Source organism: Delphinus delphis, chromosome 3 (genome assembly GCF_949987515.2).
Source record: "Delphinus delphis chromosome 3, mDelDel1.2, whole genome shotgun sequence".
Classification (NCBI taxonomy): Eukaryota; Metazoa; Chordata; class Mammalia; order Artiodactyla; family Delphinidae; genus Delphinus; species Delphinus delphis.
In genome coordinates this window covers 2,907,856-2,967,646 of record NC_082685.1, presented here as the reverse complement: position 1 = coordinate 2,967,646, position 59,791 = coordinate 2,907,856, and the positions used below count along the sequence as shown (strand labels likewise).

Genomic DNA, 59,791 nt, shown 5'->3' with positions numbered 1-59,791 from the left:
AACAATTCAAAAATGGAAAGCCCTTGCTTAGCAAACAGCTGAGCAAAAACAGGTGGTGGCCCAAGCCATCAGACCCCGGCCTGCAGGAGCGCAGGTGGTGAGGACTGCAGGCCGTGTGTGGGGCGGGGGCCCGTGTGCTGGCCTGTTTCAGCTTCACACACGGAGAGGTCAAGTCTCTGGGGCCAGCGCCTCCGGGCTCACGCCAGGCTGTGCCACTCGCCACATCACCATCAGCGTCTCGTGTTTGAGCTACAAACAGGACCAATGCTGTGAGCACAGTGATTTTTTATTTTTTTTTAAAAGAAGATGCTGGGGGGTAGGAGTTTATTTATTTATTTATTTTTGCTGTGTTGGGTCTTCGCTTCTGTGCGAGGGCTTTCCCTAGTTGTGGCAAGCAGGAGCCACTCTTCATCGTGGTGCGCGGGCCTCTCACTATCGCGGGCTCTCCTGTAGCGGAGCACAGGCTCCAGACGCGCAGGCTCAGTAGTTGTGGCTCATGGGCTTCCCAGGCCAGGGCTTGAACCCGTGTCCCCTGCATTAGCAGGCAGATTCTCAAACACTGCGCCACCAGGGAAGCCCCAGTGATTTTCTTTCACTAAGTAGACCAGATCTTATGCATTTCTCATTCATTCACCTGCTCATTCACTCACTGGTTCATTGCACGCCTGTGTGCCAGGCGTCGCTCAGGCCTGGGATGCCTGTGTGAGTCTGGGAAGACAGCCCATCCGAGGGTCAGCACGGGAGAGGCCCCCGGCTCTGTCTTGGTGGGCAGGTAGCATGGAAGGTTGCTTGGAGGAGGTGACTGTCCAGCCAGAGGGACACTGGAGAGGCTGCCTTGGGCTCCGGTGGGGAGGTGAGAGGAGGTTAGGAGCTTGGCCGGGGAGAGGTGGGGATTGCCAGCCACGTGGGCAAGGCACTCACGGGGTGTCACCCTCAGGTGTTCTGAAGTTCTAGAAAGCCCTTCGGCTGGCCTCGGGGAGGGAGGACGGTGGCCCCCAGGAGCACGGGCTTAACGAATATTGTTGGTGATTGTGACCACGTACCACGCTAAAGTAAGTAGTCAGGAATGGGGACCCGGGGCCAGGTGTGTGGGAGCTCTCAGTACTGTCTTCACAACTTTTCCATAAGCCTGAAACTGTTCAAAAATTTAAATTTCATTTAATAAACTACCGTAGTTATTCGCATGCACACTCCTCCCGGCAAGCTGTCTCCCACCCTGAGCATCTGCTCCACCGGGCCCGGGCACCCCTCCCCTGCCCTGTGTCCCAGGTCACCTGACCACGTGGGCTCACCTGCCCAGGTCATGCCCTCCACCTGGACCAGGTCATGCCCTCCACCTGGACCTCACCGGCCTCCCGCAGCTTCCAGAAAGCCGAAGGGTCCAGAACCCGATCTCCCCACGGGGCTCCTGCGGCACCGCCCGCCCACTCCCTTCCCTCTGCTGATGGGACCCACCTGGGCTCCTGCGCAGGGCGACCCACACCCAGTTGTCCTTTCAGAGCCTCTGGGAGCTGGGAGCGGCCCGGATGAGTCCCAGGTGCGCAGGGGAAGGGGTGTAGTGGGGGGGCGGGCAGGGGAAGCTGGCGAAGGCGGTGCTGTCCGGGTGCGGGGGAGGGCGCCACCCCCAGCCCCGGTTGATGCCCGGGTGGGGAGGAGGGCGGCTCCCCCACCCGGTGCCGCCCCCAGCCCCGCCCCATCCCTGAGCCTCTTGGAGTCCGGGTCGTTTGCGGAGGGAGCCGGCCCGCGGTGCAGCCTCGGGAGGAGCGCGGTGAGTCCGGGGTCCCCCGAAATGAGGCGGCAGCCCTCTCCCAGCGCCTCGGTTCGCCCGGCCCGTGCGGGAAACGCGTCGGACTGTGTAGACGCCCTCGGGGAGTGTGAGACCGTGTAGACACGGCCGGGCACCCTGCGTTTTTTGGCACCCCGAGGGCTCCCCAACCCCGACGGCCGCTTTCCCGCCTTCCCACCCATGAACTCGGCTAAACCCGCGGTGGGGCTGGGCCGGCAGGAAACGGCGCGCAGAGCCGGTGAGAAGGTTTCCAGGGATCTGGTGAGGGGCCCCTTGCTTTCCTCCCTGTGGCTTCTCTCAACCAATCTCTTGCTAGTGAGTAAAAACACGACAAGGATTTGGGGGGTAACAGTTTGGGGAGGGTGTGGTCACAAGGCCTGAAGCTGGGCTGGGGGTCCTATGGGGGAGGGGCCGTAGAGTTGGCTGCCGGCGGCAGGTGTGGCGTGTGAGTGCTTGTGCCTGTGATGGATTGTGTGAGATTGGTTACAGGCGCGGGGTTGCGTATGGCTGTGTGGGGTGGTGTCATTGCCTCTGTGTGTGCTGTGTGTCTGTGTAACTAGTGTGTGACCACGTGTGCGTGATTGCACTGTGAGGTCATGTATGATTTTGTGTGTGGTTGTGTGTGTGTGTGTGTGGACACCCCTTCCCTGTTTCCTCGCCTGGGAAAAGGGGACGGAAGACCCTGAGAGCCCCCAGGACGTGGTGGATAGCCCTCCTGTCCCTCCAAACAGCACGTCAGGTGTTTCCCCTGATCTGCCCGCGGTGACGGACTGGAGAGGGGACCCTGCAGCTCTCCACCCCCAGGAGATCTGCGTGCTGTTCAGCGTGTGCGCTTGGCAGGATTCTGAATGTTTAGGGTGTAAAGTGTGGAGCCGGGGAGTCTTTGAACAGAGGCAAGCCAGGTGACCTTTGATTAAGTCTGGGCACAAGCTGCGCGCGGAGAAAGGTCTGCTGGGGTACCGTGGCTGTCGGTGACAGGGCAGAGGCCCTGGGAGGGACCCGAGGCCGCGTGCAGGTGAGTGTGTCCTTCCTGGAGGAGGACACGAAGGTCTGGGCGCCTCCTTCCAGTTTCTGCGTCGAGGAAGGAGAAAGAAACCGGCGGGGCGAGCGTGGGGGTCTGTGGCCGGCACGTGGGGAGCTGGGACCTGAACTGGGGCGTGGCTGCTCGCCATCTGTCTTGCTGCCCTGGGGCAGGGTTTCGAGCTCTTGGTCCCTGGGCTCACCTGCCTTACCTGGACCACAGGGGCCTGGGGGAGCCGTTCCTGAATTCTAAGAACTCTGTGTGGAAGAGGGAGGAGGGGGGAGGGGGAGGGAGACAGAGAGACAAACAGTGAGACAAAGGGAGAGAAAGAGGGAGAGAGAGACAGAGACAGAGGAGATAGTCTCTCCAAGCCTCAGCGTCCTCATCTGTAAAGTGGGGATCATTGTGCTGGCCCCCTCCCCATGGGAGTGCTGGAAGGTCTGAACTAATTGACCTGAGGCTGTGAGCCCACACAGATTTTAGGCATGAACTTTCTGCTCGTAGCTGCTCGTGTTTCGGGCACCCATCCACATAAAAGTGAGAACGGGGAAACAGCTGTCCCCAGTTATTTGAACATGCGTGGCTCTAAAAGTAAGGCAGAGGGTCACGTGTTCTGGGTCTCTGGCTCGCGTCGGCATCAGGCTTTGCCATTTTTCCCGCTTTACTCTATTAATTAAAAACAGTGATTTCAGAATAATTGTCATTGCAAGGGTGGTGCAGAGGATCCCCGTACACCCTTCACCCAGCGTCTCCTAGTGTTCAAACCTTGTGCCACCGTAGATCAAAACTAAGAAATTGACATTAAAATGAACCTAAACACTCACAGCCTACTTTGCCTGGATTTCCCCAGTTTTTCCACTAACGCCTCTTCTGTTCAGGGATGCAATCTGAGATGCCCCACTGCATGGAGACCCTGTATGAATTTTTTTTTTAATTAATTAATTAATTTAGTTTTGGCTGCGTTGGGTCTTCGTTGTTTTGTGCGGGCTCTCTCTAGCTGCAGCGACCGGGGGCTACTCTTCGTTGTGGTGCGCGGGCTTCTCATTGCAGTGGCTTCTCTTGTTGCGGAGCACGGGCTCTAGGCGCGCGGGCTTTGGTAGTTGTGGCACGCGGGCTCAGTAATTGTGGCACGCAGGCTCAGTAGTTGTGGCGCACGGGCTTAGCTGCTCCACGGCATGTGGGATCTTCCTGGACCAGGGCTCGAACCTGTGTCCCCTGCATTGGCAGGCAGATTCTTAACCACCGTGCCACCAGGGAAGCCCCCCTGTATTAATTTTAACTTACAAGTTGTAAGTGATTGGAAGTTTCTTTTTTTAATCTACGTGTCTTTATCCGTTTTCCTGGGTATCGCTCGTGTTTATCAGCTTCTGGCCTCAACCGCACACCCCCCTCCCCCCAGGATCTCTGACTCCTTTTCCTCTGTGCACGTTAAAAAGCTACAAAAACACGAGATATCATCACCGCAAATAGTTCTCTCACAAACACCTCTTCCTATGAAAACCTAACAAAAAGTCCACAGACAAAAAGGAAAAAAAAAAAAAGGCCAAGCTTATTAAATTTCGTAAAGGCTTGCTGAGTGATTGATTTCATGGAGTTGGGGCAATGGGGGAGGGGAGGTTTCCTGGCTGGATCTGAGCCTGAGAAGTAGGATAGGGAGAAACAGGAGAGGGTGTAGTGTAGACAAGAGATGCCTGTTCCATAGACCAGCGTTGGCTACCATGGAAGCAAAGAAGCAGAGACATACGGGATGGAAAACGGTGATTGTCTTGGATGAGTGGCAAGAGAAAAACTTATACAGAGAGATGGGCAAAGAGTTGAGAGTGAGGAGGGGAAGAAATGTAGGAGCCAGGAGCAGAGCTGGGATGAAGTTTGGGGTTTTATTAAAGTTGATAGTTGACTCTGTTTGGAAAAAAGTGATCCCAAGTGCTGTATTTCCCCTTGGAGAGGCTGAACCACTGTTTGAACCGACTAGATAAAATCGGCCGTTAAAGGCAAGTGGAAGGAACTTCCCTGGTGGTCCAGTGGTAAAGAATCTGCCTTGCAATGCAGGGGACGTGGGTTCAATCCCTGCTCAGGGAACTAAGATCCCACATGCCACGGGGCAACTGAGCCTGCCCGCCACAACTACTGAGTTCGCACACCTCAACTAGAGCCCGCGTGCCGCAAACTGCAGAGCCCACGTGCCCTGTAGCCTGTGTGCCACAACTAGAGAAGACAAAGCCCACCACCACAACTAGAGAGAAGCCCGCGCACCACAACGAAGAGCCCGCATGCCTCAACAGAGATCTCACGTGCCTCAACTAAGACCTGACGCAGCCAAAAAAAATAAAGTAAAAATTAAAAAAAAAAAAAGTGGAAGATTCACAGTGGGCGCTTGGTGGGCTGCAGGAGAGAATAAAGAGAAGGGAACAGGATGGACCACTGAGAATAGAGGGTGTGGTTCCTGGGAGGGAAAATGGGAAGCCAGGCAGAAAAGTCCTGGGGCCTGGAGTCTTGTGTATTAGTTAGCAGTTGCTGCATAACAAATTATCCCCAAAGTTAGCAGTCTCAGACAAATATTTATTATGTCAGTTTCTCTGGGTGAGAATTTGGGAGTGATCTGTTGCGGGGGGTGTGGTGGTTCTGGCTGAGGGTCCCTCATAAGGCTACCTCACCTGAGGGCCTGATGGGAGCAGGAGTTGCAGCTTCCAGGAGGCCCCCTCACGTGGCTCCTCCTCATGTGGACCTCCCAGGCGCTGTTTGAGGCTTCTCACTACATGGCAGCGGGCCCCGCACAGAGCAGGCGAGGGAAACCTCTGTGCCTTTTATGACCTACTCAGGAGTCTCACGCCATTTCTTCTGGTACTTTCTATTCATTAGGAGTAAATCAAGTCCAGCCCACACTCTAAGGAAGGAAACTTAGGCTCCACCAAAGAGAAAGGCGGCAAGAAATTTGTGGACCTCCTTTAAAACCACCACATCCCGTGACCTTGGGCAAGTGACCCTGCTCCTGTGTGCCTCTGTTTCCTCTTCCATCAGAATGCAGCTGGTCTTGTAGGAGGGTTGTGGTCATAAAGTAGGTAATGCACGTAAATATTGTTTAGTGAAATGCCTGCCACGTAGAACATGCTTGTTGACTTATTTTTACTGAAGGCATTTTTTTTCCCCCGGTACATTTCCATTCTCTTGAGGAACGATATACCAGCTGGAGTCATCAAACCAGAACCCCCAGGAACTGTGAGATCAGGGTGCAGAGTAAGATGACTCGCTTTCTCCATACATATTGGGCTGTACTGGTTCTTGCCCTGGTTCCCTTTCCAGTGCTCAGCCACTTCTCCCAAAGGGACTCGAGGGGACTCCAGGCTCTGCACCTTGGCAGAAACCATCTTAACTTATACCCCCATGAGTGCAGCTGGCACAATTCAGGAGAAAACCAGCAAAGCCGGGGATGCAGCGGGGGAAGTGGAGGTGACAGCCATGAGGGTATAGGCAAGCTCATCAGGTAGAGGGCACAGCAGGTGCAAAGGCCCTGAGGCAGGGCCGTCATGTCTCTGTATGGCTGGAGCAGAGGGAGGGAGCTAAGGACAGACAGCAAAGAGTGGGTGAGACCAGGTCACTTGGGGCTTTTGCCCTGAACGAGAGCCAGGCGGAGGTCCGAGCAGAGGTGGATGTGGCCTGGGTCAGGTTTCAGCTGGCTCTCTGAGGCTGCTGTGTTGGTGGCAGCAGCTGGCCCTATGATAAGGCCTGGGAGATCTCTGCTTAGCCCAGGGTAGAGATAGTGCAGGTGGTCCAATCCTAGGTGCATTTCAAAGGAAGAGCTGACAGCATTTTCAGGCCAATTGGATGGGGACTGTGAGAAAGGCATCAGGATGACCCTGGGGCTTTGGCGTCCGAGTGATCATAGAAGTGGAAATTCCGTCTGAGATGGGGAAAACTATGGGAGGAACAGATATTCTAGGGGCTGAGAAGGGCTGCCAGTTTGGCATGTGTCAGATCTGAGAAGTCTGTCAGTCATTGGATTGTGGTAACAGATTGCCACCAGTGTGGTGGCTTGAAACGGCTCGTGTTTATTATCTCCTGTTCTCTGTGGGTCAGGAGTCTGGGCGTGGCTTAGCCAGGTCCTCTGCTCAGGGTCTCACAAGGCTGTGATCAGAAGGCTGGCTGGGCTGTGTTCTTATCTGAAAGATGGGCTGGGGAAGGATCCAATTCCAAACTCGTGCAGGTTGTTGGCAGATGACCAGGGGCCCAGCTGGTGGGCACCCTCAGCTCCTAGAGGCATTCACGGTTCCTTCCCATACAGCCTCTTCCAGCAAACCAACATATTCACCAGGCCAGCCAGGAGGGTTTTTTTTTTTGTTTGGTTATGTTGTTTTGGCCACGCGGCGCAGCATTCGGAACTTCCCTGACCAAGGATCGAACCTGTGACCTCTGCATTGGGAGCACAGAGTCTTAACCACTGGACCACCAGGGAAGTCCACCAAGAGGGTTTTAAGTCTGCTAAGATGGGGTCCTACAAGATATAATTTAGTCATGACAGTGACAACACATCACCTCTGCCATATCCTACTGCCTTTTTTTTTTTTTTTTTTCCGGCCACGTGGCTTGTGGGATCTTAGTTCCCCAACCAGGGATAGAACCCGGGCCATGACAGTGAAAGCACAATGCCCTAACCACTGGACCACCAGGGAATTCCCCATACCCTACTGCTTAGAAACAGAGTCCTGACCACAGTCAAGGGGAGGTGATTACACAGGGGCGTGAGCACCAGGAGGTGGGGGTCATTGGGGGAGTCACCTTAGGTCACCCAGAAGGAGGTTCCAGAAGCCAGGCTGAGTTGGGCATTCAGAAGATAAGTCTGGCCTGGAGCTTGGAGGCGTCAGGGGTGTTATTAAAACCACTGACGGGATGGGATCACAGGGGCCAGGCGCATATCTGCAGGTAGTCTGTGAAAATGTTTATTTAACCTTCAAGTGGTCTACTTTTTGTTGTTGTCGTTGGCTGTGCCACACGGCATGTGGGATCTTAGTTCCCCCGACCAGGGATTGAACCCACGCCCCCTGCAGTGGAAGCGCAGAGTCTTAACCACTGGACTGCCTGGCAAGTCCCTCTTTTGATTTTTAAAATGACAGCTGTATTGAGATATAATTCACATCTCATAAAATTCACCCCTATAAACCAATTCAGTGGTTTTTGATATATTCACAGCTATATGCAACCATCACCACAATCAATTTTAGAGCATTTTATTGATTTTTTTTTTTTTTTATGAAGTGGTCTACTTTTTAAACCTAAAAACTTTTTTTTAAAAAAAAGGAAACTAGGGGCTTGCCTGGTGGCGTAGTGGTTGAGAGTCCGCCTGCCGATGCAGGGGACAGGGGTTCGTGCTCCGGTCCGGGAAGATCCCACATGCCGCGGAGCGGCTGGGCCCGTGAGCCATGGCCGCTGAGCCTGCGCGTCCGGAGCCTGTGCTCCACAACGGGAGAGGCCACGACAGAGAGAGGCCCGCGTACCGCAAAAAAAAAAAAAAAAAAAAAGTTGCAGAAAATACTATTGATCTTGATTTTTTGTTTGTTTTTTATTGTAGTATAGTTGATTTACAATGTTGTGTTAGTTTCTGCTGTTCAGCAAAGTGAATCAGTTATACATATACATATATCCCCTCTTTTTAAGATTCTTTTCCCGTATAGCCTGTTACAGAGTATTGAGTAGAGTTCCCTGCGCTATACAGTAGGTCCTCATTAGTTATCTGTTGTATATATAGTAGTGCGTATGTGTCAATCCCAATCTTTCAGTTTATCCCTCCCCCCACCATTGATCTTGTTGACGGAGGTGTTCGGTGTCCCCTGAGGCCAGTGTCTCATCACCCCGCCCCCTGCTTGGCCTGGCATCCTCCCTGGAGGCCCTGCACCTGAGGTTCCCTCTCTTTGGAAACAGACTCTGGCAGGCGTTCGGGTGGCATTGAGGACACGCTGGCTTTACACCGAGACTCTCCGTGGCACGTCAGGAGGCTGGAAACAGACACTGTTCCTGCCTCATTCACTATTATGGCTCAGGTCTCAGGGTCCCCTGGCTGAGCCCTTCCTTGGGACCCCCCCAAATGGCTCCAGACCCTCTCTGGCACGTGAAGACAGAGGAGGAGTAGGGTGACCAGGTACCCGGATTTCCAGGTTAAAATTGGAAGAGTCCCGGGCAACCTGGGTTGATTGGTCACCCCATATGGGGGTGACTTGCTCAGTGTCACCCCATCACTGCCTAGTTGGGACGAGAGTCAGGTCATGAGCTGACAGTGGGGGATGTTATGGGGGAGGGGGTGCTGTTGCACCCATGGGCTCAGCTGGAGACCTCAGAGCTGACCCTTTGCCGTCTGGTTCTGCAGTCTCTGTGCTGTAGTCATATGTTCTACAGCCCTTTCCTTTTCTTTTCTTTTTTCTATTTTTTTTATTTTTGTATTTTTTAAGCTTTTAATTTTATACTGGAGTATAGTTGATTAACAATGTTGTGTTAGTTTCAGGTGTACAGCAAAGTGATTCAGTTATACATATGCGTGTATCTATTCTTTTTCAAATTCTTTTCCCATTTAGGTTGTTACATAATATTGAGCAGAGTTCCCTGTGCTATACAGTAGGTCCTTGGGGGTTATCCATTTTATTTATTTATTTTTTTAAAAAAAACATTTTTCTTTTTTTAATGAAATCAATACTGCTTCTTTGTAAATTTATTTATTTATTTATTTTTGGCTGCATTGGGTCTTTGTTGCTGCGTGCAGGATTTTTCTAGTTGCAGTGAGCGGGTCTACTGTTGGTTGCGGTGTGCGGGCTTCTCATGGCGGAGCACGGGCTCTAGGTGCACGGGCTTCAGTAGTTGTGGCACGTGGGCTCAGTAGTTGTGGCGTGCCAGCTCAGTAGTTGTGGCTCGCGGGCTCTAGAGCTCAGGCTCAGTAGTTGTGGTGCACGGGCTTAGTTGCTGCACGGCATGTGGGATCTTCCTGGACCAGGGCTCGAACCCGTGTCCCCTGCATTGGCAGGCGGACTCTCAACCACTGCGCCACCAGGGAAGCCCCGATTTTAAATATAGCAGTGTGTACATGTCAATCCCCAGCTCCCTAACTATCCCTTCCCCCTCACCCTTCCCCCCAGCCCTTTCCTTTTCCATCCCTGTATCTGGGCCCGCACTTCAGATCTTCCAGAAGGATCCGTATCCTTCTGGAAGCTTTCACGGGTCATTCCTGTAACCGGGGACAGCATCTCCCGCCTACTCCTTTCTCTCGCTTTACTGCTGCACAGTCATTCTTCAGATCTGCCTGGGGTGTTCTCACGTATCTCTCAAGCTGAGGCGGTAACTTATCCTCCGACATTGCTTTTAGAAAAATAAATTAGTCCTCAACCTGTCAAGGGCGCTCTCTCAGCCCAAGGTCTCCGTGTGGAGCCAGCAATCGCCTCTTCGGTTTTCTCTGATTTCTCTTATCTTCCCTCCTTCTACTCTGCTTTTGTATTCCACCCCCGATCTTTGCAAATAATAAAAATAAAGCAAATTCTAGAAGATATTTTGCCGTCTGAGATTAGGGGTGTGTAGGATCTTCTTGAATCTTCCATCCCTTTGCCTCTCTCTTCAGGAAAACACCCACTGGCCCGAGCCGGGCTGTCTCCATTACATCTGAGTGAACGGGGAGAGATACATCCAAACAGGCAGGTTTGTTTTTTGGTCTACCCAACACCAAATAATTTGTCTGAGCTGACTTTTTTTTTTTTTTTTTTTGCGGTACGCGGGCCTCTCACTGCTGCGACCTCTCCCGTTGCGGAGCACAGGCTCCGGACGCGCAGGCTCAGCGGCCATGGCTCACGGGCCCAGCCGCTCCGCGGCACGTGGGATCTTCTCAGACCGGGGCACGAACCCACGCCCCCCGCATCGGCAGGCGGACCCTCAACCACTGCGCCACCAGGGAAGCCCTGAGCTGATTATTTTTTAAAAAACCCTAAATGGACTTTACAGGGACTTCCCTTGTGGTCCAGTGGCTAAGACTCTGCGCTCCCAATGCAGGGGATCCGGGTTTGATCCCTGGTCAGGGAACTAGATCCCACGGGCCACAACTAAGACCAAGCACAGCCACATAAATAAATAAATATTTAAAAATAAATAAATGGACTTTACATCTTGCTGAGAAGTTTATTTCAATCTAGAAATAGGGGTGTTTGGGGAAAGTTGGGTTTCAAATGGACTTTACGTTATGACTGAAGACAGATAATTAACAGGGGATCAATCCAACCTTCTGCTTTTTGTGCCTCAACATTAGATGGAAGATAAAGCAACCCAGAGACGTTGCTACTGGGAGGGTTTTGGTCCACTTCTTGCAAAGCTAATAAGCACACTCCTGTTTCTCCTTTGGTAGAAGTGTCAGCTTTTCACTCAAGAAACAAACATGTTTTCTGCACCAACTGTTTGCAAAGACTTTGCAGGGAGATGAGGGTAAGGGACAGGTGTGGAAGGCCCTTCTCTGTCCTTAGGAATATATGAGAGTCTGGAAGTTTCTGTAAACCAGGTGCATCCCTGTGGTACTTTATAATCACTTTCCCAGCCAGGGGGGTCTGCTGCCTCCATGGCATCACTGTTTTCTACTTGTGTGAAGTCATTTTACCAGCACCGAATGTTCCTCTTTCTTGTGTCCACAGTCATGAGGAGAGACACAGACTTCCACCCTGTCCACTCTGTGCTTATGTCTCTCAACAATTATTTTACGGAGGTAAGATGTGTGCCACATAAAATGCACCGTCTTAACCGTTTCTAAGTGCGCGGTTCGGTGGCGTTAAGCACATACACATTGTCGTACAACCATCCCCACCATCCATCTCCAGAACTTTCTCATCTTCCCAGACTGAAACTCTGTCCCCATGAAACAGAGTCCCCCAGCCCCTGGCCCCCACCATCTACTTCCTGTCTCTGTGGATCCAACTCCTCCAGGGACGTCCTGTGTGTGGGATCAGACAGCATGTGTCCTTCTGTGTCTGGCTTCTCTCACTGAGCATCACATCTTCAGGGTTCATCCACGGTGTAGTGAGTGTCAGAATTTCTTTGGGAGCAGAACAGACATGGAGTGACTGGTGGTGGGAGCGGGTGATGGTGAGTGATGAGCCTGGGGAGGGAAGTCAGGGCCGAGATTTTGAATTTGGTGCTAAGGGCAGTGAGTAGCTACTCATAGCAGGGGAGTTGCACGATCATATTTGTATAGACCAGGGTCTGCCCCCGAGCACTGCTGACATGGGGCCCAGATCATTCTCTCTGCGGGGGCCACCCCAAGCACGGTGCGGTGACGGAGCGGCATCCCTGCCCCCACCCCCTTGATGCCAGGAGCCCCCAGTCGTGACCACCACAGATGTCTCCAGACATCACCCAGTGTCCCCTGGGGGCAGGCTCAGCCCACATGAGACCCCCTGGTCTAGGCACATCTCTCCAGTTGTCTGAAAAATGGCCAGGTGGTGGCAAGTCTGGGGTTAGCAAGACCACCACAAGCCCAGGGAAGGGGGACAGGTCGTGAGAGCGGGAATGGCTGGGTGGCGCCCCTGGACAGGAGGAAGGAGGTGGAACAGCTAGATTTGAAGGTGACCAGCAAGGAAGAGAAGAAGAATGAAGAAGTGACAGGAGACCCCAGAGGCTGGTCTAGGGTATCGGGGGTGGGAGAGGTGGTACCCGAGAACTCAGGAGAAGGGGGGTGAGAGGCTTGTCAGGGGAAGGACACCCCATCCCGGGGACATGCTGAGCTTCAGGGGGAGACATGCAGGTGTCCATTCCTGCCTGAAGCTCCAGAGAGACATGAGCTGGAAACTTCTATCTGGGGATTGTCAGTGGATAAACGATCCTTGCTGACTTGGGCTCTCCTTGGGAGGGAGGAGGGCTTTTGCACGGAATGTGGTATGGACGCCACTTACAAATAGTTGGACAAGCTTTATTTTATTTATTTATTTTGTGGCTACTTGCATTGTCCCATCAAGATGTTTCCCCCAAAGGAGGCCAGTATTGAGAGCACGAAGACCTCAGGGGAGGCTCCTCTGTCTCCAGGGCCCCTTTTCAGACTTGGAAGGTGCGCTTAGGAGGGAGGTCCTCTCCTGACCACCGGCTGTGCACGGGTCTGCCCAGGCCTCATGGGAATGGGCGTCCCCGTGTGTGGGGAGGCGATGCCATCTAGAATTTGGAGAAGCCTGAGGTCATGTTGATTGAGCGCTCTCTTTTTTACAGTGGTGGAAGAGGTGGTGAAGGGCTGTAGTGTCCTTGTAGAAGTTACTGCTCCCTGCTTTGGTTTGTCCAAGAGCCAGAAATCTTGATGTCCTAAGAGAGAGAACCCCAACTTGAACCAGTTCAAGCAAAGGTTGGCTCCAGTGCCTGGGCAGTCCAGAGGAAGACCTGGCCCCAGGCAAGGCTGGGCCACTCTATCTTGTCCCGTGAGGTCCTTCCCTGGCTGTGGCCCCTATATCTACCCAGGCTCTTCCTTCCAGATTCACCTCATCCCTCCTTCCTGTTAGAGGCCAAGATGGCAGCCAATGGCCCCAAGCCTAGCCATGACAGCTTAGGAGCCCCACTGGGAGGAAGCCTGCTCCCTCCCACCTATTATTAGTTAAACCCTATGAAATTGATCATGTCCTGTTGTTTTTGGCCTACCGAAGTGGCAATTTTATACTGCTGAAATTCAAGGAAGAAATCTGGTTGGCCTACTTCAGTCATGCAGTCCTTTGGACCAATCACTGATGGGGATGAAGGAGTGGGTACTGTGATTGGCAGGCCTGGGTCCAGTGTGGCCCAATCACTGATGGGGGTGGAGGGGTGGGTACTGTGATTGGCAGGCCTGGGTCCAGTGTGGACCAGTCATCAATAGGGGTGGAGGGGTGATTACTGTGATTGGCAGGGCTGGGGGCCGGATGGGTGGGGCATCATGACTGGGGCATCATTGGTTCCCGCCTTTTCCAGCTTCTAGAGGCGCCGCATCCCTGGCTCGCGGCCCCTCCTGCATCCTCACAGCCAGCAGCGCAGCATCTGCCGTCTCTCTCGGCCTCTGACCCTCCCGCCTCCCTCTTATAAGGACCCTGGGATGACGCTGGGCCCCCCCCCCCCCAGGGAATCCATGGTCCTCCCCATCTCAGGGGCCTCAACTTAACCCCACCTGCAAAGTCCCCTCTGCCCCATGACCCATCCACAGCTCCCAGGACCAGGACGGGGACGTCTTCAGGGGATGTTATCTTGCCTGTCACAGTGTCCAAGCAAAACGCCATTTCTGTGGAAGGACCTGGAGACACTGTCAGGTGTTTTGGAGCAAACAGTCACTGCCTTTTCTGGTTCCAAGGCAGATTTTGGAGCCTGATTTTTATCTGCACTCCACCAGGCTTGCCAACAGCTGGGTGAGGTTTCTGTGCCCTTCGAGGAGGCCGAGGTGGGGTCGGGCCGGGTCACAGATGCACTGGCGCGCATCCAGCCCAGCGTTTGCTGGACTCGGAGGTGGGGCGGGGCTGGCCCTGAGGGTGGCCTGGCCTCTCCTGAGCTTCCTTGTTTGTTCACAGATACTCGCTCTTGGCCTCCACGTTCTGGATGTTTCTGTCTGTGAACAGTTTTCCCTTCTCACATCTCTGCTTCTGGCATGTCAGTTCCTCTCCCTCTTAATTCCTTTCTATCTATTTTTATTGGGGTAAATTATACATAACATGAAATTCACCATTTAACCATTTTTGAGTGCACAGCTCAGTGGCATCAAGTACATTCACACTGTTTGGCAACCATCCCCACCCTCCGTCTCCAGAACTTTCTCATCTTCCCAAACTGAAACTCTGTCCCCATGAAACCCTGACTTCCCAGCCCCTCCCCCAGCCCCTGGCCCCCACCATCTACTCCCTGTCTCTGTGGATGTGACTCCTCCAGGACCTCCTGTGAGTGGAATCAGACGGTATTTGTCCTTCTGTGTCTGGTTCTCTCACTGAGCATCATGTCCTCAAGGTTCATCCACATTGTAGCAGGTGTCAGAACATCCTTCCTTTTTAAGGCTGAATAATATTCCACTGTATAGATGGACCACATTGTGTTTATCCATCATCCATCAGTGGACACTTGGGTTGCTTCTACCTTTGGCCATTGTGAATACGCTGCTGTGAACGTGGGTGGGCAGATATCTGTTTGAGACCCTGCTTTCCTTTCTTTTGGGTGTATGTGTACCCAGGAGAGGAATTGCTTTAGCGTATGGTGGTTCTATGCTTAATTTTTTTTTTTTTTTTTTTTTTTTTTTTTTTTGCGGTACGCGGGCCTCTCACTGCTGTGGCCCCTCCCGTTGCGGAGCACAGGCTCCGGGCGCGTAGGCTCAGCGGCCATGGCTCACGGGCCCAGCCGCTCCGCGGCATGTGGGATCTTCTCAGACCGGGGCACGAACCCGTGTCCCCTGCATCGGCAGGCGGGGACTCTCAACCACTGTGCCACCAGGGAAGCCCTATGCTTAATTTTTTGAGGAACGTCCAGACTGCTTCCCAGTCAGCTGCACCATTTTGCATTCCCAGCACCAGTGCACGAGGGGTCTGATTTCCTCACATCCTCATCAGCCCTTGCTGTTTTCTGGGTTTTGATGATAGACGTTCTAGGGGGCGTGAACTCTGTCTTTTTAACTCTTTTCCTGCGTGAGGCTGGCAGGGCCCACTACAAGATCAGAGGTCACAGTCTCCGCGCAGGACTGTCCTCGATTCTGAGATCAACTGAAAGTTCAGGGATGTTCTGGGTGAACTGTGTCCCCCCCGCCGAAATTCATATGTTGGAGTCCTAACCCCCGCAACTCAGAAAGCGGACTTATTTGGAAATAGGGTCTTTGCAAATGTAATCAGGTTAGAGTGAGGTCATTTGGGTGGGCTTTCAGCCAGTACAACTGCTGTCCTTGTAAAAGGGACATTTGGGTTGTTTCCACAGCCTGGCTATTGTAAATAGTGCTGCTATGAACACTGGGGTGCATGTGTCTTTTTTTATTTAAATTTTATTTTGGCTGAGTCGTTGTTGCTGCTTGTGGGCTTTCTCTAGTTGCGGGAAGCGGGGGCCACTCTTCGTTGTGGTGTGTGGGCTTCTCATTGCGGTGGCTTCTCTTGCTTGGAGCACAGGCTCTAGGCACGCAGGCTCAGTTGTTGCGGCACGTGGGCTCAGTAGTTACGGTTCACGGGCTCTAGAGTGCAGGCTCAGTAGTTGTGGCACACGGGCTTAGCTGCTCCGCGGCATGTGGGATCTTCCCGGACCAGGGCTCGAACCAGTGTCCCCTGCACTGGCAGGCAGATTCTTAACCACTGCACCACCAGGGAAGCACCACATGTGTCTCTGGGTATATGCCCAGTAGTGGGATTGCTGGGTCATATGGTAGTTCTATTTAAACCTCAATTGCCAAGCAGAAATAGAGACACAGACGTAGAGAACAAATGTATGGATACCAAGGGGGAAAGGGGTTGGGGGGGAGGAATTGGGAGACTGGGATCGACACATATACACTATTGATACTATGTATAAAGTAGATAACTGATGGGAACATACTGCATAGCATAGGGCACTCTACTTAATGCACTGTAGCGTCCTAAATGGAGGGGATAGGTGTATATGCATGGCTGATTCATTTTGCTGTGCAGTAGAAGCTAACACAACATTGTAAAGCAACTGCACGCCAATAAAAATTAATTTTAGGGCTTCCCTGGTGGCGCAGTGGTTGAGAGTCCGCCTGCTGATGCAGGGGACACGGGTTCGTGCCCCGGTCTGGGAAGATCCCACATGCCGCGGAGCGGCTGGGCCAGTGAGCCATGGCCGCTGAGCCTGCGCGTCCAGAGCCTGTGCTCTGCAACGGGAGAGGCCACAACAGTGAGAGGCCCGCGTACTGCAAAAAAAAAAATAAATAAAATAATAATAATAATAATTTTAAAAAGCGGACATTTGGACATAGACACACACAGGGAGAATGCAATGTGAAGATGGAAGCAGAGGTGGGGGTGATGCTGCTATAAGCTAAGGGACATCAAAGATCACCAGCGACCCCCTGAAGCCAGGAGAGAGCCTGAGACAGATTCTCCCTCGTGGTTTCAGAGGGAGCTAGCCCAGCTGACACGCTGACCTCTGACTCTTGGCCTCCAGAACTGGGAGATGACAGGTGTCTGTTATATGAGGCAGTGGTCCCCAACCTTTTTGGCACCAGAGACTGTTTCGTGGAAGACAATTTTTTCATGGACGGTGGTGGCAGAGGGATGGTTCAGGCGGTAATGCGAGCAATGGGGAGCGGCAGATGAAGCTTCCCTCGCTCGCCCGCCACTCACCTCCTGCTGTGCGGCCCGGTTCCTAACAGGCCACGGACCGGTACTGGTCCACAGCCCAGGGATTGGGGAACCCTTGATATAAGGCACCCCGCTTGTGGTGCTTTGTCATGGCTGCCCCAGGAAACTAATAAGGGGGGTGGTTCCCAAAACCACCCTGCGGTTTGACAATTCACTAGAAAAACTCAGAAATCGCTTAGAGCTGTCATAGTCATAGTTATGGTTTAAGATTAACTGTAACAGTTAGAGGGGTTAAGATTATCGATTAAGATCAACCAAAGGGAGAGACTCACGGGGCTAGTCCAGCTGTCTGAGTCCCTTCAGGCTGCTATAACAGAATACCCAGACTGGGTGGCTTATACACGGCAGGCGTTTATTTCTCACAGTTCTGGAGGCTGGGAATCCAAGATCAAGGCGCTGTCAGGTCCAGTGTCTGGTGAGGCCCTGCTTCCTGGTTAGTAGGTGGCTGTCTCCCTCCCTTCTGTCCTCACACGGCAGAAGGGTCCAGGGGGCTCTCGGGGGGGGGGGGTCCCTTTATAAGGGCACTAATCCCATTCATGGGAGCCCCACCCTTATGACCTAATCACCTCCCAAAGACCCCACCTCCAAATACCATCACATGGGAGGTTAGGGTTTCAACATAAGAATTGGGGGAGGACACAAACAGTAGTCCACAGAATCAGGAGAATCACCAAACATGAAGTGATGCTGTCCTCTCCCCATGCACTCAGGATGCATTATTCTCCTGGCATTGATGTGTGATAACACACATGGAGTATTGCTAGTCAGGGCAGCTCCCCCATGCTACAGGGTGAAGAGTTTTCACTGGGCATAACTAATTCATTGACTGTCCATGTGGTTGACCTCAGCCTCCCAGAGATCACTTCCCAGAACCAGAGGCAAAGGCCAAAGGTTTTTTGTTTGTTCGTTTTTGTTGTTGTACTTTTTGTTTTTAGAATGTTCTTCCTATTTTATTTTTTACCTCCCGTTGTTTTGTCATTAAGTCATAGGATATGAGGAAATGTCCTAGAAAATAGGGCATGGGTTATGTAGCTCATTAGGAAACCCACAAGGACCTTCTGATGACTTAACAATCCAGTTCACTTACAGGGCAATTTTATTGGCAAAGGCCAAAGTTTTGACTACACATCCCCATGAGGAGATATCTCTACCCCCTTGAATTCCTACCCCTTTCTCTTCCTGGTGGATTTGCCTTCTCAGACACTTCTTAAGGAAAAACTAAGAGAAGAGAAAGCAGTTATGATGGCCCATGCGTACTCCTGGGACCACTTGTGGAAAGATGGGGTTTTGCTTGGGACAGAAAAACCCAAAACGTGGCCTTCTCTGCTGGGGATGCCAGGATCCTGGCAGCTGACCTCAGTGCAGTGAGTGCTGTTGGGGGGCCGAGCCTAGAGATTTGTGCTTTCCACAGAGGGTCGAGACCCCAGTGACTGCAACATTGAAATCAATGCCTGTCCAGCTGTCCGACTTGATGTAACATGGATGGTGATTGCCACGTCTTTGCCTGTAAGGGCTGCTTTGACTGCATCCAGGATTTTTTAAAAAAATATTTATTTATTTATTTGGCTGTATCGGGTCTTCATTGTGGCATGAGATATCTTCATTGCCGCATGCAGGATCTTCATTGCGGCATATGGGATCTTTTAGTTGCGGCATGCAGGATCTTTAGTTGCGGCATGTGAACTCTTAGTTGCAGCATCTGGGATCTAGTTCCCTGATCAGGGATCAAACCCAGGCCCCCTGCACTGGGAGTGTGGTGTCTTAGCCACTGGACCACCAGGGAAGTCCCTGCATCCAGGATTTTGACATGAAGCATGTTCACTATCATTCAGTTCTAAATAGTTTATTAATTTAGCTATAATTTCTTCTTGGAATTATTAATTCACTAGAAGTGATTTTAGATTTTCAGTCATAATTTTCTTGTTATTTCTAGACATCTCATTTAATTACACTGTGGTGAGAGAAGTGGTCTGAGAGTTTTTGGGTTTTGTTGAGACTTGCTTTGTGGCTACTGTATGGTTAATTTTTGCAAATACTCTATGTGTGCCTGAAAAAGGTAAGTTTGTTCTCTAATGCCATGAACATATATTTCCATTAAACAAGATTGTCTGGTGTCTAGCTTGCTATTTGGTACATATGAGGTTAGAATTTTTATCGCTTCCATTTTGTGACTTTCACTGTTTACAAGAGACCACTTAAAACACCTGATAGCTTTTAAAAAAAAGTCTAACCTGACAAATTCTGTCTTTTACCTTGTAAATTTAGTACATTTGCACTTTTTCTTTCTCTTTTTCTTTGTTTTCCTCCCTTTTTCTATCTTTTTCACTGTACTTTTTTGGAAGTCATCCATTTTAGTTCTATTATTAAAGTTACCTGTAAAGTGTTCATGAATGCTTCACTTAACAGATTTGGAATTGGTCAATAGTTTCCCCTGAAACTTAATGTCTTTTAAAAATATTTATTTATTTATTTATTTTTGGCTGCATTGGGTTTTTGTTGCTGTACACAGGCTTTCTCTAGTTGCAGTGAGCGGGGGCTACTCTTCGTTGTGGTGCACAGGCTTCTCATTGTAGTGGCTTCTCTTGTTGTGGAGCACAGGCTCTAGGTGCGTGGGCTTCAGTAGTTGTGGCATGCGGGCTCGGTAGTTGTGGCTCGTGGCTCTGGAGTGCAGGCTCAGTAGTTGTGGTGCATGGGCTTAGTTGCTCCGCGGCATGTGGGATCTTCCTGGGCCAGGGATCAAACCCATGTCCCCTGCATTGGCAGGCGGATTCTTAACCACTGAGCCACCAAGGAAGTCTCTGAACCTTAATGTCTTTTGACTGCAATCATCCCCTCCGTCTTGTGTGCTAGTTCCACCTTGGTTTTTATACATCCCTAATTGGTCATTATTACTATTTTATATACATAATGCTTATTTAGATGTTCCCACATGTTCACCAGTTTCTGGGCTCACAGTGCTTCCTGCTTTTTACATCTTTTCTGTAAATTCAATTTTATTCTCCCCCAGATACATCCTTTAGTAGCTTTTTCAGTGAAGGTCTGTTAGTGGTTAAGTTTCTAAGTCTTTTCCTAGAAATGTCTATATTACATTCTCTTCCTTGACTAAATGGGTTTAGGCATGTAATTGTTGATTGACCTATTTCCTCTCAGCAATTTGAAGATATTATTCTCTCCCTTCCAGTTTCTTTTGTTTCTGATGAGAAATCTGCTATCACTCTTTTTCTTTTTTTAATATTTATCCATTTATTTATTTATTTGGCTGTGCTGGGTCTTAGTTGTGGCATGCAGGATCTTCAGTTGCAGCATGTGGGCTCTTAGTTATGGCATGCAGGAGCATGGAATCTTAATCACCAGACCACCAGGGGAGTCCCAAGAAATCTGCTGTCACTCTGAATCAGCCTTCCTTTATAGATAACCTGTCTTTACTTTCTGGTTACTTCTATAATTTTCTCTTTGTTTTTATTCTGTAGATCATGGTGCTTTTCAAATCTGAGGATGCATGTCTTTCAACAACTCTAGAAAATTCTCAACTAGTTTCTCTTATAATATTTCCTCTCTTCCCTTTGTCTAGTCTCTCCTTCTGGAACCCCTGTGAGATATACAGTGGGGCCTTCCATTTTTTCTGTGTCCTGTATCTGTTAACCTCTGTCACAGGTTTTCCATCTTTTTACTTCTCTTTGCTGCATTCTGGGTAATATATCTGTCTTCTGAGTCATTTATTTTTTATTCATCTGTATCTGTTGTTTAACCCATCTACTGAGAATTTAATCCTAATGACCATAGTTTTCATTGCTAGAACTTCCATTTTTTTAAAGTTGTACCCATTTTTTCATGAGATCATTTGTCATATTTTCAATTATTTTATGTCTGAACGAATTTTAAGCATACTTGTTTTATAATCTCAGATAGTGTCACTTTCTGAATGTCTTCAGTGTCTAGTACTGCCTTCTCGTGTCTGCTGCTTCTTCCTGATGGTGGTTTTTTTCCCTCGTGTGTTTTGCAATTTTGAGGTGGGGAGCTTATCCTTAGCACGCTTTTATCTGTGGGAATCCTGCAGAATCTGAGCTGAGGGTGTGTCTCTCTTGAAAGGTTTTCTTTTACTTTGTTTTTCTGTCTTCCACCCATTGGGTTTGACTGCTTACAAGCAGAGGAGTCACTGGGTTTTCCTGGTGAAAAGTTAGTCTGGCTCTAGTGAAGGTAATAAAGTGGAGGGTCCAAGTCACTGTAATAATTCAGATTCGAGGTGGTGACAGCTTGCACTAGGCAGTGTGGATAAAGACAAATGATGGATCCTAGACCAAGATCACCACACTATGGCCCACAGGTTAACTCCAGCCCATTGCCTGTTTATGGAAACACAGCCATACCCGTTTGTTTACATGTGCCTGGTACAGCGTTCATGACATAATAGTAGGGTTGAGTAGTTACAACATAGACTGTGGGACTACAAAGCTGAAAATATTTACTCTCTGGCCCTTTGCAGAAAAAGTTTAATGACCCCCATTCTAGAGAAATTCAGGTTATAAAATCTGCAGGACTTGGTGACGGACAAGGTATGACAGGGGTAATTACATTCATCCCTCAGTATCTGAGGGGGATTGGTTCCAGAACCCGCCATGGATACCAAACCCCACAGATGCTTCAGTCCCTTATATAAAATGACTTAGCATTTGCATATAACCTATGCAATCCTCTTGTATACTTGAAATCATCTGTAGGTGACTTATAATACCTAGTACAATGTAAATGCTGTGTAAATATTGTAAATACAATGTAAAGGCTATGTAAATAGTTGTTGGCATGTGACAAATTCAAGTTTTGCTTTTTGGAACTTTCTGGAATTTTTTTCCTGAATATTTTCTATCAACTGTTAGTTGAAGTTTTGGGTAAAGAACCCATGGATATGGAGGGTCGACTGTAAGTGAGAATTCAGGGTTTGGTCAACTGCGTGGATGAGAGAAGGTTTGGAGAAAGAAAATTAGTTTAATTTTGGACAGGTTGTGTTTAGGTGTTGCCTGTGGGGTGACAACTGACTCTGTTTGCCTGGAATTGAGGGGTTTCCTGAGATGTGGGACTTTTGTGGCTAAAACAGAGAAATCCTGGGAAAACTGAGGCAGTTGGTCACTGTACGTGTTGGCAGGATATCTAGAGAGAGGGAGTGTCAAGATGGGAGCTGGAAATGCTTTCTAAATTTGCTTGAAACTAAACAGCTCCCCGTTGCTGAGAGCAGCCCTGGGCCGACAGCCAGCAATGAAATGGGACCTCAGCCTTAACATCACAAGCAAGCAAATTCCAGCAACAACAGGGAGCTCAGAAGTGGATCCTTCCCCAGCTGAGCCTCTGGATGAGAATGAAGCCCAGCTCACACTTTTTTTTTTTTTTTTTTTTTTGCTGTGCTGCACAGCTTGTGGGATCTTAGTTCCCTGACCAGGGATTGAACCCAGGCCATGGCAGTGAAAGCGCTGAGTCCTAACCACTGGACAACCAGGGAACTCCCGCAGCTAACACCTTGATTGCAGCTGAGTGAGGCCCAGAGCGGAGGACCCCTAAAACATGCCCGAATCCTGACCTGCCGAAACCGTGAGATAATGAATGTGCGTTGTTTTAAGCAGCTATGTCTTGGTGATTTGTTACCTGGCAGTAGCTGACTGACACACTTCCTCTAAGATGGCCCTTACTTCCTCCCTCCTGCCACAGGGCTTTTCCATATTTTGTTCTTACTACGTGGACATCTGTTGCTTCCACTGGGCACTTACTGGATTCCTATTTATCCTTTCGAACTCAGATAACTCATCCCCCCCCCACCCCCGTCAGGAAGACTTCCCTGGCCCCCTGTCTAGATCAAAGCTTCCTTTTTACAGAGACTCAAAGCCCCATGGACGCATCTCTCCTTTCCAGCCTTTATTGTAGCTGCAATTTTAATTTACTTGGGTCTCTGTCACTAAGATTTACGCTCTATGAGCTGAGAATCACATCTGTCTCATTCAGGGCTGGGTACCCAGCACAGAGCGGCCAAGCCTGGCCCTTTGTAAATATCGGATGGATGGAAACAATGAATGGAGCTTCTATATTCAATGCTAAATAGCAGTAGACCCCTTCTGTGCCCTAGTGACAGTGATGACAAGACAATTGAGAGAACACAGAAATCCTTAGAAAACCCACGGGGTGGGGGGGCGGCAGGATCGTCTGGGCTTGAATGAACACAGTGTGTGTGTTTGTAGGGGGTGCTGTCAGTGAGCTCATACACCACATCTGAGTTTCCAGCCCTAATCACAGAAGGGAATCTGGGTGTCTTTGTCCTTAAAACATTTCATCAAGTGATGCTTAGAGATTCTCTGGCTCCTCGGAAGGCAATTTAGCTCAAGTGTAAGAATAAAGGGGTAAGTGTTGTACAGCCTCGCCCCCCCTCCACCCCTGCACAGCTCCCCTCTTTCACTGACTCTGGTTGGTGGCAGTGAGGCACAGAGTGGCTGTTCCCAGCAGAGATGTGTTATCTTGATAGGATGGGACATTCTGGCTGGGCCCCAGGTATAACAATAAGCATAGAGCACATTCAGATACATTTGAACTTCAGGCGAACAACAAATACTTTTCTTTTTCTTGGTACAAGTATGTCCCCAATTTTGTGCAAGACATATTAGCAACTGTATGAATCATGGTTCTCCAGAGACATAGCACCAATAGAATGGAGAGAGAGATGCACACAGAGAGGCAGACAGAGAGACAGGAATTGGTTCACAGCCATGGGAGCTGGCAAATCTGAAGTCTGCAGGGCAGGCTGGAGACCCAGGGAAAAGTTGCAGCTCAAGTTCAAAGGCTATCTGGAGACAGAATTCTCTCTTTTTTTGTGGGGGGAACCTTGGTCTTTTCTCTTAAGGCCTTCAACTGACTAGATATGGCCCACCCACACTACAGAGGCTTATCTGCTTTACAACTCAACGAATTAAACGTTCATTACATCTTCACAGCAACATCTAGAATCATATTTGACCAGAAATCAGCACCATGGCCTAGCCCCATGGACACACAAAATCAACGATCACAGGGTTGTTTATGTCTTGTCAATCTGAAATTCAAGTTTGACTGTATTTTTTTTTTTTTTTTTTTTGTAAATGGATGGTCACAACAAAAGCAACAATGACTGCAATTACCAAACAGGAAACACACTCACACTAGGTCATAATATTGACATTCAGTCCAGGAATCCTCCACTGTAACAGCTCCTTTACTTTGCAGTGAAAATTGATTTGTATATTTTTTGCCTCTGAGTCCTTGTGGGATTTTTTTTTTATTCAAACAGAGAGTCACAAAAATTCTAATCATCCTCACCAGTTCACTCAGTCCCATGTAATTAATTTTTCTTTCATCTTGATCTTTTGTTAGCACTTTTCTGAATTCATCAGTTTTCCATTAGAGTTCTGAAAACGCTTATTCATTCAGTTCAGCAGTAGAGTCAGTTACCAGAAGGTTTGACCGTATTTTATCTGACACCCAGGCCTGCCGTTCATCTGTACGGGCCTCAAGAACAGCTCTGCTCCCTCCAGAGAAGCACCTGGCTGAGTGGGCACCTTCATGGAGCCCTGTCAAGGGAAATGGAATGGGATTGTCCCCCCACTTCCTTCTCTGTGGTGTTCAAATGGGGAAGAGTGTGTCAGAGGCCAGGTATGAATCATTCTCCGCCCACGCTGGACCAGCATCCCCGGGGGAGCAGAGGCAGAGGGGAGGTAATGAGATCCAGCTCTGCAGAGATGTAAAGGTGATTCATTCCCTCTGGAGAAAAAAGCTTCTCTGCAGGCTGAGAACGTGCTGGGTTTGGAGTAAAGGTCTGTTCAGGTCTCATGAATGGAAGAGAATTATCCAGCAGGGGGCTGGGGATGGCTTAACACATTCAAGGCTCTTTTAGTAGCAAGTAGCAGAAATCAACAGCCTTAAGTGAATTTGTTGGCTCTTGACCCAGAGAAGTTTCAGAAGCAAAAGTGCCAGAGCTCAGCCTGCTTCTTGGAACTGAGATCCTGAGATCCTGGATCCTGGAGAGGAAAAATCAACCAGACGGCAGGCGTTGCATTCTGCCCATTTGACAGAGGAGGAAGCTGGATGCCAGGGTTGTTAGATCGTACAGCTATTCTTACCCTGCATCCTCCCTAATAAGAGATTAAAAAAAAAAAAAAAAGAATGGAGTTAACTGTTACGACGGAGAATCAGCGTAATGCTCAAAATTTTCAGACTCATAGAAACGAACCCAACAGTTGACTTTCAAATAGCATTTAATGGGTGAAATGGCATCGTATTTACTTTCTATGCCACAAAACAATATCACCACACGCTTAGTGGCTTAAATCAACGCACATCTATTACCTCTCGGTGTCTGCGGGTCGGGAGTCTGGGCACGGCTTCGCTGGGTCTGCTGCTCAGGGTCTCCCACAAGACAGCAATCAGGGTGTCAGTCGAGGCTGCCGTCTCATCCAAAGTCTCAACTAGAGAAGGATCCGCTTCCCAGCTCACAGGGTTGTGGGCAGAATTCAGTTCCTTGTGGTTGCAGGACTGAGGACCTCAGGTCATGGCCGCCATCTTGGATTCTGTCTACCATGGCGTTCCTTCCATCTCTCAGGGGCTGACGAGCTCTCAGGTTGTGTTTAGTGGGCCAGTTGACCGTGGTGCGGTATTTTGTGGGCCACCCTGGGGTGAATCCACTGCCCCAAAGAGAGTGAGCCGCCAGCAGGAGGAGGAGGCTTCTCTTCCAGCACCTGCATTGTGACACCAGGGCAAACTCTGACATTCATGTTTGCAAATCCTCTTCCGCGTCAAAGCATTAGTGATGACTCATCCGCTGGGGATGGCCTTATGCAGGATGGGCAGATGTTTCTAAAGGGCCAGAGAGTAAATACGCTCAGCTTTGCAGGCCAGATCAGTCTCTGTCTTGACCACCCAACTCCACCATTGCATCACGAAGGCAGCCAAAGATAATCTATACCTCTGGGTTTCTCACACTCAGCACCACTGATATCTTGGGCTGGATCTTTCTCTGTGTGGGGCCGTCCTGGGCACTGTGGGTGTTGAGCAGCATCCCCGGTCCCCACCCATCAAATGCCAGGGGCACCCCCAGTCGCGGTAACCCAAAATGTCTCCAGACATCACCATGTGTCACCATTGGGGGCAAAATTGCTCCCACTTAGGAACCACTGATTTCATCAAATGGACATATCTGTGTTTCAATAAAACTTTATTTATAAAAACAAGGTGTGAAGCCAGCCAACCCTGGACTACCTTTAAGATGAGGTCAGGACTTCCCTGGTGGTGCAGTGGTTAAGAATCCGCCTGCCAGTGCAGGGGACACGGGCGCCACAACTACTGAGCCTGCTCTCTAGAGCCCACGCACCACAACTAGTGAGCCCCCACGCCACAACTACTGAACCCCAAGCGCCTAGAGCCCATGCTCCGCAACAAGAGAAGCCACTGAAGTGAGAAGCCCACTCACTGCAGCTAGAGAAAGCCCGTGTGCAGCAACAAAGACCCAACGCAGCCAAAAATAAATAAATAATAAAGATGAAGTTGAGATCTGACCAAAAAAAAAGATAGAAGAGGTCAGTACACCCTGGGGCTGTGTTGCCAACCACAGTGCATTTAGAAAACGGTCTGATTGTGTTCTGTCAACTGGGCACACCTGGGAAACCAAAACCCAATGCAGGTGACTATTCCACAAGCCGTATTCGTTCAACAAATATCTGAGTGTCCTGTGAGTCTTTTGTGATGAGGATTTTCCAGGGGAATGGATGGATGTGGAATCTCAGGGAATAGCTGGTTGCAGAGAGGAGACTCCCTGAGTGTGACAGAGGGCGGTCTGTAGCTGGGGGTGGAAGAGGTCAAGAGGGCTTCCTGAAGGAGGAGGCATTCACCCAGACCAAGAGTGGAGGGGCTGCTTCAGACACCCCATGAGCAGAGATGGAGGGGTGGATGGTGGGGCCTGGAGGGGGGGCAGTCTACCAGACAACCCCCACTTCATCCCAGTCTCACCATGAGAGAAACACGAGACAGACCCCCAAAGAGGGACATTCCGCAAAATATCAAGACTACCCAGGGCATCACAAAGTCCGAGAAACCATCATAGCCCAGAGAGGTCACAAGGACATGTGATGACTGTCACATGGAATCCTGGATGGGGTCCTGGGACAGAAGAGGAAATTAGGGGGAAACTGAGGAAATCTGAATACACTGTGGACTTTGGTTAGTAATAGCGTATCAATATTGGTTCGTTAAGGGACTTCCCTGGTAGTCCAGTGGTTAAGACTCCAACTTCCACTGCAGTGGGGCACGGGTTCGATCTCTGGTCAGGGAACTAAGATCCTGCATGCCGTGCAGCCAAAAAAAAAGAAAAAAAAAAGGTTGATTAATTGTGACACACGTACCAGACTTTATATTAGGGACGCTGGGTGTGAGTTATGTGGGATCTCTGTGCAATTGTCTCAGTCACCTCAAGCTGCCGGAACAAATAGCATAGACGGAGCAGCTTAAACAGCAGACGTTTTTTCTCTCCCACTTTTGGAGGCTGGAGGTCCAAGTTCCAGGTGTCGGCGGTGTTGGTTTCTGGTGGGAGCTCCCTTCCTGGCTTGCAGACGGCTGCTTCCGGAAGGAACACAGCCTTCTATTACTTAGAACTCTGACCTCCAGAACCGTCAGATAATAAATCTGTGTTCCTTTAAGCCACTGGTTTGTCGTCATTTGTTATAGCAAGTGCCGGAAACTCATACACGCTCTTCCCAGCAAGGGCCCCGTGGGGATCCCGCGTGTGCCAACCCAGCCAGCAGTCAGGTTGAATCCGTTTTTATGTTTTGCGTGGAGCCCCCGACACCTAGGGCGCTGTTGATGGCTGTCACGTCTGCACAAGGAAGACCCTTGCTTAGGGAAAGAGAAACGCCCCCAGCTCTGACCTCCTTTTTCTCTCTGTTTTCTGCTGGCTTCCAGGTTGCCGTCCCCACGTCTGGGAGCCATGGAGCCCACCGCCGGTGACTTACAGCTGGTGCCCAGGGCAACCAAGGACATCCAGCCTACAGACGCCGCATGCTGCCGGGCAGCCCTCTCGGCCATGGTGGCCACCAGCATCGTCATGGTCACCCTGGGAGTCCTTGTGGGTGAGTGGCCACAGACTTGCACGGGTCCACACGGGAGGCAGCTTGCACTAAGATGCCTGGGAGTGGCTCAAAAGTGTCCCAGAGCAAAGGGCTGAGCATTGCAGTACACAGAGGCCACCCAACAGCAAGGCGATGGGACCGGGTTCTGAGTGTGGCTGTGCTTAGTCCTGGGCTAGGCGGTGGGTGCCTGGGTGTCGAGGCAATACCTGCAAATTTCAGGTTTCCCACCAGTGGGATTCTTTATTTTTTTTAATACCATGTGTTTGATTTTGTTTTTTTTAATATTTATTTATTTTTTATTTGGTTGCGCTGGGTCTTAGTTGCTTAATGAAGATTCACAACCGGGGTGAAATGGAGACCAGTAGGGAAATGAACTTTTAAAAAACCCTTGAGAGGGGCTTCCCTGATGGCACAGTGGTTAAGAATCCGCCTGTCAATGCAGGGGACGTGGGTTCGAGCCCTGGCCCAGGAAGATCCCACATGCCACGGAGCAACTAAGCCCGTGCGCCGCAATTACTGAGCCCACGCGCCACAACTATTGAAGCCCACCTGCCTAGAGCCCTTGCTCTGCAACAAGAGAAGCCACCGCAATGAGAAGCCCACACACTGCAAAAACAAAAGTAGCCCCCGCTTGCCGCAACTAGAGAAAGCCCGCGCACAGCAACGAAGACCCAACGCAACCAAAAATAAAAATAATAAATAAATAAATTTATAAAAATAAAAACCTTGGGCTTCCCTGGTGGCGCAGTGGTTGAGAGTCCACCTGCCGATGCAGGGGACACGGGTTCGTGCCCCGGTCTGGGAAGATCCCACATGCCGCGGAGCGGCTGGGCCCGGGAGCCGTGGCCACTGAGCCTGCACGTCCGGAGCCTGTGCTCCACAGCAGGAGAGGCCACAACAGTGAGAGGCCCGCGTACCGCAAAAAAAATAAATAAATAAAAAGAAAAAATAAAAGAAAAACCTTGAGAAATTTGAAAAGTCCCCCAAAGTATAAGTGAGCAGTCGTTGACTTTCCCACCTCCCACAGTCAAAAGTGGCTCCCACTTCACGTTTGCTTCTAATGTACGTACATTCGTATTATTTACAATGAAACATACGAAATGATGACCTGTGGTGAACGCTGCGAGGCTGCAGTTATAAAAACACACAAAGGAAGGTCTTTTTATGTCAGTGGAAGGGTCCACAGAGCCCTGCCGCCTGCATAGAATTCCAGGGCTGCCCCACACCTCGACGTGGTAGCCCTGAGCCACAGCGCTGTTTAGATTGAGTCAGCTTAAATTAAATAACAGGTAAAGTCCAGTTCCTCCGTCCCCACCAGCCACATTTCACGAGTAGTTCGTGGCTCCTGCAGGGGATACTCAGATCTAGAACCTTCCGTCATCAGGGGAAGTTCTGCTGGGCAGCCCTGCTCTGGACTGGGCTCCTTCTGAGATGAGCTTGCTAGTTCTGTGTGGGAATGTAAAGGTCACCTTTCGTCCTTGACATGATCATGGTGACTGGCAGTTTGGGGGGGAAAATGCTGTCATATGGCAAAATAATAAGTTGGTAATCTAATGTGGGATGTATATTTTTTAAAAATATATATTTAAAATGTGGCGCAGTGGTTGGGAGTCCGCCTGCCGATGCAGGGGACACGGGTTCGTGCCCCGGTCCGGGAAGATCCCACATGCCGCGGAGCGGCTGGGCCCGTGAGCCATGGCCGCTGAGCCTGCGCGTCCGGAGCCTGTGCTCTGCAACGGGAGAGGCCACAACAGTGAGAGGCCCGCGTACCGCAAAAAAAAAAAAAAAAAAATATATATATATATATATATATATATATATTTAAGATATATATAATATATTTAAATATATATATTTGTGAATATCTGGAATAAGTCAGAGGCTGGCACGGCTGACAGAGGCCCTCTAGTGGCTGTGGGGTGAAATGCATGAAAATTGGGCTCTGTTGGTGGGTGGGGGGTGGCCGTGTGTTCGTGTGTCCATGTGTCCTCACGCCACGGAGAGACAGGGGACAGTTGCACACCTCCAGTCTAGAAGCACAGCTACATTTTGGGATAACAGGTAGATAGAATCTCCAGCAGGACCTCTGAAACTGAGGAAGGCTCTAAGAAACACTTAAAATTTAAAAACAATTTTTAAATTACAATTCAAATTTGTCCCCTTCCCAGACAGCTCAAAATTTTATTTGGAAGTATAAAATTTTACACGGGCCCTTGCTGGGCTGTTTCTCCAGTTGCCTGGGAGCCCATGGTTATTTCAGAGGGAAAGTGTGAGGCTTATTTGGGGCCCAGAACATAAGCACATGGGTCTACACAGCAGGGTTCTTGTTTTCTTTCTTTTTAGTTCCTTGCATGAGAAAACACACCAATTTTAGAATTACTTTAGACTCTTCTATCTATTGAATAAACAAATATCTAAATATCGAGCTGGTTGAATATTCATTCAAATAAATAGAGCTGAGAGCCAGCTTTCACAGTGTAGGTGGCTGCTGCTTCTATTTCTTAATTTAAAAAAATTTTTTCAAGTTTTTTGCTTTTTTTCTGGCCATACCACATGGATTGTGGGATCTTAGTTCCCCGACCGGGGATTGGACCCAGGCCCCAGCAGGGAAAGCGCTGAGTCGTAAACACTAGACCACCAGGGAACTCCCTACTTATAGTCTTTTAATTTTGTAATTATGATCATTTTTGACTGACGGACCCCTTTGCCAGTCTCACATATTTTCGACAGTTAGAAACACGTGTCTTCATGTGTCACGTAGGGTTGTATTCTTTACAACATTGTATGACGGTTCTTCTTTGCTGTTGTGTACTTTTGACAACCGTTGGAAACTATTATTCAGAGGGTGGTGTCATGGGCCGGGGTTCGAGGGTCCTGGCACCCCTGGCTGTGCCCCTGGGGTATTTGGTGCCCCTTCCCAGGGAGGAGGTGGGAATTGTCCCAGAGTCGAGGGAAGGTCTTCCTTCTGAGGCCATTTCAGCCATTTTTGGCTAGGATCCAGTCCTCCCCTTAGGGAAACCTGGGGATGCCTGGGGCTTTGGGTACCTGGGGGCCTTTGGGTGGGTGATGGGTGAGAGCTGATAAGGGAGCACTGTTAATAATCACTCAACCCCCGGGAAGTCAGCCCACCCCCCGTTTTTTGGGGGTGACCACCCCAGGGTGATGGGGGGCCTCAGAGGCCGGCTTGACTGAGCCCTGCCCCTGCAGGTGGGCGCTCTCACGGGGCCCTGGTCTTGTCCGCAGCCTCCCTCTCTACACAGGGTGTCAACGTGGAGCACACAGCCGAGCTGCGAGGGATCCGGTTTGCCCCCAGCTTGCAGCAGGAGACCTCAGACTATTACCGCACGCTGACGCCCACTCTGGAAACGCTGGTGAGGGTTCTGGGAGCCAGGGGGGCCACGTGGGAGGCCAGGGGCTCTGACTGAGGCAGCAGAGCAATGGGAGGCCCAGGTAGCCTCTGAGGTAGGGAGGGGGCCCCATGGGGTGAACAGGGCAGGGGCTGATGCATTCCAGAATGCAGGGGAGGGTAGCATTCGATGGGAACTGACTGCTGCAGGATCCGTAGGCCACGTTGAAAGGTTGTAAACTGCATTTCGGTAGAGAAATCAGAACCCTCCTACGCGGCTGGTGGGAATATGAAAAGGGGCAGCCACTGTGGAAAACCGTCTGGCAGTTTCTCCAAACGTTAAAAATGGAGTTACTATCTGACCCAGCAATTCTGCTCCTGGGTGTCTGCCCCAGAAAAACAAAACCGTGAGTCCACACAGAAACTTGTACACGAGTGTTCATGGCAGCGTGATTCATAACGGCCCCAAAGTGAAAGCAGCCCACATGTCCATCGACAGACGATGGATAAACAACTGTGGTCCCTCCACACATGGGAGCATCACTCAGTCATGAGAAGGGGTGAAGTCCTGACACTCGCTACAACGTGGACGGACCTTGAGAACATGATGCTCAGTGAGAGAAGCCAGACACAGAAGGACACACAGGGTGTGACTCCACTGATGGGAAACGTCCAGAACAGGCAGAGCCAGACACAGACAGTGGGTTCCTCGTTGTCAGGGGCTGGGGAGAGGATGGGGGTGACTGCTGATGGGAATGGGGCTTCTTTTGGGGTCATGAGAATGTTTTAGAATTGTGATGAGGTTGTACAACTCTGTGAATATACTAAAACCCATCTAATTGTACACTTGTAGAAGGTGAGTTTTTATGGTAGGTGACTTTTAAAACATAGTTTAAAATTTTATCCTAAGGGAAAGAGAAAGGTGACTAGGTAAGGATTCATTTTAAATGTGTGACAAGATGTGAGAGAAGCAGGGGGACAGTTAGGAGTCACCATCGTCTAGACCAGGAGTCAGCAAACTTTCCCCGTAATAGGGCCAGATGGTCCATATTTTTGGCTTTTGGGGGCCAGAGAGTCTGTCTTGACTGCTGGGCCTTGTGTTGTAGCCTGAAAGCCGCCATAGATGACGTGGATGAGTGGGTGTGGCCGTGTGCCAATAAACCTTTATTTATGGACACTGAAATTTGCATTTCATACCATTTTCATGCACCGTGAAATATTTTTCTTTTGTTTTTTTTTACATTTAAAAATGTAAAAACCATTCTTGTCCGTGATCTTTGTTTGCAAAAACAGCCAGTGATTCTAATTCAGCACATGGGCCGTATTGCTAATCTCAATCCCGTATCTTAAAGCAGCAAGGTCCAGTAGAAATGTAACAGAAGCCCCATGTGTAATTTAACATTTTCTGGTAGCCACTTTTTAAAAAAAAAAAAAGTAAAAAGAATCAGGTAAGATTATTTTTAATAATACATTTTATTTAACCCAGAATATCCAAAATGTTATCATTTCAACATGTCATCAACCTTTATAAAGCAGGTATTAATGAGATATTTTACATTCTTTCCTTTGTATTGAGGCTTCCAACCCTGGTGTGTCTTTTTTTTTTAAGTTTATTTATTTTTTGGCTGCGTTGTATCTTTGTTGCTGCAAGCGGGCTTTCTCTAGTTGCAGTGTGTGGGCTTCTCATTGCGGTGGCTTCTCGTTTCAGAGCACCGGCTCTAGGCGCGCGGGCTTCAGTAGCTGTTGAACCCGTGTCCCCTGCATTGGCAGGTGGATTCTTAACCACTGCGTCACCAGGGAAGTCCCCCAAACCTGGCGTGTCCTTTACACTCACATCTCAGGGTGGATACTGAGCTTCCACTGGGAAAACTCCATCCCTACTTAGAATTTGTAACGTTTACAGACCCAAGATGCTCCAGATATACTTAAGAATTTTCCAGTGACTGAATCAAGTATCCGTTTTGAAATTGAAGCGTGAATTCATTAAAATTGAACAAAATGTGAAAATCAGTTCCTCTGTGGCACCAGCCACATTTCAAATGCTCAGTTTCTACATACGGCCGGCGGCTGCCATATGGGGTGAGGCAGGTGCAGAACATTTTGGAAATTTGTGGAATGTTCTACAGGACAGTGCAGGTCTGGGTGTGGGCTATGGGGATGTGGACTCAGAGGGTGCGGTTCAGAGAAGCAAATTGGATTGAGGGTGTTTTAGATGAGCGGATGAACGGGCGTGACTGTGCATCACGTGTGTTTAGGGAGCGAGGATGGTGACCATGGGATTTAGCACCTAAGCAGGACATTCTGCCGGGGGACAGGGACGCTGTCAGTGACTACATTGGGAGAGCAGATGAACGGGGTTACATGGTCACCCTACGTGTGGGTGACGTGAGCTGCCGAGGGGAGAGATGTGGGCCCTTCGGTGCCCAAACCGAGACAATCCTAGGAGACGCGGACAGTGGTCACCCTAACAGCACATGAGGGACGAGGACCTTCCTGATAGCATCTGCTTGCACAAAGTGGGCTCAGCCACAGAGGTTTTTTTTAATGTAAAATTCACATAAAACATAAAATTATCCTTTTCTTTATTATTATTTTTTTCTTTTGGCCACGCTGTGTAGCTTGTGGGATCTTAGTTTCTCAACCTGGGATTGAACCCGGGCCCCCGGCAGTGAAAGCGCCGAGTCCTAACCACTGGACCACCAGGGAATTCCCTAAAATTATCCACTTTTAAAGTGACTGATTCAGTGGCATTTAGTACATTCACAAAGCTGTGCAACCATCACCTCTAATTCCAGAACCTTCCATCACCCAAAAAGGAAACCCCACCCTCATCAGCAGTCACCCCCTCCCCCTCTCCCGCAGCCCCTGACAACCAGGAACCCACGCTCCGTGTCTACGGATCTGCCTGTTCTGGACGTTTCCCATCCATGGAATCACACCCTGTGTGTCCTTCTGTGTCTGGCTTCTCTCACTGAGCATCGTGTTCGCAGGGTCCGTCCACGTTGTAGGAGTGTCAGGACTTCACCTCTTTTCATGGCTGAGTGATGCTCTCGTGTGTGGAGGGACCACGTGGGGTTTCTCCATCATCTGTTGGCGGAGCTATATTTTCATAGGCACGACTTCGAGATGCCTGTCCTGTCTCTTAGTTCTGTGAGTTGGCCGCACACATGGAGTTGAAGAGGAGATGCTTTTCCACCCCCTTCCCAGCTGTCCCCCCCAGGAGTCTCCGCAGAGTCTCACATTTGCCACGGTTGTTTCTGTTGTAGTTTGTCGGCAGCTTTCGGGAGACAGAGTTGGAGGCCAGCTGTGTGGGCTGCACAGTGCTCAGTTACTGGTGAGTTGGGGCCTCCTTGGAGGTGGAGGAAGCTTGGCGGTTGCCTGAGAGACTGCAGAAGATTCCAGCCAAGAGGCGCCCTCCCTCTCAAGGGCCAGTGTCCTCCCCGCAGGGCGGGCAACGCCAGCATCCTGGTGCGTTTTCGGCTGCACTTTATGCAGCCGGCCCTGTGGACACCGAGCCTGGGCCTGGAGGAGGAGCTGCTGCAGCGGGGACTCCGAGAGAGGCTGCAGGGCCGCGGCATCCCCCTGGCCCCCTATGGCACCATCGTGTCCGCCCAGCTCACAGGCGAGTGGCCCCAGAGACAGGGCGACGTTGGGAGGGGCTGGAGGGACATGCTGGGGAAGGGGAGCCAAGTGAAAGTCGCATTAAACTCGAGGTTTTCCATAATCGCCCCCGTGGTGACAAGGAAACATATACCCATTGCTTTACCCTCTATGGTCTAGACCAGGGGGCGGCAACCTATAAATATTTTCATCTTTGCCACCCATTGGGTCTCTGTCCAGATGGCTCAACTCAGCTATTATAGCACAAAAGCAGCAAAGACACTATATAAACAAACGGACACCACTGTGTATCAATAAAACTTTATTTACAAAAACAAGTGGTGGGCCGGATTTGGCTCCTGGCCCCTGGTATAGAAATAAGGGTAAATGTTATGCTCTAAAATTCTAAGATTGCTGTGCGTTGTGATTTGAGAACCAGGCATGAGGTCAGACTGCTCAGATTTTAAAATTGTTGCCTTGACCTTGCCCTGCAGGACATTTACAGTCCCCTCTCCACCACTCCCGACACACTCAGTGAGTCTCAGTAACCTCGCCAGCACTAAGAGAGCTTTCTGAGGGGATGGAAGTGTTTTGGGTCGGTGCCATCCACTCTGGCAGCCACCTGCCCCACGCGGCTGTTGAGCTCTTATCGTGAGGAATGGAATATTTCATCTGATTTCATCTTTGCTGATTTAAGTCAGAATTTAAGTGGATCCCAGGTGGACAGCGCAGACCACTGCTTTGCAATACGATGTTGTCAGAGAACCTCAGTGCTTGCTAAATGAGCTTATATCTCTTCTCCGTTTTGCCGCAGGAAGCCAGAAAGAGCTGCTGACAGAAAGAGACTTAAAATCAGGTATGTTTTGTTGAATGGATAAAGAAGATGTGGTATATATGTGTACAATGGGATACTACTCAGCCATAAAAAAGGATGAAATAATGCCATTGAAAGCAACATGGATGGACCTAGAGATTATTATACTAAATGAAGTGAGTCAGAGAAAGACAAGTATCACTTATATGTGAAATCTAAAATATGACACAAAAGAACCTATCTACAAAACATAAACAGATTCACAGACGTAGAGAATAGACTTGTGGTTGCCAAGGGGGAGGGGGGTGGGGGAGGGAAGGATTGGGAGTCTGGGATTAGCAGATGCAAATTATTACATATAGGATGGATAAACAACAAGGTCCTACTGTATAGCACAGGGAATTATATTCAATATCCTGTGATAAACCATAATGGAAAAGAATAGGAAAAAGAATGTATATCTGTGTGAGCAGACAATTTAAAAGTGAGGCACTTTGAATTATTCAGAGCCAAGCATGATTAAGAGGAGGCATTATTGTTTTTGTTTTGTTTTTAAGTGATGGAAAGTTGTTATTAAAAGAAAAGACAAAAAACAATTTGGGGGAAAAAAAAGAAAAAAGAGTAGATATCACCTGGAATCTCATTGCTTTTACTATTTTGGTGACTTTCCTCCCAGACGGCTCATGACACATCTACAGATACATTTATTTAGCTTTACATCAATGGTTCCCAACTAGGGGTGATCCTGCCCCCCCAGGGGACACAGGGTGATGTCTGGGGACATCTGTGGTTGTCACAATGGGGGCTGCTCTTGGCATTCAGTGAGTGGGGCCGGGGTGCTTCTCAACATCCCACAGTGCCCAGGACAGCCCCCACAGATAATGGGCCCAAATGTGAACCTACACTTCAGTGGCAAATTTTATGTTATGTGTACTTTATTACAATTTTAAAAATTAATTTCACCTATTTCTTACTTTAAAAAAAAATTCTTTATTTATTTCGTTGCACCAGGTCCTAGTTGCAGCAGGCAGGCTCATTAGTTGTGGCTTGCCGGCTCCTTAGTTGCGGCACGTGAGCTCCCTAATTGCGGCTCACTGGCTCCTTAGTTGTGGCTTGTGAACTCTTAGTTGTGGCATGCATGTGGGACCTAGTTCCCTGACCAGGGATTTAACGCGGGTCCCCTGCACTAGGAGCTCAGAGTCTTATCCACTGAGCCACCAGGAAAGTCCCCCTATTTCTTACTTTTTAAAAACATGGTGGGACTTCCCCAGTGGTGCAGTGGTGAAGAATCCGCCTGCCAATGTAGGGGACACAGGTTCGATCCCTGGTCCGGGAAGATCCCACATGCCGCGGAGCAACTAAGCCCGTGTGCCACAACTACTGAGCCTGCGCTCTAGAGCCCATGAGCCACAACTACTGAGCCCGCGTGCCGCAACTACTGAAGCCCACGTGCCTAGAGCCCGTGCTCCGCAACAAGAGAAGCCACCACAATGAGAAGCACACACACCACAACAAAGATTAGCGCCCTCTCGCCGCAACTAGAGAAAGCCCGCACGCAGCAAGGAAGACCTAACGCAGCCAAAAAATAAATTAATTAAAATAAATTAATAAATAAATAAAACGTGGCTGATAGAAACGTAAAAGTACATACATGGCACACATATGCTTAGGTTCCATAGCCCTGGCCCCGGTGCTGACTAGCATTCTCATGTGTTACATCTCTGTACTAATTCTGAGAAAATTATTTCAGAAACATTCAGAGAAAAGGAAGCAGAGAAGAGATGCCTTCCACGCTCTAGAGTTTCCGCGTGGAGAGCAGGCGGGAGAGATGGAGTGAGGTCAGGAACGCGGTTCTTGTCTGCCCTCAGGTCACTGTCCAGGGAATGCCTTTTCCTGCGGGAACAGCCAGTGTGTGACAAAGGTGAACCCGGAGTGTGATGACACGGCGGACTGCTCTGATGGCTCCGATGAGGCCCACTGTGGTCAGTCTGCCTGTCTGGCCTGTTTTCTGGGCTATGTCCTCTTTCCAGGTTCAAGTGCTGGCTCTCTGGCCCACTGTGCCCATCACACACAGACACGTGGTCCCGGCATTCACTGGAGTGGGGCAGAGAAAGGGAGTGGGCACCTGTGCTATGACAGGAAACCTGAGCGGCAAGCAGAGAAGGGAGACCTTGAGGTGTGTGGAGTGGAGAGCCTCGGGTGAGAAGGAGAAAAAAATCAGGTCAAACCGTGGGAAGCCTTGAATGCCAGGAACTAGGGGTCTGTCCTATAGGTAGTGGGGAGTCACCAAAAGGATTTGAGCAAGGGAAAATTACAATTGAAATGCTGTAAGAGTAGTCAACATTTTTCTAGCAATGCTAGTCCATGCAGTAAGGTGAGAACAGTGGTTTAAATGTTGGAAAGGAAGAAGGAAAAGTATCATAATTTGAATCTGATTCTCTAAATGAATCAATAGATTAACTGAAAGGATATCAGAAAAATAAGACAGTTCAACAATAAGGGGAAGATAAGATAAATACACATAAAGGAAGCTCTTGTTTTGCTTTATACAATTAATAACAGGTTAGAAGATATAATGGAAAAGATCATAGTCTTGATTAATAGCAACACAAAATAAAATAAACTTGTGTCCTCTATATAATAATAATTATCTAGAATTACAAACCATTGCTGAAGGACATAAAAGCAGACTAAACAGAGAGACACGGCATCCTATGAAAAGATGGACATATAAAGATTTTGAAACTTGCAAAATACACGGTGAGGGAGACATTCATAGCGTCTGGTACCTGGCTGCGGAGGATGATATAGAGGTTGATTGAAATTGACAGGTGTGGTCGGGGGGTCCCCAAGACTCCTTCAGATTCAGTGATTCACGAGAAGGAGTCACAGAACTCAGTAAAGCTGTTATATGCGTAGTTATGGCTTATTACAGTGAAAGGATACAGATGAAAATCAGCAAAGCAAAAGGTGCAAAGTCCAGGAGAGACCAAGCTCAAGCAAGCTTCCAGTTATCCTCTCCCGGTGGAGTCATGTGGACAGCGCTTAACTCATTCTCCCAGCACCATATGTGATAACACACTCAAAGTACTTCCAACCAGGGGAGCTCACCCAAGGCTTGGTGTCCAGGGTTTGTGTTGGGGGTTGGTCACATAGGTACGTAGCATCCATATAGCTAACTTTAGGGTATGATTGTCCTAGAGGTGCTGAATCACAGGACCTCAGGCTGAGTGGATTAAACAACAGAAATGTATTCTCTCCCAGCTCTGGAGGCTAGAAGTCCGAGATCAAGGTGTCCGCAGGGTCGGTTCCTTCTGAGGCCGTGAGGGAGGATCTGTTCCATGTGGTCTCCCAGCTTCTGGTGGTTTGCTGGCATCTTTGGCATTCTTTGAATGCGGTGGCCATGGGGACAACAGACTGCAGACAGACGTGCCAGGAACGTGGCCACACTCCTGCCTTCTTGGGGGTCCTGGATAGTGATCTCTGTCTTGCAGACTGTGGATTGCAGCCTGGCTGGAGGACAGCCGGCAGGATTGTGGGCGGTGTGGAGGCATCCCCGGGGGAGTTCCCTTGGCAAGTCAGCCTCCGAGAAAACAACGAGCACTTCTGTGGGGCCGCCGTCATTGGCGCCAGGTGGCTCGTGTCTGCTGCCCACTGCTTCAATGAGTGAGTGCACGTCCCTGAGGGCTCAGAGCCCACCCCACCCCTGTATCCCACCTACCTTCCACTCTGGGAATGCCACCTTTCCTGGGTGTCTTCAGAGCCCCTTGGAACTTATTTCCTTCCTTCCTTCCTTCCTTCCTTCCTTCCTTCCTCCCTCCCTCCCTCCCTCCCTCCCTTCCTCCCTCCCTCCCTCCTTCCTTCCTTCCCTCTCCTTTTTAAAAGATATTTATTTATTTATTTATTTATTTGGCTGTGTCGGGTCTTAGTTGCGGCACGTGGGAACTTTTGTTGCGGAGCGCGGGCTCTTCGTTGCGGCGTGCAGGCTGTCTAGATGTGGCGCGTGGGTTTAGTTGCCCCGTGGCATGTGGGATCTTAGTTCCCTGACCAGGGATTGAACCCATGTCCCCTGCATTGGAAGGCAGATTCTTAACCACTGGACCACCAGGGAAGTCCCTCCCTCTCTTTTCTTTTTGTTAAATCTGAATGCATTAATTTTTTAAAATTGTGGCAAAATATATATAACATAAATTTACCATTTTTAAGTGCACAGCTCACTGGTATGAAGTACATTCCCATTGTTGGGCAACCATCCCCAACATCATCTCCAGAACTTTCTCATCCTCCCAAACTGAAACTCTATCCCGTGTAAACCGACTCCCCAGCCCCTCCCCCAGCCCCTGGCCCCACCGTCTACTTCCTGTCTCTGTGGATCTGACTCCCCCAGGGACCTCCTGTGAGTCGAATCAGACAGTACTTGTCCTTTTGTGACTGACATTTCACTTAACCTGTTTTCAAGGTTCATCCACGTTGTATTGTGTGTCACTGCTTCTTTCCCTTTCATGGCCAGATACTATTCCAGTGTCTGGATGGACATGTGTTTATTCTTTCATCCGTCGACGGACACTTGGGTTGTGTCCACCTTTTGGCTATTGTGAATAATGCTGCTGTGAACATGGGTGTGCAGGTGTCTGAGTCACTACTTTCAATTGCTTTGGGTATAAACTCAGAGGTGGAATTGCTGGGTCACATGGTGATTCTGTGTTTACCCTTTTGAGGAAACACCATCCCGTTTTCCACAGCAGCTGCCCCATTTTCCATTCCCACCAGCAGTGCACAAGGGTTCCAATTTCTCCACATCCTTGAGAAGTTCCTTTGACGTTTATTGTAAAGCTGGTTTGGTGGTGCTGAGTTCTTTTAGCTTTTGCTTGTCTGTAAAGCTTTTGATCTCTCCATCAAATCTGAATGAGACAGGGCTTCCCTGGTGGCGCAGTGGTTGAGAGTCCGCCTGCCGATGCAGGGGACGCGGGCTCGTGCCCCGGTCCGGGAAGATCCCACGTGCCGTGGAGCGGCTGGGCCCGTGAGCCATGGCCGCTGAGCCTGCGCGTCCGGAGCCTGTGCTCCGCAACGGGAGAGGCCACAACAGTGAGAGGCCCGCGTACCGGGGGGGGGAAAAAAAAAAAAAAATCTGAATGAGAGCCTTGCTGCGTAGAGTATTCTTGGTTGTAGGCTTTTCCCTTTCATCACTTTAAATACATCATGCCACTCCCTTCTGGCCTGCAGGGTTTCTACTGAAAAGTCAGCCGATAGTCTTAAAGGAGTTCCCTTGTATGTTATTTGTTCCTGCTCCCTTGCTGCTTTTCATATTCTCTCTCTAACTTTTGTCTTTTTGATTATGATGTGTCTTGGTTTGTTACTATTTGGGGTTATCCCGTATGGGACCCTCTGTGCTTCCTGGACTTGGCTGGCTGTTTCCTTTCCCAAGTCAGGGAGGTCTTCCGCTGTTATCTCTTCAGATATTTTCTCAGGCCCTTTCTCTCTGTCTTCTCCTTCTGGGACCCCTATAATGTGAATAGTAGCATGATGGATGTTGTCCTAGTGTCTGTTAAACTGTCCTCATTCCTTTTCATTCTTTTTTTCTTTTTTATTTGGGGGGCAGTGATTTCCACTGCTATGTCTTCCAGCTCACTGATCTGTTCTTCTGCCTCATTTAGTCTCCTTTTGATTCCTTCTGCTGTGTGTTTCATTTCAGTTATTGTATTCTTCATCTCTGTTTGGTGGTTCTTTATGTTTTCTCTTTGTTTAAAATGTCTCACTTCTTACTCCGTGCCTCCGCTCCTCTCCTGAGTTCTATGATCGTCTTTGCGATCACTACCCTGAACTCTCTCTCAGGTAGGTTGCCTCTCTCTCTACCTCACTTAGTTCTTCTTCTGGGGGTTTATCTTGTTCCTTTGTCTGGAACGTGTTCCTCTGTCACCTCATTTTGTCTGAGTTGCCGTTTGTATTTTTATGTGTATGGTAGGTTCGTTGTTTCTCAACCTTGGAGAAGTGGCTTCTGGAGGACACGTCCTATGCATCCCCGCAGTGCACTCCCCGCTCATCACCCAAGCTCCATGCTCTAGGGGTTCCCTCTAAGAGGGCTGCGTGGGTCCTTCAGTTGTCGCAGGCTGACTATGTGGGCGGTCTGCTAGGCTTGGTTGGCTGCCAGGCCCCGTCTTATGTGGACGCTGCTGACTGCGGTTTAGTGGGGCTTGGTCACGAGGTGGCCGGTTGTGGGATCCTAGGGGGCCTGGGGTTAGTGCCCGACTCCTGGCAGGCAGAGCTGGTTCCTGGGGTCCGCCTGCAGGGCCCAGGGATCCCAGAGCTCGTTTCAGAGCATTGGTGGTGGTGGGGGGGGGAAGGGGCGGGTTTCGGCTACAGTTGGGTATGGGTTCTGGAGCGTCCCAGAGGTGGCCTTGGCTTACTGGTGGGCAGGGCTAGGGTCTGGCCTTCAATGCGGGATCATGGTTTTCTTGCATGTGGTGTCCGCCCACTGGTGGGCGGAGCTGGGTCTTGGCCCTCTGGTGGGCAGGGCTGTGTCTAGGGGCAGCTGTGGGCTCAGGGGGGCTCTAAGGCAGCCTGTCTGCTGATGGATGGGGCTGTGTCCCCGCCCAGTTAGTTGATTGGCCTGGGGCGTCCCAGCACTAGCGCCTGTGGGCTATTGGGGGTGGGCCCGGGTCTCCGCACTAAAGAACCAAGATGGCGGCGCCAACATTACGTCCCCAGGGCGACCCATGGCTGCCGCGCCTTGCCTCCCCAGGAGACCCTCCGAGAGCAGCAGGTAGGTTTGGTCCAGGCTTCTATCAGATGACTGCTTCTGCCCCGGGTCCCAGTGCACGTGGGATTCTCTGTGTGTCCTTTAGGAGTGAAGCGTCTATTTCCCCCAGTCCTGTGGGGCTCCTGCGACTAGCTCTGTGGGCCTCCGAAGCCCAATGCTCTGGGGGACCCTCTTCCTGGTGCTGGACCCCCAGGCTGGGGAGCCTGACGTGGGGCTCAGAACTCTCGCTCCTGTGGGAAAACCTCTGCAACGTGATTCTCCTCCAGTCCGTGGGTCCCCCACCAGGGGCCACGGGGTTTGATCATATCGTGAGTCCACCCTTCCTTCTCATTTTGTTGCGGTTCCTTCTCTCTGTCTTCGGTTGGAGAAGATCTTTTCTGGTAGGTTCCAGTCTTTTTCATCGATGGTGGTTCTGCAGGTAGTTGTGATTTGGGTGTGCTCCTGAGAGGAGGTGAGCTCAGGGTCTTTCTACTCCGCCATCTTGGCCGATCTCCCAGTCTCTCCACATCCTGGCCATTACTTGTCACTTTGTTTGTTTTTAATAATAGCCATCCTAATGGGTGTGCAGTAATGTCTCACTGTGGCTTTGATTTGCGTGTCCCTAATGATTAGTGATGTTGAGCGTCTTTTCATGTGCTTATTGGCCATTTGTGTGACATTGCTCCATCTTCTTGGGAGCAATGCCCAGTTTTTTTGTTTGTTTGTTTGGCTGTGTTGTGTCTTCGTTGCTGTGTGCAGGCTTTCTCTAGTTGTGGCGAGCAGGGGCTACTCTTTGTTGCAGTGCACAGGCTTCTCATTGCAGTGGCTTCTCTTGTTACGGAGCACAAGTTCTAGGCGTGTGGCCTTCAGTAGTTGCAGCACACGGGCTCAGTAGTTGCGGCACGCAGGCTTCAGTAGTTGTGGCACACGGGCTTCAGTAGTTGTGGCTCGCAGGCTCTAGAACACAGGCTCAGTAGTTGTGGCGCACGGGCTTAGTTGCTCCGCAGCATGTGGGATCTTCCTGGACCAGGGCTCGAACCCCTGTCCTCTGCATTGGCAGGTGGATTCTTAACCACTGCGCCACCAGGGAAGTCCCTTTGCCCAGATTTTCTCTTTTTTTGCGGTACACGGGCCTCTCACCGTTGTGGCCTCTCCCGTTGCGGAGCACAGGCTCCAGACGCGCAGGCTCAGCAGCCATGGCTCACGGGCCCAGCCGCTCTGCGGCATGTGGGATCTTCCCGGACCGGGGCACGAACCCGTGTCCCCTGCATCGGCAGGCGGACTCTCAACAACCGCACCACCAGGGAAGCCCAGCCCAGTTTTGAACTGGGTTGTTTTTTGTTGTTGAGGATGGTCAGAATCTTTAACCATGAGAGTGGCCAATCAGAATGGGGCTCACCAAAGGTGGAAGAAGGTTCTGGAAGCCTCTGGCAGTGCCAGGCATTGCTATTTGGTTATTTCCATCTGAGGAGTCCTCGGGGACAGGACAGGACAACAGGAAGCATGGGTTCCCCTGGGAAACCATTACCTACGAATTGCCCCAGGGTCACTAATGGAACAGCCTGCTGGGAATCCCAGGGAAACCTGCCCCAGGAAATGACGGTCTGGTGGACACAGGTCACATAAGCAGTGACATTCAGGGCAAGAAGAGTTGCTTTTTTATCGTTTTAAATTTCGTTTCTCTTAATATTTTATTATGAATATATTTAAGTAGAAAAGATGAAAAAATAGGACGACAAACACCCATATGCCAGTATCTGATTTCAAAAGTTATTACTATTTCACTGTATTCGTTTTTTCTCCCACTCTCTCCATTTATCTGCATCTGTAATTATTCACACACACATTCATACATATATATCTTCGCCAAACCATTTGAAATTAAGTAGAGAACATCATGACACACGGCCTCCGAATCTCCCGCATGCATTTGTGCACATAGACAAAAGAGTCTCTCACACACCCACATACCACTATCACACCCCAGAAAATTAAAAACAACCACGCAGTGTTATCTAGTAGCCAGTCCGTATTCAAGGCCTCACTCGCCTCACCCTAATCCCAGCCGTGTTGGATCCTGTCTTTGTTTAAAATACTGATAATTCGTGCTAGTTTTGTTGGGTTTTTTTTTTTTTTTTTTGGCAATCATTCTGATTTTTGACAATGTTGCATGAAAATATTATTCTTATTTGCTGCATTGGGTCTTTGTTGCTGCGCTCAGGCTTTCTCTAGTTGCGGCGAGCGGGGGCTACTCTTCGTTGTGGTGCGCGGCTTCTCAGCGCGGTGGCTTCTCTTGTTGCGGAGCACGTGCTCTAGGCGCGCAGGCTTCAGTAGTTGTGGTGCACGGGCTTAGTTGCTCCGCGGCACGTGGGATCTTCCCGGCCCAGGGCTCGAACCCGTGTCCCCTGCATTGGCAGGCAGATTCTTAACCACTGCGAAACCAGGGAAGTCCGAAAATATCATTATTAGTCTCGATGGCTGAGCTTTGGGGCGCCTCCTTAACACTTGCCCGCTGGGTGAGTGCCTCACCCTCCAGCCCCATCCTCAGTGGGCCTCTGAGCGGGGGTTTGTCTGCCCTGCAGATTCCAAGACCCCACCGAGTGGGTGGCTTACGCGGGCAGCACCTACCTCAGCGGCTCGGAGGCCAGCACGGTGCGGGCCCGAGTGGCCCGGATCATCACGCACCCCTTCTACAACTCTGACACGGCCGACTTCGACGTGGCGGTGCTCGAGCTGGGTGGCCCCCTGCCCTTCAGCAGGCATGTGCAGCCCGTGTGCCTCCCAGCCGCCGTGCACGTCTTCCCGCCCCGGAAGAAGTGTCTGATCTCGGGCTGGGGCTACCTCAAGGAGGATTTCCGTAAGCACCATACCGCCCGCAGCCTCTCCAGGCAGCCAGCAAAGCCCAGCCAAGCAAGCAACACACAGTCCGGCCTCATTAGCCGCGGATTCTGTATTTGCGAATTCACCTACTCGCTAAAATTCATTTGCCTCCCCAAGTGGATGCTCGTGGGGGAATCTGTGATTGTTCCCTGTTGTGCAATTTGAGTCGTTCCCAGCTGAGGTGGAGCTGGGCAATACCCTGCCTCTTGGTTCAGCTCAGACTGGAAACCAGTGTCCTTTTCGTGGTCTATTTACTGCCACTTTTTTTTCCTGCATTTTTGTGCTTTTTGTGGCAGGTTTCACAAAATCTAAACAGGCCCCAAGCGTAGAGCTGAAGTGCTGGCTAGCGTCCTAAGTGCAGGAGGGCTGGGATGTGCCTAATGGGCAGAAAGTACGTGGGTTAGATGAGCTTCGTTCAGGCAAGAGTTACAGCGCTGTGGGCTGTGAGCTCAGTGGTAACAAATCAACAGTGTATGTTAAGTGAAGTGTCTTTAAGCAGAAACACACGTACCATCATGAGGTTATGTAATTACGGATCGGCTGTGACCGGAGGCTCTCAGGAACCTGACCCCGTGTAACCCCCGGAGCAGTGGGGCAGTGTTCACTGATTCAGTGTTTGGGTCATTTTATAGAACAGAACTGCCTCATATCGACTGTAACCTGATGGTGATAAATGCTGGGAAGGAAACCAGTAGGAAAAATGAGTTGGGGGCGGGGACAGCTTTAGGAAAGGGCCTGAGATGGTGACACTTCAGCTAAGACCAGGCTTCCTACTCCAGGGACTGGGCAGGAAGCAAATCAGACAGAAACCCCTGTTCACATGGAGCCCCCAGTCCAGACCAGTGCCTCCCAATAAAACTTCCCTCAGTGGTGGACACGAGCCACATCTGTGCCATCCACAACGGGGGCCAGCAGCCCTGTGACACGGGCTAGCGCTACCAAGAAACTGAGTTTTACATTTCATGTCATTGTAATGAATTTCCATCTGCATTTAAATAGCCTCATGTGGGCAGTGGCTACCATACCCAGACAGAACAATTCCAGGGGGCAGTAGATAATGAACAAGATAAGTGGCAAATGGTGATGTACAGAATGGAGAAAAATAAGGCCGGGGTTGGGGGGGGCTGCAATTTAAAATAGGAGATGAGAGGAGGAAGGCGGACAGATTCTGCAGGGACAAGCATTCTAGGCAGCCAGAACGGCATGTGCAAAGGGCCTGGGGTGCCAGGGTAGGTGGTCCAAGCTTGGGTATTTGGATTGAGCTGGGCGGGTGGGGGGGGGACACCCTGGAGCATTTGAGGAAAAGGTTACGTAATCTGATTTAATGTTTAGCCAAGATGGGGCTACGGCTGGACTAAGAAAAGATTCCAGCAGGTAAGGGGGAGCTCAGGGCGGGCAGGTTTGGGGAGGGGAGGGGAGGAGCCTAGTCTTGCCACTTAGCTGTCCAGGCCGAGACGGTGGTCAGTGGGCATTGATGGACCTGGCTCATTTCTGATCTGGGGCTGCAGCAGCTCCACCGCAGCTGGGGAAACGGAAGCTCAGCCTCCTGGCTCGGGGTGGCTGCCAGGGTCCTGGAGTGCTCACCCTGCTTGTCTCTCCCCATGCTGGGCAGTGGTCAAGCCGGAGATGCTGCAGAAAGCCACCGTGGAGCTGCTGGACCAGGCCCTGTGCGCCAGCCTGTATGGCCACTCGCTCACCGACAGGATGCTGTGTGCCGGCTACCTGGATGGGAAGGTGGATTCCTGCCAGGTGAGCCCGGTGCCTGGGAAAGAAGCCAGAGGCCCCTGACGACGCCTTGCCAGCCCCTGAAGTGGCTGGGAAAGGCCCCCAGGTTTCCGCCCGAGGTTCCCCTCTCCCCGCAAGGGGGAGCCTTCTGTTGCTGGTCCACCACCTAAATTTCCTCTGCTTGGTTTGTCACATGGCTGTGGATTTCCTTTTTAATTTATATCTTTGCTCTCCTTTCTAAGGCCTGGTGGGTGGGGAGCGGCTGCTACATGCGCTCAGGGTGCCACATCAGAGCCAGAAGCTGGAGAAAACAGCGGGAAATAGTGAGAGAGCGCTTGTGTTTAAGGATGAAAGAGTCGCGGTGAGCTGGGTGTGAGGAGAAGGCAAAGGATAGCAAGACAGGATGAGTGAGGGCAGATGCGGCCCTGCAGGAGGACGCCGCATGATGACTGGAGGTTCCTAAGCCACTGGTGACATTACCCAGGGTCTGCTGGGCTAAGGAGAGGAGGGGATACTGTTTATTTGGGTTGGGTTTTTAACTGCCAGTGGTAGAACTGAAAGAGGTCTTAGAGATCTCATAGCCCAACTGTCCTATTTTATTTTTTTTAGAAGAGGAGTCTGAGGTTCCGAGATGTGAGGTATCAGCCCACATGTGCTCCGTGAGGCTGTGGGGAGAAGGCCCCCAACCAGGGCTCCTTCTCTGACCCTGTGGCTCTGGGATTGGGACCGGCTGCAGCCACGGAGCCCCGACCCCTCCTGAGGGTGTGCCTTTGTCTCCCAGGGCGACTCGGGGGGCCCCCTGGTCTGCGAGGAGCCCTCCGGAAGGTTCTTCCTGGCCGGCATCGTGAGCTGGGGAATCGGCTGTGCAGAAGCCCGGCGTCCGGGGGTGTACGCCCGAGTGACCAGGCTGCGTGACTGGATCCTGGAGGCCATTGCCGCTGCAAGCAAGCCTCTGGCCCCCACGGCGGCTCCTGCCCCGGCCATCCCCAGCACCGCCTGGCCCACCAGCCCACAGAGCCCGGCGGTCAACACACCCACCAGGCCCACGCTGGCCCCCAGCGCCGTGCCTCTCGACTCAGCCACTGCATCTAAGCCACAAGGTACTTTCTGGGGAGACAGCAGAAGTGGGTGTCCGCTCCGTGCGGGGTTGGGTGGATTGGTACTGGCTTTCCGAAGCTGTCTGTGGGGAAGAGCTAGGTGATTGATTAGTGATGTCTGTCAAATGCCCAGGCAAAGGCTATTTTCACATTTACTGCCTGATGACACCTACTGCCGGCCTGGAGGAGGGTGTACTCAGAATATCCCGAAGGGTCAGCAAGAGGCCAGTGACCGTGACGATGGGGCCAGGGTGGGAGAGCGACTGACCTGGGGTCACCGCAGACACGAGCACCCACACGAAGCACACTTCACCTGTCTCGACTTTGTGGTTTCCGAGGACCCAGGTCCAGTCACTGCCCGGATCTGACACTGATCCGCCTTTGTGGTCCCACAGACCTGCGAGGCTCAAAGCCAGTCGAAACTCTGCCTCTTTTTTTGTTTTTTAACACAAAAATCTCTTTTATTCTTGGTTGCTCCTACGCAATCATTTAACAATTCAAGACTTATATTGTAATTAATAACGTGAAATTCTGACAGACAGTGGTATACAAAGTCAATTAAGATGTGCTTCCCATCTTTATTAAATATTGAAAAATAAAGAGTAGGAAAGAATAGTAAAGTATACTCCCATTAGAAAGAATACATGATTTATGTTGAGTACATACCAGTTTTCCAAAGTACTGTGTACCTGGCCAAAGATATATTGCTAAAGACACACGTACACAGGGGTACACACACGTGCATACAATCGAATAAACATCGCACAACACATAATATAGAAAAAGTTATATGTAACAAAAATGAAAAAATTGTGATATTATATTGTTTTTGCCTATGGAAATGAGTATCAAATTAACTTCTTTTCATTTTTTCCCTATTTTATTATTATTTCTTTTTAATTTTTTATTGGAGTGTAGTTGTTTAACTGTGCCTCATTTAAAGTCGCCTGCACCCACCCTGCCCCCAAGCCCGTAACAGCCCGACTCTGCCTTTGTCCAGAGCCGCCCGGGCTGTGGCCTGTGTCTGCCGTGCTGACACTGGTGGGGACAGGGCTGCTGTGATTTTCACTGGTGGGAACAGGGCTGCTGTGATTTTATCTTCTTTTTCGCCCATATCCCCCCAGCTGGGCCGCGTACTTGTACTTGAGACCTTAGGGCTCCTTTAAGCCTCGATTTCTTCATGTGTGTGACGGGATGGTTGTGCCCCGGCCCAGCCAGAGCCCGGAGGCTGTGCCCTGTGTCCCGAGGCCCCTCTGGAACCAGGGTGGTCCCGCCGCCCGCCGAGCGGGCTGAGATGCGCGGGCCCTCCTGTCTCGTCCCCGCAGAGTGCGGGGCCAGGCCGGCGCTGGAGAAGCCCACCCGGATCGTGGGCGGGCTCGGGGCCGCCTCCGGGGAGGTGCCCTGGCAGGTCAGCCTGAAGGAGGGTTCCCGGCACTTCTGTGGAGCCACCGTGGTGGGGGACCGCTGGCTGCTGTCTGCCGCCCACTGCTTCAACCAGTAAGGCCCCCTCGGCTCCCCCGTCATCACCGGGTCCCCCCACCATCAAATCCCCGTGCATGCAGAGACCACTTAGGACCCAGCACGTGGCCAGGGTCACGTCCAGCTGCGGGGTGCGGGGTAGGGGGCGGATGGGGGGCAGCGTGAAGAAGTAGGGGGCTCTGGGGAGTGGCTTCTGGGAGGATCCTGTCGAGCTGGTCTGTGAGGGACACAGAGGGGCCGAGTTGGGGGGCAGGCTCCTCCCCTCCACTCAAGGGCAGGTGGCATTGACCTCTGATTGTCACAAAGCCGTGGGGGTCTCTCATGCCTTCTTGTCCCAGAAGGAAATGAGGCCCGGGGGGGCTCCCTGCCTTGCCCACGGTCTTGTGGTGCCCTCCCCGGGGCCTCGGTCCCGCAGCTCTGCCCGGTGCCCGGGGGGCGGCAGGGAGTCTGAGCGGCCCCTTCCCGGCAGCACAAAGGTGGAGCTGGTGCGGGCCCACCTGGGCACCGCGTCCCTCTCGGGCGTCGGCGGGAGCCCCGTGAAGATGGGGCTCAGGCGGGCGGTGCTGCACCCCCAGTACAATCCCAGCATCCTGGACTTCGACGTGGCCGTGCTGGAGCTGGCCAGGCCCCTGGTCTTCAACAAGTACGTGCAGCCTGTCTGCCTGCCCCTGGCCATCCAGAAGTTCCCCGTGGGCCGCAAGTGCGTGATCTCTGGATGGGGCAACACGCAGGAGGGAAACGGTGAGCCTCCGCCCCCCACCCCGCCCGGGGCTCTGGTCCCACCGCCCGCAGACCACTCACCTCTCCACTAACTCGGGGTCGCAAACTCCGGCCCATGGGACCAGTGCGGCTGCTTTTTATAAATAAAGTTTTATTGGCACGCAGCCATGCCCACTCACTCACTGACAGCCCCGGGCGGCTTTCCTGCTACAAAAGCAGAGCTGCGGGGTCCCAACAGGCTGTCTGGCCTGTAGAGCAGAACATATTTACTCTGTGGCCCTTTATGGAAAAGGTTTGGGGACCCTTGTGCTTCCCTTTGAGACCTCACAGTAGCCCCCTTGCAGGTCACCCAAGGTGCTAGGGAATCCGCTCAGGGACAGTGGTGAGATTCTAGGGTGACTTTACATCCCTGCAAGGCCGTGGGCCTCCGGGCCTTGGCCTGTAGGACGGGGATGGCGCCTCCCTCTGGGGTTGTGGTCAGAGTGAAGCCGGCTACTGAACAGTGGTCCCCGTGTAAGTGGCCCTCGGGGGTGGTCTCCTTGTCCTGGCAGCCACCAAGCCTGACCTCCTGCAGCGGGCATCCGTGGGCATCATAGACCAGAAGGCATGCAGCGCCCTCTACAACTTCTCACTCACGGACAGGATGATCTGTGCGGGGTTCCTGGAGGGCAAGGTTGACTCCTGCCAGGTGAGTCCAGGAGGGACCCGGTTTAGAGAGATCGTGATACGTCCAAACAGAAGATGAGGCAGCAGTTTTCAAGTATGTGGTAGATCTACACAAGATATATACACACTGATTTTAAAAGCTGTCTCGTATATGTTAACTGAAGAAAAGCTAATCATACGTGAGTACGTATATGACCACCCTGTCACACTTGACACGTGGCTGACCCATTTTTAAGGGGAAACAAATCAGCTCCAGAACATAAAAAGAAGCTAGCTGAACCCTGCTATCAAGGCCAGAGAAACACAGAGGTGAAGAAATTCAGGGAGCTCCCTGGCGGTCCAGCGGTCAGGCTTGGCGCTTTCACTGCCGTAGCCTGGGTTCAATCCCTGGTTGGGGAACTAAGATCCCACAAGCCGCGTGACATGGCAAAAAAAAAAAAAGAAAAAAAAATTTTAAAAAGGAAATGCACAGGCCAGTCTTACTTAGAAGCATAGATGAAAAAACCCTTAATAAAACATTAGCAAATTCAAGCCAGCAGGGTATGTGTTATAAGGGAAACACATCACAACCAAAGTGAGTTGATGTCATAAAAAGTTTGGCTCCACACAAGACAATCCATTAATGCTATTCATTGCATTAGTACACTGAAGGGGAGAAACAGGATAATTGTCAAAATCACAGAAAAAAGCATCTGATAGTTTTTAACAACATTTTTAATTAAAAAATTAAAAAATTCTAACCCTATGATAGACATATAATGGAAACCTACAGCACATTATGCTTTAAAGTTTTTTTATTTTACTGAAGTATAGTTTACTTACAATGTTGTGTTAGTTTCTGGTGTACAGCAAAGTGACTCAGTTATACGTCTGTATGTATACACATATATACATATATATATTCTTTTCCATTAGTTTATTTCAAGATATTGAATATAGTTCCTTGTGCTATACAGTAAAGCCTTGTTGTTTATCTATTTTGTATATAGTTAGCGTGTATCTGTTAATCCCAAATTCCTAATTTCCCCTCCCCCCTCCCCTTCCCCTTTGGCAACCACAGGTCTGTTCTCTTCTGTTTCTGTTTCACAAATAAGTTAATTTGTGTCATATTTTAGATTCTACATGTAAGTGATATCATATGGTATTTGTCGTTCTCTTTCTGACTTACTTTGCTTAGTATGGTAATCTCTAGGTCCATCCATGTTTTTGCAAATGGCATTATTTCATTCTTTTTTATGGCTGAGTAATATTCCATTGTATAAATGTACCACATCTTCTTTGTCCATTCATCTGTTGATGGACATTTAGGTTGCTTCCATGTCTTGGCTACTGTAAATAGTGCTGCTGTGAATGTTGGGGGGCATATATCGTTTCGAATTAATTTTTTTTTTTTTTTTTTTTTTTTTTTGCGGTACGCGGGCCTCTCACTGTTGTGGCCTCTCCCGTTGCGGAGCATAGGCTCCGGACGCGCAGGCTCAGCGGCCATGGCTCACGGGCCCAGCCGCTCCGCGGCATGTGGGATCTTCCCGGACCGGGGCACGAACCCATGTCCCCTGCATCGGCAGGTGGACTCTCAACCACTGCGCCACCAGGGAAGCCCTGAATTAAATTTTTTGTCTTTTCCAGATATATGCCCAGGAGTGAGATTGATGGATCATATGGCAACTCTATTTTTAGTTTTTTTGGGGCTGCGCCGCACAGCATGCGGGATCTTAGTTCCCCGACCAGGGATCGAACCCATGCCCCCTGTAGTGGAAGCATGGAGTCCTAACCACTGGACCGCCAGGGAAGTCCCTACTTGTAGTTTTTTAAGGAACCTCCACACTGTTCTCCACAGTGGCTGCACCAACTTACATTCCCACCCACAGTGTAGGAGGGTTCCCTTTTCTCAGCATGAGGTGGTACCTCATTGTAGTTTCGATTTGCATTTCTGTAATAATTAGTGATGTTGAGCATCTTTTCATGTGCCTGTTGGCCATCTGTATGTCTTCTTTAGAGAAATGTCTGCTTAGATCTTCTGCCCGTTTTTCGATTGGGTGGTTTGGTTTTTTGTTGTTGAGTTGTATGAGGTGTTTGTATATTTTGGAGAGTAAGCCCTTGTCGGTTGCATCGCTTGCAAGTATTTTCTCCCATTCCGTAGGTTGTCTTTTCTTTTTTTTTTTTCTTTTTTTTTTATGGTTTCTTTTGCTGTGCAAAAACTTGTAAGTTTGATTAGGTCCCATTTGTTTATTTTTGCTTTTATTTCTATTGCCTTGGGAGACTGACCTAAGAAAACATTGGCGCGATTTATGTCAGTGAATGTTTTGCCTATGCTCTCTCCTAGGTGTTTTACGGTGTCACGGCTTACATTTAAGTCTTTAAGCCATTCTGAGTTTATTTTTGTGCATGGCGTGAGGGTGTGTTCTAACTTCACTGATCTACATGCGGCTGTCCTGCCTTCCCAACACCACTTGCTGAAGAGACTGTCTTTTTCCCACTGTATATTCTTGCCCAGGAGAGTTCTTTTCTTTAGGGTTTTCTGCTGTTTTGTTTTGTTTCCAATGCAAAAGTAAGAGCAATCCTGGCTCAGAGAGAGGTGACTTGCTCAAGGTCACACAAGGTCTCACAGCCCCACGCGGGCGTGAGGCCCGTCCTGCTGAGGTCCTGTGCGTGTCCAGCTCTGCTGAGTTGTTTCTCCCACTCGTGGCAGCACGGGAGCGCCTGGCGGTGCCTCTGCAGAGAGGGTGCCGGTATGGTCAGTGGCCCTCTGTCCTTCCTTTTCAGGGTGACTCTGGGGGACCCCTGGCCTGTGAGGAGACGCCTGGCGTGTTCTATCTGGCAGGGATTGTGAGCTGGGGCATCGGCTGTGCTCAGGCCAAGAAGCCAGGCGTGTACACCCGCATCACCCGGCTGAAGGGCTGGATCCTCGCCATCATGTCCTCCCACTCCCTCTCCACGCCCCCGCCGTCCACCACGAGGACGCCCACCAGCAGTCACCCTGCCAGGACGACGGCTGGCCTCACGGTCCTGGGGGTCGTGGCCAGCAGACCCACCCCCTGGGCCACCAGCAGGGTGACCAGCCAACCTGCCAACAGGACCACCACAGCCATGACCACCACCACTAGCGGACAGACACCACCTCCACACGCCACGGAGACCACTGTGGGCTCCCAGCTACCAGGTACCCAGAGAAATGGAGTGACGTGGGTGGGTGGCGGGAGTCCTGTGTCACCTGCTAGGGCTGCTGTCACAGCGTCCCAGTCTGGGGGGTGGAGATGGTGTCGGCAGGGCTGGAGTCCTCTGAGGCCTCTCTCCTCGGTGTGAGGACGGCCATCTTCTCCCCGCATCCTCATGTGGTCTCCCCTCTGTGGGTGTCTGTGTCCTAATCTCCTCTTATTATACGGACACCAGTCATGCTAGATTAGGGCCACCCGAACCTCATTTTACTTTAATCGTCTCTTTAAAGGCCCCATCTCCAAAAGTCCCATCCTGAGGTTCTGGGGGTCAGGGGCTTCCACTTACGAATTTTGAAGGGGACACAAGTCAGACCATCGTAGGCCCCTCCGGCAGGGACCCGGCACTGACAGGGCAGATGCACACGTTAACGGCTGGTCCCACAGGCCTAAGCGGGGTACAACAGGGCAGTAACTGGCTGACAGATGAGACAGAGAACATGGCCCTGAGCTTGCGTCTGAGATGTGGAGTTCATTTTTATTAAATGTTCATCAGAACCATAGGAAACCGCCCTATTTCTGGGTCAGAAGTAAGGCCCCATCTAATGTAGGCAAGTTCCTATGCCTCAGATAGATGCCGTCCACAGTGTCCCGGGCACCAAGCTTAGAACGGGGCCCGGCTTCTGTTCCCCGCCCTTCGTCGCCCCCCACATTCACACAGAGGCTGGCCCAGTCACCCCAAGTCCCCAGATACAGACCTGCACCCACAAAGTCAGGGTTACGGGCTCGCTGCAGCAAGGCAGCGCACACCAAAGAACCAAGGGGCGGCTCACCAGAGGGAGAGGCAGGCGCTGTGGGATCCGGGGCAGAGGGGTGGAGGGGACGCTGAGAGGAAGCAGAGTTTGACCGGCTCAGAGCAAAGCAGACCACGTGCCAGGGGTCTGGACATGGTGCCTCTCCGGGTACCACAAGAAAGTCGAGTCCAGAGACCCCTCAGCTGAGGTGCTGGACTGGGCTGGAAATCGGGGCACGGTCTCTGTGACTGAGATCCTCCAGGCGCAAGGGGAACTCGCTGCCCCTGCCCGTCCAGCAGGGATACTCAGAGGAGGGGGCGTTTTGATACTTTACGGCTGCACCGTGTCCTTGGGAGAAATACGGGTTCTTGTTAACTCTGCAGCCGGCTGTCTCTGGGTCGGGCCTCCAGCCTGGTGATTCTTCCTTTTCCCGTAGCTACAGTTCTCAACACGGGGGCCAGGAGGTGGAGGGGGGTTCCTGACACGGCACACATTGTTCGGTGTGGGGACAGGAGGGCCTTCCCCGACCATGGAGGGCAGGGGAGGCGGCTGGCTGGTGGGAGACAGGGCTGGGGAGGGGGGCACTGGCTGTGGAGCTGGAAAACAGCCTGTGGGAATTATCAGATGTGTACCTGAGCGCGCCCCCCCCCCCCCCCGCCCCGGGTGCCGACGGCGGTCCCTGCAGCACTCCTCGGAGCTACCCGTTTGGTCTTCCTACTCTTGTGTTCCGAGGGTGCACCCTGTGCTGCAGGTGGGGAAGGGTGTCACAGGACGGAGGGACTACCCTGGGAAGGACACTGGGTCACTAGACCCAGGTAAAGAGCCCCTGACAGGGCATCCAGGAAGACCAGCCAGTGCAGGAGCTGGTGAGACCAGGCAGGGCCTCCTGGGAAGCAGCTGGGGTGTGCAAAGGCCCTGGGGCAGCAGGGAACTTGGCTCCTAGGGGCCTGAAAGAGGCCTGGGAGGAGTGGGGAGCGACAGGGGATGCTGGCCTGGCCCCCAGCTGGGGAGGTGAGGCCCCAAGGCTGAGGTTACAGGAACCAAACTTAAATGCATTATCTGAGAAAAGCCCTGAAGAGGCTCGTTTGTAGGACCAAGCGCCAGGCCCAGGGTCCCTGGGGGAAGGCGTTTCCCCGAGGTGGGTCCCCCACCCCACTCCCTGCTCCCAGGCACCGCTACCCGGGACTGCGCGCAGGGGCGAAGCTGGGCGGTCTGCGTGGAGGAGGCGTGGTCTGACCGCCGACCCATGCCCGCCTCTCCCGCAGACTGCGGCCTGGCGCCGGCAGCAACGCTGACCAGAATCGTGGGCGGCAGCGCCGCGGGCCGCGGGGAGTGGCCGTGGCAGGTGAGCCTGTGGTTACGGCGGCGGGAGCACCGCTGCGGGGCCGTGCTGGTGGCCGAGAGGTGGCTGCTGTCGGCAGCGCACTGCTTTGACGTGTGAGTCCCGCCCGCCCCGAATGGCCCGTGTCCGTGGTTCACCGGGACCCAATCGTAGCCCAAAAACTCAGGGTGTGGCGCCTCCGCGCCTTTGCCTGCAAAGCCCTTTCCCCGACACCCGCTGCCCCAGGCCATACCCTCTTCCGCACAGCCCTCCCCTGGCCACACAGGGCAGCGGGGCGAAGTCCAGTGCCCGACTCCCACCAAACGGGGCGGCTCCGGGCCAGCGGGACACCTCCATCCCTAGCACCACCCTAAAGGTCACCCAGTGGGGAGTCCCCTTCCTGGCAGGGTGCGCAGTAGGAGGACCAGGCCAGGGGCCTGCCCTCCACGGAGAAACCCAGCTCAGGATGCGCCTCGCGGTGCCGAGCTCACAGCGGGTGGGCAGGCGGGAGAGCCGTAATATTAGGTGGAAATGGACACAGCTTGTAGTGTCACCTCAGTGCCTGGGGGCCGGCTGGGCGCGTTCAGGCGCGGGGGCCCCCCCTCGTCCTCCCTGCTGTTCTAGGACAAAGGGACGACTCAACCGAGGTCAAGTGCCCGATCTGAGGTTTCCCCAGCCGACCGCGGACGCAGCCCCCGCGGGGCAGGGTGCCGGGGAGCCCCGGGCGAGCAGCGCTGGGGTGCGGGGACCCGGGCGGACGCTTGTCCCCGACGTCCCGCAGCTACGGGGACCCCAAGCAGTGGGCGGCCTTCCTGGGCACGCCGTTCCTGAGCGGCGCTGAGGGGCAGCTGGAGCGCGTGGCGCGCATCCACAAGCACCCCTTCTACAACCTCTACACGCTGGACTACGACGTGGCGCTGCTGGAGCTGGCGGGGCCCGTGCGCCGCAGCCGCCTGGTGCGGCCCATCTGCCTGCCCGAGCCCGCGCCTCGGCCCCCCGACGGCGCGCGCTGCGTCATCACCGGCTGGGGCTCCGTGCGCGAGGGAGGTAGGCGCGGATGGGCCCCCCACCCCCCGAGGGTTAAGGGTCCGGGGGCGTCGGGAAGGACCCCGCCTGCACCCCCATCGGGAGTCCCAACGGCGCAGGGAGGGCGCGGGCCCACCAGGTCCCTTCTCGCCCGCAGGCTCGATGGCGCGGCAGCTGCAGAAGGCGGCCGTGCGCCTCCTCAGCGAGCAGACGTGCCGCCGCTTCTACCCGGTGCAGATCAGCAGCCGCATGCTGTGCGCGGGCTTCCCACAGGGCGGCGTGGACAGCTGCTCGGTGAGCGCACTGTGCAACTGGACCGGGGCTCCGCGAGCCAGGCCCCACCCTGCGGTGCGCTTCCTCAGTTAGATCAAACAGGGCACCTTTTGGGTCTCCGAGTTTCCACTGGACAGCCACTTCGTGGACACCCCTAAGAAGCCGGCATTCCCCCCACTGCACCCTCCCCCACCCCTCAGAGGGTCAGGAGCAGGCCGGGCAGAGGCTGTGGGCTGAGGCCCGGTTCTGCTCCTGGACCGCCAGGCGGGTGCCCACCAATGTCTGCCAGGCGGATGAACGCTCACCCGAGCACTGAACCAATTTCCCAGATAATACGAGTGAGGCTCACAGAGGAAGCCACTAGCTGGGGTCACGGGGGAGCCCAGGTGACACTCCCGTGGTGGCCCAGGAGCACGCAGATAAGGCCAGCCCACCCCTGGCTGCTGCCGGGGAGATACTGCCTGCTCTGAGTTCCTTTCCTCTCTCCTCTCCTTTCCTCAGGGTGACGCTGGGGGACCCCTGGCCTGCAGGGAGCCCTCTGGCCGGTGGGTGCTAACTGGGGTCACCAGCTGGGGTTACGGCTGTGGGCGACCCCAGTTCCCAGGCGTCTACACCCGGGTGGCTGCCGTGAGAGGTTGGATCGGGCAGAACATCCAAGAGTGACCGCCGAACGGCTGCCCAGGCCTGGGACCAGCGACGCGAAGGTGGCAGGAACCAGCCGGCCACCCTTCCAGAGGAGGGGGTCCAGGTGGCAGGCGGGGGGTGGAGGGGTTGTGGGTTAACTGGGGTGCAATCTAACTGCGTATTTTGTTCCAATAAACACAGCCCCTCGTCTGCAGCCCGCTGGCTCAGCCCTCCATGTCACAGAAACGACGACTGCCCGCCCCTCAGCCAGGGCCCAGAGGTGGGAGGAAAGATGGGGGCGGGGAGGCCTTCCCGGAGAGGGCCACCCCCAGCCTTGGGCAGCCTCACCTTCGAGGCTCCCTTTTATGTGACCGACGCTCCCTGTCACCCGGGAACCCAGGAGTGCTCGGGAAAGAAGGGGAGGGGGGCGCTGAGGCTCAGTCCCCACAGAGGCCCCTAGAGGGGAGACGCACAGGGTTCTCTGCGCCGTACTCAGCATCTATTTGTGTGACCCCAGGAGGTCACGGTTCAGAAGGGGTGTGGCCACAACTCCCGCGTCCAAACCCGGATGCTATGCCCAGGGCATGAGGTTGATCGCCCCGAGCGTGTTGATCGCCCCGAGCGTGTTGCCAGAGCTGCTCCAGGTCTTTGCTCAAGTCTCCGGCCCCGACCCTTAGAAGCGTCCTTGCTCACGACCCTCTGACCCCCCACCTTTAGCGGGAGTCAACACAATCTTTTTAAGTTAAAGGGTCCAGAGCTACACACACACACACACACACACAAAGAAAAAAACCAAACGGAACCGCTGGGACCAAGATGGCGACAAATCTGACCTCCAACAGACCAAGTCTCGTTATACGCTGATTTGACTACATGAGCATATTAAATGACACACCTACCGGCAGCCACGACCAGGTATTAAGGATCAAAACAGGATAAAAAGGGGGTGACCCCCCCCACTCCCTCGGAAAAGCCCTGCCCCTCCCCCGCAGACTACTGCATATGGGTCCCCAGCATTAGCCTCACTCCTCCTCCCTTTAAAATTAAATCCCCCTCACCAGGGGGGCAAGAAGTTCGTCTGTGAACTTAGCTCCCGCTTCTCCAGTCTCTGGCCACTGAATAAAGCTTGCGCATGTCAGCTTCTGCTTCCTTATTCACCCACTCCCGAACTCGAATGGAAAAAGGACGCCACCCCCCATCCCGAGGCAGCCAGCTTTGGCCAGGCGAGCGGGTCCATACGATTCAATTCGGGAACAAATTTTGGCACCCAACGTGGGGCCCATTCCGTCCTGTAACTCAGGGCTGAACTCACTG

The 59,791-nt window shown here is 51.7% G+C and overlaps 1 protein-coding gene across 3 annotated transcripts; it reads left to right on the top strand.

Moving 5' to 3' along the window:
• Nucleotides 1-28,082: 28,082 nt before the first annotated feature.
• TMPRSS9 (transmembrane serine protease 9) lies at nt 28,083-59,082 on the top strand. Of its 3 annotated transcripts, none has more exons than XM_060007329.1 (18): nt 28,083-28,224; nt 31,468-31,595; nt 34,837-34,904; nt 35,017-35,196; nt 35,989-36,026; nt 37,853-37,966; nt 39,479-39,650; nt 45,303-45,577; nt 47,213-47,349; nt 48,107-48,425; nt 49,748-49,919; nt 50,371-50,642; nt 51,173-51,309; nt 54,051-54,447; nt 56,499-56,670; nt 57,336-57,601; nt 57,738-57,874; nt 58,355-59,082. In XM_060007329.1, the coding sequence occupies exons 1-18, from the start codon at nt 28,083-28,085 to the stop codon at nt 58,514-58,516; spliced, it is 3,288 nt and encodes a 1,095-aa protein (XP_059863312.1). In that variant the 3' UTR covers nt 58,517-59,082. The 3 variants fall into 3 exon arrangements, with proteins under 3 accessions (XP_059863312.1, XP_059863311.1, XP_059863313.1); XM_060007328.1 differs by having other exon boundaries at nt 35,017-35,199; XM_060007330.1 differs by lacking the exon at nt 34,837-34,904 and having other exon boundaries at nt 31,468-31,594; nt 35,050-35,196.
• The last annotated feature ends 709 nt before the right edge of the window (nt 59,083-59,791 follow it).

Bases quoted from the DNA above. Each gene is read 5' to 3' on its own strand.
- TMPRSS9 (XM_060007328.1), top strand. From the start codon at position 28,083: ATGGAGCCCACCGCCGGTGACTTACAGCTGGTGCCCAGGGCAACCAAG. The intron at 37,967-39,478 runs GTCAGTCTGCCT...TCTGTCTTGCAG, and splicing joins CTCCGATGAGGCCCACTGTG to ACTGTGGATTGCAGCCTGGC. The intron at 51,310-54,050 runs GTGAGTCCAGGA...CTTCCTTTTCAG, and splicing joins GCAAGGTTGACTCCTGCCAG to GGTGACTCTGGGGGACCCCT.